The sequence below is a fragment of the Bubalus bubalis genome, chromosome 5 (assembly GCF_019923935.1).
Source record: "Bubalus bubalis isolate 160015118507 breed Murrah chromosome 5, NDDB_SH_1, whole genome shotgun sequence".
NCBI lineage: Eukaryota > Metazoa > Chordata > Mammalia > Artiodactyla > Bovidae > Bubalus > Bubalus bubalis.
The window spans coordinates 36,964,463-37,035,224 of NC_059161.1; the positions used below are offsets into that span (position 1 = coordinate 36,964,463).

General features: G+C 48.6%; 2 long non-coding RNA genes and 1 pseudogene across 4 annotated transcripts; 1 reads left to right on the forward strand and 2 right to left on the reverse strand.

The window, feature by feature from the left end:
- Positions 1–6,666: 6,666 nt before the first annotated feature.
- On the reverse strand, positions 6,667–19,890 carry LOC112585085. 3 transcript variants are annotated; one of them, XR_006641086.1, is made up of 5 exons: positions 19,781–19,890; positions 17,103–17,246; positions 15,259–15,545; positions 9,451–9,521; positions 6,667–6,883 (listed from the first exon to the last, which is right to left on the reverse strand). It is a non-coding gene; the product is annotated as an uncharacterized LOC112585085 (long non-coding RNA). The 3 variants fall into 3 exon arrangements; XR_006551144.2 differs by having other exon boundaries at positions 6,667–9,521; XR_006551145.2 differs by having other exon boundaries at positions 6,667–9,521; positions 19,734–19,828.
- LOC112585086 lies at positions 19,753–31,563 on the forward strand. Its single transcript, XR_006551146.2, has 3 exons — positions 19,753–19,970; positions 29,534–29,593; positions 30,349–31,563. It is a non-coding gene; the product is annotated as an uncharacterized LOC112585086 (long non-coding RNA).
- A 34,359-nt stretch (positions 31,564–65,922) lies between these two features.
- Positions 65,923–67,049, reverse strand: LOC102407009 (annotated as a pseudogene).
- Positions 67,050–70,762: the final 3,713 nt, after the last annotated feature.

Genomic DNA, 70,762 nt, shown 5'->3' on the forward strand with positions numbered 1-70,762 from the left:
CCCACCTGTCGCTCAGCTGATGTGAACAGGGACTGAACAACAGGTGTGTTTGGGGGTTTGCTGTTGTGTCAGGAATCTGTGAACACACTATCTCAGTCTGATGTGGCCTCAGACGTCACAGCCCCAGCAGGCAGAATCCACAAAAACAAAGTTAACAACAGACTTCAAGAGAAGATAACATGGCAGCAGAATTTTCCCTTCCATAACATAATACAGGGGAGCTTTGCCCATTGCGTTCCAAGAAGAGAGTTCAGGGATTTCCCTGGTGGTCCAGAGGCTAAGACTCTGTGCTCGCAATGCAGGGGGCCTGGGTTTGATCCCTGGTCAAGGCGCTAGATCCCACATGCAGGAAGTAAGACCTGGCACAGACAAATAGATAATTTTTTTTCAGTTTTTAATTAAAATATTTTAAAAAGAAGGGTCAAAGGCTTTCCCTGGTACTCAGGTGATTAAGACTCTTCACTTCCAATGCAGGGGGCACAGGTTCAACCTCTGGTCAAGGAACTAAAGCCCCCCACATGCTGTGCAGTGCGGTGAAAGAACAGACAAGAGCATAAGCATTAAAAAAGAGAGGCGGGGTCAAATCTCATAGCCCATATGCTGAAACTCTCCAGCCAAAAATAGTTCAGAAGTATGGGGTCGGGCCTCAAGGTTCCTCAAGCTCAAGACTACTGACCTTTGGGACTGGATTTTCCTGGTTATACTGGAAGGGAGTTGTCCTGGGCATCAGAGGATATTGAGAGCACCCCCAGCCTCTGCCCACTATATGACCTGAGTGGGCATAACAGCCCAACCTAGAGTTATGACAATGACCGGAAGTGTCTCCAGACATTCCCAAATGTCCCTGGGCAAGGGGTGGAGGACAGGAGGGAAGAATCACCCCAGGTTGAGAACTGTCAGGCTCAGGAAAAGAGGGGCAAGGGAACCCAGCTCAGAGTGGACATATGGAGGACAGACTGATGAACGATCTACATGTGCCCTGGACCCCAGCGTTGGCCTAGGACCACTGGCTGAGCAACAAGAAGCTTTGGCCAGAGTGGAAGAGCCCAGGGAACTCTCAGAGCCAGCAAAACTCACTCCAACGGACTGCCAGCTTTGAGTCTTGAAGTCTGGGCTTTTTCTAGAATGATAATCATGCGGATTTGTGTGAGGGTGAGGCCCAGAAATGTGGACTTCTTTCAGACTCACCAGCTGTGTCTCTGATTACTTTCATAGCTACGGAGGGACTTCCCTGGTGGTCCAGCGGATAAGAATCCGTCTACCAATGCAGGAGACATGGGTTGGACCCCTAGTTGGGCAAGATTAAGCATACCACAGAGCAACTAAGCCCATGTCACAACTACTGAGCCCATGTGCTGCAACTGCTGAAGCCCAAGCACCTTGAATCCACGCTCCACAAGAGAAGCCGCCACAGTGAGAAGCCCGAGCATCGCAACTAGAGAGCGGCCCCTACTCACGGCAACTAGAGAAACCCTGCTCACAGCAACAAAGACCCACTGCAACCAAAATAAAATTAACTAATTTTTTTAATGTTCTTAAAAAAAATAGCTATGGAGTCCACCGTGTGCCTGATGCTGCAGGTGCCAGGGAGACACAGCTGAGAGGGGAGCAGACCCTGTCCTCTGTCCCCTCTGGAATGAAAGCTCCGAGAGGGCAAGAATGTTGGGTTTTGCAGAACCCAGAGCAGGTGCTCCACGTGTACCTGCTCAATGGAGGGATGGGAGATGGGAATTTTCAGCGTGGCTGGGGGACAGATACATAAACCTACAGTCATACAGGGTCAAGGAAAACTTTGTGAACCCCTGAGTTGAGAGGAAGCACTGGCAGGAGCCAGCCAGCTAAGAGTGCCAGGCAGAAGGCACAGCACGTGGGAGGACATGAAGGTGAGAGAGCTAGAGCGAGAGAGCATTACTGCTTGAGTGTATTATTTTCTGGACTGCTGCTGCAATGAATGACCAAAAATTTAGTCACTTACAATAACATAAGTTCATTCTCTTAAAGAACTGGAGGTCAGAAATATAAAATCAGTCTCACTGAGTGTCATAGACTAAGTTGTGTTCCTCCCCCCAGATTCCTATGTGGTGTGTGTGTGTGTGTGTATGTTCAGTCACTCAGTCCTGTCCAACTCTTTGCGACCCTTTGGACTGCAGCCCACCAGGCTCCTCTGTCCATGGGACTTCCCAGGCAACAATACTGGAGTGGGTTGCCATTTCCTATATGCAAAAGGAAAAGGTCAGGTGAGGGCACAGCAAGAAGGCAGTCACTACAAGCTGTGAAGAGAGCTCTCCCCCAAAATCGAATCCTCTGGTACCTTGAACTTGGAATCCCAGACACCAGAAGTATGAGAAAATAGATCCCTGTTGTTTAAACCACCTAGACTACCATATTTTGCCATGGCTTACCCAGTAGATGATACACAAGGCAAAAAGCACAGTGTCATGAGGGCTGCTCCTTTCAGAGGCTCTAGAGGAGAATCCTCCTTACCTTTCCCAGCTTCTAGAGGAACCTGCATTCCTTGGCTCACGGCCTCTTCCTCAATTCGCTCCAGCCTCTGTTCCTGTTGTCACATCGCCTTCTCTGACTCTGATCCTTCTGCTTCCCTTTTATAATGATCCTTGAGATGACAGGAGGCTCACCTGAATAATCCAGGATCGCCTCCCTGTCTTGAGGTCCTTAACACTAGTCAAGTCTGAAAAATCCCTTCTGCCCATGAGGGCACATAGTTACAGGTTCTGGGGACTGGGACCTGAACATCTTTGTGGGCTCAGTCACTAAGTTGTATCCAACTCTTTGCGACCCCATGGACTGTAGCCTGCCAGTCTCCTCTGTCCATGGGATTTTTCAGGCAAGAATACTGGGGGCTTGCCATTTCCTTCTCCAGGAGATCTTCCCAACCCAGGGATTGAACCTGTATCTCCTGCTTGGCAGGTGGATTCTTTACCACTGAGCCACCAGGGAAGCCCATTTTTGGAGGGCCCCTAGTCTGTCTAGTGGGCTTGCTCAGTGGCTTAGCGATAAAGAATCCGCCTGCAATGCAGGAGACCCCAGTTCAATCCCTGAGTTGGGAAGATCCCGTGGAGGAGAGCATGGCAACCCACTTCAGTATTCTTGCCTAGAGAATCCCATGGACAGAGGAGCCTGGCGGGCAAAGAGTCTGACATGACTGAAGCGACTGAATATGCCTGCATGCATGCATTTGGCCTAGCACACTGAGGTTGGGCAAAGAGAAGCTGTGTGTGTGTGTGTGTGTGTGTGTTGGGGGCTGTACTAGGTCTAGTTGTTAAAAAATCTACTTGAATTGGTTCCTCCTTAGGACCCACGCCATATCCTTCAGGGTGGAGCAAGCAACAATAACCCCTGCGGGCTTCTCTCTTACTTAATAGTACCAGAAGCCAAATTCATCCCCACTTAAGGGGGAAAACTATAAGCCTTGATCTAGAAACTGGGCCAGCTTCAGGTTCAGGTACAACAAGATCAACGAGGTCAAGTGATATCATCAGGCCTCCATCTTTCCCAAAGATAGAGTCTCCTCTAGGATCAGATTAGCTGGGGGGTGGGGGATGGGGCAGGTCACCTGAAACCTAAAACTTGCCATCCTTACCACTCAGCTGCCCCCAAGGTCATCTACAGGAAAGAGAACACCTGCCCAGCAGAAAATGCCTAGGAGGACTGGTGTCAGAGGTGTGAGTGGGTACCCTGATTGGCAGGTTCTGAGTCACGCGCCCACCCCGAAGAAGAGGAGGGCAGGGTCTTAGAAGTGCTGAGAACAGCCTCTTGTGTGATAGTGGGTGCTTCTACGGGGAGGGGAGGCGGTTGCTGGTCCTGCAGAAACAGCAGTGGCCCCTGGTTGTGGTGGCCTGGTTGAGGCCCCACCCAGCTTTAACTCTGCAGTGATCCTTCCAGTGGACCCCTAGTCTCTGAGGACCTTTCTGTCCCTGAAACCAGACGAGTCCAATCACAACACAGAGGGCGGTTCAGGCCTCCTTCCTCTGCCTCCAGGTCACCACTTGTCCTGGGCAATCGGTGACTTTGTGGGTTCTGCCATTGATTCTGGGGCACCCTGGTGTCTGAGGCCCCCTGGTACCATCCACATGGATGTTAGAAGCACAATCTCAACCTAAAATGAATGTCTAATATATCAAAGGAAATGTGGTAAGAAGTTTCACTTGAGTTCCAATGCACCAGGTCTAGACAGGAGGCCAAGAGGTGAGAGACAGCATTGCTCCAAGTCTGGGCTGGAGATAAGCAGTGGGGTGATGGAGGTTTCTTCTGAAAACAAACCATATACTCTGCACCCAGTGGGTGATTAGCAGATGTTTTTTGATGGATGTAGGCTGTTAGAGAATCAAACCAAAATAATTCCCCTTGTTGAAAAATAAAAACATGGCCATATCCTGTGCCACGTCCCCTTGGGCCTTGGGAAAGAGCACCTATGCTGCAAAACCAGTGCCTCTGCGTGCTGGGTTCTGGAGGGCAGTGCAGACGGCAGGTCCTGGCCATCGTGTCCCCCACACCCAAGCCTGCCCTGGTCCCTGGTGGGGAGCCCAGCCTCCCCACCCTGTCCTCGTCCTGACCCAGCAAGCAGGGCTTGGCTAGCCTGACCTGTTTTGCCTTTCTAAGTGGAAACAGGCTGCTGAAAAAGAAAGTCAGCTCAGGGCAGAACCTGGTAACTCTTGATTATGTTCACCTCTGACCAAGACAGAAACCCAGCTGTGGTTATCAGAAAGCAACTGAGAGGCTGGGAGTGGCGGGGCGGGAGGGGAGCAGGAGGAGGAAGGTGGGGGCAGGATGGGATGTTGGGGGAATAGAGAAGTTCTGAATCACAGGATCTTATTCATGGAGCCCATGTGGCCACAGGGTGGGATGGGGTGAGGGTGGGGAGTAGAAGTCCTCTGTGGGGGCAGGCTGCACAGAACAAGACTTCCATATCCCCCACCTCCCTCATGCCCCCCACCTCCCCAGAGTGCATAGCATTTCCATGGAAGGTGAAGGCAGTAACTCTCCCAAGATCAAGGGCGTGGAGATGGTCCCAGGCCTGGGAGGGGTGAGCTGGCCCAGTCTGTTGGGGGTGAATGAGTCAACAGTCACCTGAATCTTGCTAGCAGATTCCAGGGGACCAGGGTGGTGGCCTTGACAGAGCCCTGGAGCTAATGTCCCCACCTAAGCAGGGTGAGGCAGGGCAAGGCCCAGCAAGCCCAGGCCCCACCGAACCTCCAGGGCCAAACCCGCCATTGATTGGCCAACCCATGGAATGGAGGTGGAAACCCCCCTGCCTGTGGCCAACAACTGCCAGAACCACTTGAAAAGGGAAAGTCTCTCACTGGTTAGGAACTTCAGACTTTGGAAAGGTCAGGATTAATTAGCAAATTGGTTGCTTCGAGGTGCTTAGAAAGGCAGTGGAGGGGATGCAACCAGGATTAAGAGGCCAGAATGGAGAAGGTGGGTCTCGGGGCAGCCCATCAGCAAGCTGGCTCCCTGGGGTACAGGGGCAGCTCTCAGGTTGATGGTGGTGGGCTCACTCTGACCTGAGACTCCATGCAGGGAGCAGCTCTCATCCCAAGAGCCTGGGCCAATGCTCTACCTCTTCCCACAAGCACAGGGAAACTTCTAGGGAACTGGGACCTCCAAGCCCAGAGAGAATGCCTCCAAAATTCCTTGGGATCTTTTCTTTTTCTATGTGTCTATTTATAGATGTGGAAATATGCATGGAGAAAGGACTGGAAGGAAACACACAAAATGTTAACATGCTTATTTTCTTCTTCTTTCTTGGTGTCATTTTATTTTTTTTAAAAAGACTCCCAAGATAAGGAAAAAGATATTTTTAAGTATAATTAATCTTGATATAAGTGTTCATGCTTGTTACAGGAAAGTGGAAAGGAGAAATCAGAAATCACCAAAGCACTTCAACCATTAACATCTCATCATGTTTTCTTTCACTGTTCCTCCCATGCAGAAATTTTTGATGTAAGGCTGTTTGTTTAACATATCCGTGATCATCTTAGATTACTACAAAGCTTTTCCATGTGACCGCAGAATCACCATAACCATCTTTCAAAATGTCTATCTAATATTTATGCAGTAGATAATGTTAATACCATTATTCATCTGGCCATTCTCCCACGTTAGCAAATCTAGGTAGTTTCCAATTCACGATTATAAATAACACTGCTGTGAACATCTTTGTATGGAAAAGTCTTTCATTTTCTTGGGGATTATTGTCTTCAAATTCTCACATTTCCAGATATCAGATTACGGTGTGAAAATAGTAGACCATGATAGTCTCAGTTCAGTTCAGTTCAGTTGCTCAGTTGTGTCCAACTCTTTGATACCCCATGGACTCCAGCACGCTAGGCCTCCCTGTCCATCACCAACTTCCGGAGTTCACCCAAACTCACATCCATCGAGTCAGTGATGCCATCCCCCATCTCATCCTCTGTCATCCCCTTTTCCTCCTGCCCCCAATCCCTCCCAGCATCAGAGTCCTTTCCAATGAGTCAACTCTTCGCATGAGGTGGCCAAAGTGCTGGAGTTTCAGCTTTAGCATCATTCCTTCCAAAGAACACGCAGGACTGATCTCCTTTAGAATGGACTGGTTGGATCTCCTTGCAGTCCAAGGGACTCTCAAGAGTCTTCTCCAATACCACAGTTCAAAAGCATCAATTTTATTGTTAGCAGTAAATAAAACCCTGTGAGTCCAGCCCTGCCGCTTTTGACAGGTTGTCACAGAGGGTGAGGAGAATTGAAAGACTCCCCAGCAGAGTTGGGGAGCTAAGGTCTTAGGAATGAGCTGCCTGGACCACGAGGGAGAAACCCCTTGTGCCACAAGTGGGAAGCCTTCTCAGCCATGAAGCACCAGCTACATCTTCCAAAATGGGCAGGATTCCTGCTGACAGAGCAGAGGGTGGAACACTCCAGACCTGGGGCCCCAGGGTGTGGGTTGGCAGTTAGGGTGCATGGAGAGGAACCCAGGAGGTAAGAAAGCTGGAGAGGCCAGGCTGACAGAGGGGCAAGTCAGTTCCATGGGGGCGGGGACTTAATTTGTCCCCCAGTGAATCTCCAGAGACGTAAGACAAAGTCTTCCCCTCTTTCTTCAGTGTTTTGGAGCATTTCCAAAGTTTCTTCACCTTTCAAGCATCCCATCCCCTGGACTCCCCCGTCCTCTCCAGGCCTATGTCCCATCCACCCTCTCAGCCATTGCCTCCTCTACTCCCTCTCTGGTTCCCGTTTTTCTGCAGAGACCACAGCATCCTGTCCCCGCCCAGGAGAGCTGCTGCATACACGGAGGGTGAGCAACTTCCTGTCCCTGCCAGACTCCAAGGGGCTCCTGTCTCCTGGCTGGTCCAGCCCCAGAGCAGAGGGCCATCCCACACTCACACACCTCACAGCGGCATGCTCACACTTACCCACACATACTCACTCCCACTTTTACTCACACTCCCTGTCCACCCTCCTACTGATTCAGAATACCTTACCATGCTGCCCCATGAGAGAAGCAGGGTCCTGGCCAATGGGACCAGCTGGCTGGCATCCACTGTCCCCAGCAGCTGCAGCCCCCACCTCAGCTCCTGCCCCCTCCATGGACACCATGGAGGACTCCATGGTGTCCATGGACACCAGGTGACACGTCCAGAGGAAAGACCCAGGTCCCTGGACACCAGGTGACACGCCCAGAGGAATGACCCAGGTCCATGGACACCAGGTGACATGCCCAGAGGAATGACCCAGGTCCATGGACACCAGGTGACACGCCCAAAGGAATGACCCAGGTCCCAACCCTGGTCCCTCCACTTATTACCTGGGAGGAGACCAGGGTCGTGGCCTCTTTCCCTGTCTGCAGGAGGCTTGGGTGATTAAATGACATAACGTGTGCTAAGGGCTGAGCAGGTTGAGTGCTATGCAAGTCACAGGGACTGTAAACAGACAGTTGAACATCCTCACCACCAGAACACCTCAGACTTCTAGCTGCCAGGACAGCGCTGGGGCTCCGGGGCTGAGCGCCCTGCAGCTGCTCTCTGCGCCCACAGACACTAGAGCCGAAACCCAGCACCCTGGCCCTACCTCGTTTCCTGCCAGCCAGACATACTCAGACAGCACTTATCCCCAAACTGGGGCATCTCCGCCCTCAAACTGGGGACCCCCAGCCCCTCCCACCCAATGGCTTTGATCAATAACCATTTTATAACTCCCCTCAGGCTTCCCTTGTGGCTCAGAGGGTAAAGACTCTGTCTGCAATGCAGGAGACCTAGGTTCAGTTCCTGGGTTGGGAAGATTCCATGGAGGAGGGCATGGCAACCCACTCCAGTCTTCTTGCCTGGAGAATCCCATGGACAGAGGAGCCTGGCGGGCTACAGTCCATGGGGTCACATAGAGTTGGACACGACTGAGTGACTAACACACACACACAACCCACTCGGCTCTGCTTCTCTGCTCTAAATATTCTGATGCTTTTCTTCCCTCCAGTCCGGGGATGCATGCTGCCCGCCTCCCTTTTCTGGCCTCAGAGCCCCTTTCTGCTCCATCTTTCCCTAGCCTATCTGTCCACACCCCGCCCTGACCACTTGGCCACTGTGCACCCCCACCTCCTCCCTCTCCCTCCACACCTGCAGCCGCTTCCCCTTACCTCCTCCCCCTCCCCCATCCTCGCCACCCAATCAGACCAAGCCAGCTCCCTGGAACTCAGCCAAAATTTCAGCCCAGGCAAGTCCTTCCTTGAGCAGTCCTTCTGTGGACAGGGTGGCAGTGGGGAAGGAAGTGATTCCAGTGGGAGCATCAGGGGACCGGAACCGAGCGTGACTGGTGTGAACGGGGCACAGGAGTCACACCTGCATCCATTCTGCTGGGAGCCCCAGATGGCTGTGGAGGTCTTGTTGGCTCAGTCCTTGCACTCTGGGGCCAGGCAGTCATCTGAGGGGTGCGTGTTTGGGCAGACTGGACTGAGGCCCCCTGCCTGTTCTGAAATAGCTCTCCTGTCACTCTTGGAGAGATGCCCACAGCCAGGGGAAGACGAATGCCCAGCTACTCCTGCAGAGTCCTGAGCCCATCCCAGGCTGATCTGCAGCTGGAAGGCCTGCCTCTGCCCCCAGAAATCTCCTGAGGACCTTCCCATGGGCTGCAGGTGGGGATCCATGCCAGGGACTGGGAAATCTCCACCCTGGCCATTACCCAGGGAGCACTCACACTGGCGGCAGGCATTTGATATCCATCTGCCCAGGATGGCTCACCTTGTGTGGGCCTGCTGATTATGAATTCAGTGTCACCGGGTGCGAAAGACAAATGTCATTTACGCTGCTTTGCACTCTGTACAGCTTGGAAGCCAGGTTTGGGACCAGACAGAACTGAGTTTGAAGCCCAACCATGCCTCTCCTTAGCTGTGTGACCCCTGCAAGTGACTTAACCTCTCTGAGCATCAGCTTCCTCGACTGTATGATGGCGATTGCTAAGAGAACTTACCTTCAGGATTTGAGGATGAAGTCATCTCGTGCTTATGGAGTCAGTCATGGGGTGGGCACTCAGATGATCTCCTAGGAAAGAAGTAGAAGTAGCTGCTGTCATTGATATTATTTCTTTTTAAAAAATATCTATTTGTTTATTTGGTTGCTTCAGGTCTTAGATGGGGCACACAGGATCTTTGTTGCGTCTTGTGGGATCTTCCATTGTAGCGCGTGGACTCTCTAGCTGTGGCTCACGAGTTTCAGTAGTTTCAGTGTGCAAGTTTAGTTGCTCCCCCGCATGTGGGATCCTATTTCCCAGACTAGGGATTCAACTGGTGTCCCCTGCATTGCAAGGAGGATTCTTAACCACGGGACCACCAGGGAAGTCCTGATATTATTTCTTAACTCCCCTTGAGGCCGTGTGGGAAACAGGGTGCTGTGCCAGGTGCTCAGGAGGGAACAGCAGCCTTAAGGCCCTGAGCCAGGACCCAAGGGTGGGATTCAAGTACGAGGCCTGGTCCAGGCTTTTCCTCATTTGCAACCTGGAGCTCACCCTCTCCCATACCCCAGAGACAGAAAAGGAGAATGAGCCCATAGGTGTTTGTTTCAACTCCCTCTCAGAGGACCAGCAGGTGAAGTTCTGCTGGGCTGCCCGTTTGCTTTGGTCACATTGCTGCTCTGTAAGGCTCTTATCACTGGATAAAGGGTCACAGTGACTTGGCTGGTTTCCAGGGCTAGCAGGAGAGAGAAGACCCAACTTCAGTTCTGCTTCTCCCCCATTCAAGAGGGCTGTTTCCTTCCACCCTTCCTTCTTCTTCTCTAAGAGGTCCCAGGTGGTAAATGGTGGTGGTGGTTCATGGTTTAGTCACTCAATCACGTCTGATTCTTGCAACTGTAGTTCGTCAGGCTCCTCCGTCCCTGGGATTCTCCAGGCAAGAAGACTGGAGTGGGCTGCCATTTCCTTCTCCAGGGGATCTTCCCAACCCAGGGATCGAACCCATGTCTCCTGCGTTGCAGGTGGTCTCCTGTATTGCAGGTGGATTCTTTGCCACTGAGCCACCAAGGAAGCCCCTGGTAAATGCGTGGGTGGATAAAAATCACGGTAACAGGTGGAAGCAGGAACCGGTTGGTGTGAGTTACAGAACCATCCTTCTGGTTTCATCTTCTTTTCCTATCTGAGTCTTTACCTGGCAGAATTAGATATGAGAAAGCCACTCCCACCAACCACACACACCCCCCTCTTTTTTTAAATTTGTAGCATCTTAATTTACTTATAATAAGATGTACCCACTCAAAGTGTACAATTCAGTGAGTTGTGGCAGATAAATACACCTATGAAACCACATAATCAAGACAAACACCAAATCTATTTAATTGCCTATGGGTGACCCATTTGTATTATTCATGGCATTTTTATTGACAGGTGGCAGGAGCTCAACTCATGCTACCTAGGCAAAGAAAGAGGAATATTGATCTGTGTAACTGGAACATTCAGGAATATACCAGCATCAGGTATGGCTGGATTCAGGCATTCGAGTGACATCATGAGTGTCCTTTGCTCCCTTGATCCCTAAGAAATTCTTTCCCTGTGTCTGGCAAGATGACTGCTGACATCCTACCTCTTTAACAATGCCAAGGGAAAGAAATGGTCTTCTCTGACAGCCCTAAGAACACAGCCAAAAAGCCTGTGACTTGCTTTATTGTGCTATTTGCTGTATTGTGGTAGTCTGGGGTGGGGGGCGGGGAAAGCCCTGCAATATCTCTGAGGTCCACCTGTGCTCCCACCACAGCCAATTTCAACCATCATCTGAAGCAACTTAGGACAGAATGGAGACACAGACATAAAGAATAGACTTATTGACATGGGGGGCCGCAGAAGAAGAGGGCGGGATGTATGGAGAGAGTAACATGGAAACATACACTGTGATTTACTTGCTCAGTCGTGTCCAACTCTTTGCGACCCCATGGACTGTAGTCCACCAGGCTCCTCTGTCCATGGGATTTCCCAGGCAAGAATACTGGAGTGGGCTGCCATTTCCTTCTCCAGGGGATCTTCCCAACCAAGGGATCAAACCTGGGTCTCCTGCATTGCAGGGAGATTCTTTACCAACTGAGCCACCAGGGAAGCTCCAACATATACACTACTGTATATAAAATAGATCAGTCAGCACAGTTCAATTGCTCAGTTGTGTCAGACTCTTTGCCACCCCATGGACTGCAGCACACCAGGCTTCCCTGTCCATCATCAACTTCCAGAGCTTGCTCAAACTCATGTCCATCGAGTCAGTGATGCCATCCAACTGTCTCATTCTCTGTCGTCCCCTTCTCCTTCTGCCTTCAATCTTTCCCAGCATCAGGGTCTTTTCCAATGAGTCAGTTCTTTGCATCAGGTGGCCAAGGCATTGGAGCTTCAGCATCAATCCTTCCAATAGATAGCCAATGGGAAAATAGATAGCTAATGGGAATTTGCTGTATGACTCAGGAAACTCAACTGGGGCTCTATAACAACCTAGAGGGGTGGGATGGGGAGGGAGGTTCAAGAAGGAGGGGACAGATAGTATACCTATGACTGATTCATGTTAAGGTATGGCAGAAAATAACACAATATTGTAAAGCAATTATCCTTCAATTAAAAATAAATAAATTTAATTTTAAAAATCTTTCGGGGGGGGTGGTGGAAAACACCTTCTGTTATGAAAGAGGGGAAGGAAGTAGAGACTGGTCAGACAGAAAGAACAGAAGAACTCCACTTCATACAAAGCTGCCTGAACAGATTTCAGAAAGGAATCTTCCAGAGTTTCCTCCCACCTGAAACTCTGGTCAAGGGAACCCAGGGTCAAGAGAACACTGACCCTGACAAGGCTGGACCCCTCATATTGACAGTCCAGTCAATATGCAGGACAAGGGTCCAGGCTGTGTTCCTCCCCTCCCTACCCACATCGCCCCCACCCCCCACCCCCTGCCACTGTCAGTCACATTCTACAGAAAATTCAGGAACTTTCTGAGCCCACCACTTTCTGCAAAGCCATTCCAACCACCAGACCCGTGATTTTCAGCTTGTTCAGCTCTTTTAAAACAACCCTTTCAAAGCAGCCCAGAAAATGGGGACTGTGGCTTGATTTGAGGTTAAACAAATAAGTGCCATTTATCCACCAACACTCGAGGAATGAGATTTCTCAAAGCAAATTCCCCAGCTACGTGCTCCAGAAAAACTGCTGCCCCAAATTGCTGGGTTCCAGTCCAGCGTTCTCCATTTCCGAAGATATTTGGGTTGCTTTCAGCTCTGCTCTGCGCAGAGCACTCCGAGGAGGGTGGGGTTAGCAGCCAGGCACACCGCCTCTAGGCTGTGTCAGCCTCCCACCCAGCGCCCACAGGACCCTGGGAGCTCTTGGGTATTTCTCAGCCTGCTGGGAGATGGCTCCCCTCCAGCCCAGGGAGCCAGGCCAGACTGTTGGCTGCTCAAGGCAGACTATTTCTCTTCCCATGTTTTGAGGGCAGGCAAGAATGAGAAAAAGGAAGAAGAGAGAGAGGAAAAAAAAACAAAACAACTACTACATTCTCAAACAGATAAAACTCGGCTCTACCAGACAGGAAAGCTGAGCTTCTCAGCATATAGGGTGCAGAAGCAACTCGACAGAGAAATCTTTCTTCCTTTTCTCTCTGAGAAACATTGGTCTTTGTGCCCTTGCTGGAAATCTGGGCCAAGAGTTTTCAGATCTCCCTACTCTAAGCAGGAGGTACCCTGCAGCAAAAACAATGCTGCTGCCGTTGCTGCTGCTGTTTAGTCACCAAGTTGTGTCCAACTCTTTGTGACCCCATTGACCATAGCCTGCCAGGCTCCTCTGTCCATGGGATTCTCCAGGTAAGAATACTGGAGTGGGCTGCCTTTTCCTTCTCCAGGGGATCTTACCGACCCAGGGTTTTAACCCATGTCTCCCGCTTGCCAGGTGAATCCTTTACCACTGGGCCACCTGGGAAGCCCATAACTTACCTGAAATGTGCTCAGACCACTTACATTAGCCTACAATTGGGTAAACAGTGCTCCCCAAACATGCCATTTGCTCCCCTGCCTTTCCCAGCTATGCGTCTGACTAGTTTCAGCTGATGAATCTGAGCAGAAGGGATGCATGCCATGGCCAGGCTGAGGCAGTAAATCACCCAAGCCCCCACCTCTAGTCCACTCTGACAATGGAAGAGTGTTCCAGATGGCACACTTCTGCCCAACATCTTCTGCCTGGGTCCCTGCATGAGCTTGTGGAGCAGAACTACCTGCTGATCTGCTGGGATATACAACGTGATCAAGAAATAAATCCTTGGGACTTCCCTGGTGTCCAGTGGCTAAAACTCCGAGCTCCCAATGCTAGGGTCCCAGGTGTATTCCCTGGTCAGGGAACTAGATCCCATATATGTTGCAACTAAGAGTCCGCATGCTGCAACTAAAGACTCTGTATGCCATAAGAAGGACTGAATATTGCACATGCTGCAACCAAGACCTAGCACAGCCAAATAAATAAATTAAAAGAAATATTAAAAAGAGAGAGAGAAAGAAACCCTTATTGTGTTTAGCCACTGAGACCCAGGGTTGGTTTGTTACTGCCCCATTACCTGGCATGCCCTGGCTGATTCAGGCTCTGGCGCACTTTGCCATGTTGTTCGCTGGGAGAGACCAGTGTAGGAGAGGTGGAAAAGCATACTTCCTCCCCTTCTGGCCAACAGCCTTCACCAAAGAAGTGATTACGTTCAGGGGCCTACAGTTCCCTGTCTCACCAAAGATTGAAGGAACTTCTCTGAGGTTTCGGCCTGGGTCTGTGCCTTCCTTGGAATTTCTCCATGGCACTTGGTTGAGCATGAACACAGAAATGGTCACCACTCACATTCTCCCATTGCACAGGGAATGAAACACTGTCACTGGTGGTCCCCCATGAGGTGGGTGGGATTGGCTTAATTCCTATTTTAAAGATGAGAATATTGAAGCTCAGAAGGAGTCAATATCCTCCTAAGGTTCCACAGCTATTTAAGGAACTTGAATCTAGGTCTGCGCCTCTTGCCACACCATATTTCTCAAAATGTAGCTCACAGACTCTAAGGTGGGGCCTGAGAATCTGCATTTTCAGAGCTCCTCCAGCAATAATGATGCTCACCGAATCTGAGCATAAGACTTCACACCATACTCCACTGCCTCTTCTGTCAGACGAAGCCAGCATAGGAGCAACGCGATTTGAGGGGTAGAGAAAAGGACCACCTCCCCAGCCAAAACCACCACAACAAAATGTCTTCCTGGCCAGGCTGCTATTTGTGAAATTCTCCCCAATGAGCCATTTCTTTGATTTTTCCCAGCTAGGCACAACCATCTGCAAGACATCACTCTTCAAGGTACATTTCTGCAGGGAAGCAAGACCTTTCTCTGAAAGCAGGGATGCAGCTGGAGGCTGCAGGCAGGGAGGTCTGCAGGAGGAGGCTGGGCCTTGTGTGGTGGGGGTGGGAGGAGGGCTCCCAGGAGGAGATGAAGAAAATGCACCTGCAGGAGGCGGTTAAAACCTCACGTACACATGCACACACAAGAAAGAGTCACACAGAACTGGAGAGGAGTCTCAGTCTTACTATTCACTACCTCCGTGAACTTGCAAAAGTGACTTCGTCTCCCTGAGCTTCAGTTTTCTCATCTGCGAAATGGCACTACTCACAGAGCCTACCTGCAGTGAGGTCGCTGTCAGAAGCAAATGCAATTGAACACGGATGACAGTTACTATTTATCCATCCCTTACCAACCGCCAGCAGCCATTCTAAGTGATTTACACACGTTAACTCGTTTAAGCGTCGCCATTACCTTATGATGTGGTGATGATCTTTAGTGAAAGTCAAAGTGTCAGTGGCTCAGTTGTGTCCGGCTCTTCATGACTCCATGGACTGTAGCCTGCCAGGCTCCTCCGTGGAATTTTTTGTCCATGAAATTCTCCAGGCAAAAATTCTGGAGCGGGTTGCCATGCCTCCTCCAGGGGATCTTCCCGACCCAGGTTTGATTCCTCTTACATCTCCTGCACTGGCAGGCAGGTTCTTGGCATATTATTGGCAATAGATATTACTGTCTCCATTTTACAGATGAGGAAAATGGGCCTAGAGAAGTTAAATGACTTGTGGTAAGTCAGTAGCACAGTGCTACTTCAATCCGTTGTCAATTTGAATCTAGAGCCACTTATGACACATGATGGTGAGCCAGGACTTTTAAATTTAACCCCCAAAGTATTCAACCCCCAATATTTTGGCTACCTGATGTGAAGAACTGACTCATTGGAAAAGACCCTGATGCTGGGAAAGATTGAAGGCAGGAGGAGAAGGGGACGACAGAGGATGAGCTGGTTGGATGGCATCACCGACTCGATGGACATGGGTTTGAGCAAACTCCGGAAGTTGGTGATGGACAGGGAAGCCTGGTGTGCTGCAGTCCATGGGGTGGCAAAGAGTCGGACATGACTGAGCAACTGAACTGAACTGAACCCCAAGATGAAGTTCCCTGTCCCTCATTCATTCCTCCATGTGCTGAGTGTTTCTGCATGGTTATTCTATGCCAGAGTCTGGCTTAGGGAATGTGGCAACTCAGTGTCATTCTATTCTATTCTGCAGCTTCATTCTATTCTGCAGCAATGCAGATCTATATCAATAGTATATTTGGAGAGATTTCTATTGTCCCCAGGATCTAGCCGACCATCAGCCCCAGGGTTGTTCTGCAGGGCTAGGGGGACTCAGCCTCCTCCTGGGAGAATCCAGGCTCTGGGTGTTTCAGGAAATGTCTGACCTGCCAGGTTTCCGTGTGACTGATCAGTTAGAGCTGAGGAAGGGGGTGGGCCGAGAGGGGAGGTTTCCCGTCAGCCCAGCTTTTGTCTCTCACATGAGCCCGAGACAGACAAACCACAACCACAGACTCAACCAGCTGTGGAAGCATCGAACAGGAAACCCAGAACATCTGGTGCTTTACTTCCTCTGAAGGCTGTGTGTGTGTGTGTGTGTCCGCCTGTGTGCATGTCTGTTTTCTCTCCCTCTGTTGTTTAGCGGGACGGGGATGCAGACAGGGTTGGAAACCACAGGTCTTGTGGTGACAAGGGAGCCAGACACTCGCTCCCCAGCCCTTATGGTGCCTCATCCCTCCCCAACGGTGACCCAGGATCTGACCTAACCTCACAGGCCACCCTCCAACACCTAGTGTCAAGCCTCCACACACTTTAAGAAAAGGATTTGTTTTTTTTCCTTTTGGATTTGGGTGGTTTAAGAGGAACTTGTTTGCAGATGAAGTGGGAGAGTTCTGCTTAAACCTAACTTGGCCTCAGCATGACTGTGTGTGTTAGTTGCTCAGTCATGGCCTCAGCATACAGACCCACAAAAAGCTGCGCCTGGATGACAGCTGTCTCTGAAATAACTTGAGCAGAATCTGTGGATGACCTCTGAGGCTGTGTGCTGGTCAGGGGGCTGTTTTCCCACTAGTGGTGTTGTCCTATGTGTAAGGCCTGAAAAGACAGGCACTGAGAAGGGAAGAAACATAAAGAAGTGCAAAGAAAAGCCCCCTCAGCCAACACATAGCATGAGGTCTGCCTCGTAGGCCTGTTGTCTTTAGGAGGTAGGATTATGCTCATTTTTACAAATCATAAAATTGAGATGCAAAGGAGGCTCATAACTCACCCCTGGATCATTCAGCAAGTCAGGAGCAGGGCCGAGTTTCAATCAAGTCTGACTCCTAGCTGCACCATATCTCCTAGATCTCACTTCATTCTTCAATGAACAGTAATCATGCCCAGCACACAACTGGTGCTCAAAGTCATGTTTCTGGAATGAGTCAATGAAATGAGCTATCACTGATGGCAAGGGCTGTCATCATCATTGTATCCTCTGGGGCTCAGCACCCCTGGGTGCTTCCAAAGTTCCTGAACAGTGACATTTCATTTACCTGGAGGTCATTTACCTAGCCAGGACAACTGCTTAGATCCTGGCTAAAAATCTTAAAGAAGGTAGAAGGAACCACAAGCTGTCAACAGAAGTCACAAATCCTTAAAAGTTCAAATACTTAACTCAAGAGAACTTTTCAGGCTCTGAGTCACAGTTGGGTTACCCTTAATTTACCTATTTCCAAAGAAGGCTGAGCACCAAAGAATTGATGCTTTCAAATTGTGATGCTGGAGAAGACTCTTGAGAATCCCTTGAACAGCAAGAAGATCAAATAAGTCAATCCTAAAGGAAATCCACCCTGAATATTCACTGGAAAGACTGATGCTGAAGCTGAAGCTCCAATACTCTGGCCACCTGATGCGAAGAGCTGACTCATTGGAAAAGACCCTGATGCTGGAAAAGATTGAGGGCAGGAGGAGAAAAGGGTGACAGAGGATGAGGTGGTTGGATGGCATCGCTGACTCAATGGACATGAGTTTGAGCAAGCTCTGGGAGATGGTGAAGGACAGGGAAGCCTGGCCTGCTGCAGTCCGAGGGGTCGAAAAGAGTCAGACATAACTGAGTGACTGAACAACAAGTGTTAAACTTGTTAAAGTGTTAAAAAGTCTGCGTGCTGACCTTACAAAGCACTGGCTTAGAAAGGAGATGGTCTGCTAGAGGAAACTTGCTGGAAACACAATCTGGGAATTCAACTAGAATTTTCAAGACTAGTAGAAATTATTACAGGAATTAGATACACTTCAGCAACAGCTAGATTCACTGAATATGAAAAAAGAGAGCTTGGAATCTGTAAGTATAAAATGAAGTAAAAGTTTTCATATTACTCAGCTACAAAAGGCAATTCAGTTGAGTGTATTAATGGAACTCATTCAGGTATATATTTATTTTGTAGTTTACTAACAGGAATATAATATATTTTTTTCCCATTCAGGACTTCAACTATCCTAGTTGAGTAAAAAAGTAGATTCAGTGGGCATGGAAGCCCACTCCAGTGTTTTTGCCTGGAGAACCCATGGACAGAGGAGGCTGGCAGGCTGCAGTCCAAAGGGTCTCAAAGAGTCGGGACATGACTGAAGCGACTTAGAACATCATGGCAGATTGTTATTGAGTACCTACCTGTACAAAAATCAGGGTGCCTGCTGAGGCACACAAAATCTAATGGTAATTTTAAAACATGTGAACAAGAGACTAAAAACAAATGAAAAAGGGGAGGTCAGTTCGTTAAAGATGTAAAAGCTCCCACTTGCTTTATTATTCATCTAAAGCATTTTGAGGGCTTCCCTGGTGGCTCAGAGGTTAAAGCGTCTGCCTGGAATGCAGGAGACCTGGGTTCGATCCCTGGGTCGGGAAGATCCCCTGGAGAAAGAAATGGCAACCCACTCCAGTACTCTTGCCTGGAGAATCCCATGGACGGAGGAGCCTAGTAGGCTACAGTCCATGGGGTCACAAAGAGTCAGACACGACTGAGCGAAAAGCATTAAAGGTGTCATTAAGGATGCAATGGCGCCAGGGACACGACTGAGTGACTTCACTTTCACTTTTCACTTTCATGCATTGGAGAAGGAAATGGCAACCTGCTCTGGTGTTCTTGCCTGGAGAATCCCATGGACAAAGGAGCCTGGTGGGCTACAGTCCATAGGGTCGCAAAGAGTGGGACACAACTGAGCGACTAACACACACACACACTCACACCAGTGTTCTTGCCTGGAGAATCCCAGGGACAGGGGAGCCTGGTGGGCTGCCATCTATGGGGTCGCACAGAGTCGGACACGACTGAAGCGACTTAGCAGCAGCAGCAGCAGCACCAGGAGCGGTAAGAGACAGGAGAGACAAACTGATTCTCAGGTATCTGCCCTTCAGTTCAGTTCAGTTCAGTTCAGTCGCTCAGTCATGTCCGACTCTTTGTGACCCCATGAACTGCAGCATGCCAGGCCTCCCTGTCCATCACCAACTCCCAGAGATCACCCAAACTCTTGTCCATCGAGTCAGTGATGCCATCCAGCCATCTCATCCTCTGTCGTCCCCTTCTCCTCCTGCCCCCAATCCCTCCCAGCATCAGAGTCTTTTCCAATGAGCCAACTCTTCGCATGAGGTGGCCAAAGTATTGGAGTTTCAGCTTTAGCATCAGTCCTTCCAAAGAACACCCAGGGCTGATCTCCTCTAGAACGGACTGGTTGGCTCTCCTTGCAGTCCAAGGGACTCTCAAGAGTCTTCTCCAACACCCTTAGGCCCTTAGAAAGCCAGATGGAACTGAAGCAAATCTCTGATGGTTTCTCTGGCTAAAATTAAAGGCATAGCAGCACAGGCACGCAGACTTTAAGAGTGCTCGCTCACAACTTGGTGTTTAAGAACTACACAGGCGCCAACCTGAAATGGCACATGCGCAGTGTCCGAGGTCTTGCTCGTTTTCATACCTGCGGGCAGGCTGAGCCCTCTTCTGCGCTGGAGTTGATGTCATGCAAGCGCCGGGGGTACATGACGTCATCCGAGCGCGCCTCCCACGGTACCCAAGCCCTGGGCTCAGACAAAGGCGTTGCTGTGGAGACGGGGCTTTGAGCCCCGTCTCCGATACGAGATTGGAGGAGAGAGGGTCAGCTGATGTTGGTAAGCTTTCCGAAAGCTTGCGGGCGGCGCTGTAGGTCTCTGTGTGCATGGATTCCCCTGGCAACTCAGACGCCTTCTTGAAGTTCGCCGGCGACTTCCAGGAACCCCCCAAAATTAGAGTCAGAGTCCAAAATTTAATTTGAAGGGTTTCTTGACTTAAGGTAATAAATTTCGTTGTACCTCTGGTCCAAGTAAAGTAAAAATTCAAACTGCCCTAGATCCTATTATGGGCCGGGCAGAGAGACCCCAATAAGGCTTAAATTTATCACTTAAGCAGCGTAGGGATGGGAAGAAGAATCTGGACCAGACGACTTAGGCCTGGGGGGTAACCTAACCTTTTTGAGCCTCAATTTCCCATATGCATGAAAATATTTTTTCCTAAGAAACTCTTTGATTCCTTTCTCCCTCGGACTCACACCGCCACTCTCTACCTTTCTCCAAATATCAAAGCTCCTTGAAAGAGTGTTTGTAGTCCCAGTGGCCCCCTCTCCCCACTCTTTGTTGAATCCTTTAACTGCACAGTTTCTTCCTGTTGTTTTCTCACCTGCTCTGTCGGCAACATTTGAAACAGTTTATCACCTCACCTCCAAGCAACACTTGCCTCACTTGACTTGCAGGCCTGCTCAGTCTCGGTTTTCTTCTTCCTACTGAAACTGAACAGGACCCTTTGGTCCTTGTACCCCACGTCCTCTGCCTGCCTTTTGTCTGGGCGGGGGGACTTTAGCCAAAGAATAAATTTGATCAGAGAAGTGAGAAAACACAGAAACAAAGAAAAACAATCAAAGGATTGTAAATAATAATAATGTACCATTAAGCATAGTTCCTTCTTAGTTCCTTCTCAAGGGCTATAGATAATGTTCTGAGCCATATCTTGTCAGCTGTCTTACAGACACTGAAACCCCAGGTGGAAGAAGTTAACTACATCATGACCAGACTGTACCCATGACATAAACCACCAGAATTCCGAGAACTGTATGCAAGAAATGGAAACAAACTGACCCTGGAACTGAATATTAACTGTATTTAAAACTGTCGAGATGACATTGGTCAGACCACCGATGACCAGTTTCAAGGTGACTGTCAGCTGATAGTTCTGTTTCTGTATGTAGCCCCCTCCCTCAGCCTCTAAAAGCTCTTGCCCGCTGACTATCAGTGGCAGGGAGTTGGCCTTTGGACAGGCATCCACCCTCCCTTTGGTTGCTGGCATCCAAAATAAAGGAAACGCCCCTTTCAACCAACCTGGCCTCTTTAATGGCTTTTGAGCAGTGAGCAACCAAACCCCACTTTCGGTTACACTACTTCTCAGTCTCAATTGTTAGTTCTTCCTCATTCCACTGAACTTTCAATGTTGCAGTGCCCAGAGTACTGGTTCCTTGAATTTCTTTCTTTCCACTTACTATACCTTGGTGATCTCATGTAGTTTCAGGACCTTGGAAACCATCTATATGCTGATAAGAGCCTCTCCCCTGAACCCCAGTACTTAAATATACAACTATCTATTTGGAATCAAAACTTGAGTTCCACTCAGCTACTCAAACTCATCCTGTTGGAACAGAACTCCTGAGCCTCTCCATCAAAAGGTGTTCCCCCATGCTCTTCCTTCTCTCAGAGAGTGAAACACCTGACCTTCGAGCTCTCAGACTCCAAACCTTCTTCATCCTACATCCTACTCCAATTCTTCATCCTACATCCAATCTGTCAACAAATCCTATTGGCTTTTTCTTAAAAATATACCTAGAATCCTACCTCCACTTACACCGTCTTAGACCTAGCCCCTCATGTCTCATAGATTATTGTAAATGGTTATCGTAATGGCCTCCAAACTGTTCTCCCAGACTCTACCTTTACCCATCTCTTTCTCAGTCTATGTTTCACTTGAAAACAGCCTGAGTAATTCTGTTCAAAGTCATACCACATGGCTCCTTTTGTGAAAAACCTTCCAAAGACTTCTCTCTCACTCAAGTAGAAGCCAGAGTTTGACCATGGCTACAAACGTCATCCAGGGCTTCCCTGGTGGCTCAGTGGTAAAGAATCCTCCTGTCAACCCAGGAGACACAGTTTGGTTCCTGGATCAGGGAGATCCCCTGGAGGAGGAAAAGACAACCCACTCCAGTATTTTTGCCTAAATAATCCCACAGACAGAAGAACATAGTGGGCTACAGTCCATGGGGTCACACAGAATCAGACACAACTGAGCAGCTGAACACACACTCACAAATGTCTTCCATCACCTGACTCCTGGAAGCTTTCTGAGCCTGTCTCCTAATACCAACTCACTTCCTTTACTTCAGCCATATAGGTCATTTTGTCAGGCTTCCGTCTGCCTCCAGGACACTGAACTTGCTTTTACCTCTGGTTGGAGCTCGTCCTCAAATAGCCCCAAGTCTCCCTCTCTCACCTCCATCAAGGCATGACTCAAACAGTCCTTATTCAGATAGGCATTCTCAGACTTCCCTGGCATCCCAGTGGTTAAGACTTTGTGCTTCCAGTGCGGGGGCGAGTGGGTTTGATCCCTAGTTTGTGAACTAAGATCCCACATGCCTTTCTCAAGGCATGGGAAAGAGAGAGAGAGGGAGAGACGGAGAAAAGAAAGGCATTCTCTAACCTCTGATTTGCAGTTACATAATCCCACACTTCCACTGGGCTTCATGGCATTTATTGCCTACTAAAATACCATATAACTTCTTCATTTTATTTGACATCCCTCTTCATGTGAAGGCAGCGATTTTGTCCATTCCATCACGGCTGCATTCCAAGTGCCTAGATAGAAGTCAGCAAGTGATGGGTGCTCAGGAAGCAGTGAATATGCATTTCAAGCTCAGAGGGTTCAGTAGTGGTTACCAATCAGAGCTTTAGGGGCTTGCAGGAGTTCCAGTCCCCCTTTGCTGCTTAGCTGCTTTAGGAAGCTTAACTGAACCTCCATGTCCTCATTCTTAATGTCAGTGAAATAATACTTCAGACTTTCATTCAGCAACAGGGAGCACCTCACCCCCACATGACCAGCAAGCACTGTGTTTGCTAGTTGCTGGAGACTATGGAGAACCTAAACACACATTTCCTCCTGTCCAGGTGTCTGGATCCTGAGGATGGGATACAGATGACATCCAGGTAGTCTTCCAGATAAGTGACTGATTACAAACTGTGATGTGCATGACAGAGGAGAAGCAATATAGTGCTGAAGGGAGGGGGGGAAATGTCTCTGAGGGAGTGACTTCTTAATAGTATTAGTCAGCTTGGGCTGCTGCAACCCAATACCGCAGACCAGGTGGCTTCAACAACAGACATTTATTTTCTCACAGTCCTAGAGGCTGGAAGTCCAAGATCAAGGTGCAGACAAGTTTGGTTCCCCCTGAGGCCTATCTCTTTGGCTTACAGACTAGCACCTTCTCCCTGCATCCTCACATGGCTTTAAAACATTTTTTTAAAGTTTTCCATACTGCATAGCATGTGGGATCTTAGTTCCCAGAAGAGAGATTGAACCCACACTCCTTGTGGTGGAAGTATGGAGTCTTAACCACTAGACCACCAGGGAAGTCCCACAAGGCCTTTCTTCTGTGCACTTGCAACCACGGCTTCTCTCCAGATGTCCCAATCTCTTCTCATGAAGACAGCAGCCAGATCGGATTAGGGCCTACTCTAATTTTCTCATTTTAACATACTTAACTTATTAGAGGTTCTGTCTCCAAAAGCAGTCATATTCTGAGGTACTGAGGGCTGGAAATAACATCAATCAAGGCCCAAAGGATGCATAGAAAGGAGAGATGGGACAAGGGGAACCCCAGGGATAGGGAAGAATATGCACAGAAATTTCATGGCTGGAAAGAGTATGACAACTTGGAAGAAACGATAGGTCCATGTGGCTTGAGCTTGGAGTAAGGGGTCTTGGTAGGAGATACACTGGGGTTTGGGGGCAGCAGGGCCCTGGAAGCCACCTAGGCCTGTGATTGGTGATGTGATAAGTGTTGTCTTATGAAAAGATTCCTCTAAGCACAATGAGTGGAGGGAGGCCGTCCCCAGCTCCAAGGTTGTGGGATAGTAAGGATTATCTGACAGATTACATGATGAGTGTCTCATTCAAGGGCTCAATGAAGGGTCAACTATGAGTATTTTTTAAAATAATTGTATTTATTTATTTTATTTTTGGTTGTGCTGGGTCTTCATTGCTGCATGGGCTACTCTCGTGGCGAGAGGGGGCTATTCTCTAGTTGAGGCAGGCGGGGGCTACTCTCTAGTTGCAGTGCATGAGCTTCCCACTGGGGTGACTTTTCTTGTTGAAGAGCATAGGCTCTAGGTATACGGGCTTCCGCAGTTGCAGCACATGGGCTCAGAAGTTGTGGTGCTTGGCTGTAGTTGCTCCGCTGCATGTGGAGTCTTCCCAGATCAGCAGTCAAACTCTGTCTCCTGTGTTGGCAGGCAGATTCTTTACCACTGAGCCACCAGGGAAACCCCAACCGTGAGTATTTTTAATAGTGCCCCCCAACACAGTTGATAGAGAGCTGAAAAAGAGACCAGACACAGGCTTAACAAACAGAAATGATAAACACACAAGCATAGTAAGGAGAAGCATCCAAAAGAAACCAGTCTCCACATTCGGAGGTGCTGGATACAACATAGCTTAGACAGATGTGATTTGTGATTGAAACTGAAAGTCTTAGATGAAACTAACACAAAAGAGAAAATGTGTAGATAGAGCAGATGAACACTTACCCCTGGAAGCCAAAATACAGTGGAAATTATTTGGTGAGAGGGAGCACTCATCTTTATTTTTTTCAGGCCCAGCTAAAAAGCTTCCCTTAAGCTTTACCTTTGGCGAAATGGATACACAACATGTAGTCCTAAAAGACTTGGGGTAAAGGGGGTGGTCATCTCCCACAGACTCTCAGTAATGGTGGGGACAGAGGGTTCTCAGTTCATTCCTAGAATTTGTATCAGGAAGTGAAACCTGGTGTCATCTCCCTCCCACCTTGGTGAGTGGAGAGTGGTGAGTCTACCCTCTGATGACTCCATGCAGCAAAGTTCATTGCTTCTTTGTGTTGGAGGGAAACAAGATGAGCATTTCATCTCAGGGGCTAAGGAGCAATAACTATCCACTTTGACAGTCTGGACAAGGGGCCATCTGCCAGTGATTGGGAATCTACAGGACAGCCCATCCTAATTGGGGGCCAAATGAACTTTGGAATCTGCTTTGCTGCTCCCCTGGTGGCTCAGATGGTAAAGAATCTGCCTGCAATGTGGGAGACCTGAGTTCGATCCCTGGGTTGGGAAGATCCCCTGGAGAAGGGAATGGCAACCCACTCCAGTATTCTTGCCTGGAAAATCTCATGGACAGAGGAGCTTGGTGGGCTACAGTCCATGGAGTCGCAAAGAGTTAAACACGACTTAGCGGCTAAGCATGTGTATCACATATATATATTACCTCTTGTAAGTCCTGGTCTGGCCTTGAGCTACACAGACCCTAAAGCCTCCTCTTTATAGAGTCAAGTATTTGTTAATAGCTGTACGGTACCCTTCTTAGGCCTCCAAGACTGATACCAAAAGCTCAGTTTCTCTGTACACCAGTGCTAAATCGAATCTCAGAGACAGAGTTTTGGGTGAAGTAGAAAAAAATAGCTGTATTGCTTCACCAGGCAAAGGGGGACACAGCAGGCTCATGCCTTCAAAACCATGTGTCCCAACTTGGGGAAGACAGTGAGAAGTTTTCTAGTAATTGTTCAAAGGGGGTGATTAACTCATGGACATTCTTCTGATGGGTTGGTGGTGAGGTAAGTAGGAGTCCACATCATTCAACCTTCAGATCCAGCTGCTCTGGGGTCTGCATGCTTGTGAGTAGCATGCCATCGTTAATCATTAACTTCTCCCACCTGGAGGGGGTTTCAGTATCTTCAAAATAGCTCAAAAATATTATTGTGTGTATACATTGATGGGGAAATGGGCCCTTGCTCCAAGGCTGCTCTTGACTGTTTATTCCTCCCTGGTCTCACATCCCCTCCCTTCCCTAATTAACAAAGGCTTGAATCTGCCCATTGGAATTTAGAGAAGGTCATGGAGGCTGAATGAAGACTGTTTCCTATAATCAAAAAAATGGGGGGACTTCCCTGGTGGTCCAATGGTTAAGAATCCACCTGCCAATGCAGGGGACACAGGTTCCACATGCCACAGAGCAACTGAGTCCGTGCGCTGAGCCTGTGATCTACAGCCCATGCTCTATAACAAGAGAAGCCACTGCAATAAGAAACCCATGCTCCACAACTGGAGAAAGCCCACATGCCGCAGCGAAGACCTAGGCCAGCCAAAAATAAATACATAAGCAAAATTATTTAAAAAAAGAAAAAAGAAATGGGGGACACAGAAAGGCCTTGTGCCCAGGAGCTCCACAGGGCCCTGAATGGTGTTGCAACTTCTGTCCCCAAACTGAACACCACCCGCTTCCCCAAAAAGTGTTCTTCTCTTAACAGTGATTTTATAACTCTCCTTGTACATAAATCTTAACATAACTGCCTTTGGATTCATTCTGATAAGAGAAACCACTGGGATAAATGGTACATTTTTTATAGTTTCTGCTCTATGTTTCCAGATCACCCTCCAGAAGGGGTGGTTTCTGTTTGTATGCCCAGAGTCAGTTTATAGGAGAGCCTATTTCCTCACTCCCTCGCCACCAAATTGGGGAATTTTCACTCTTTTAATTGTTGCCAATCTGATAGGGAAGAGTGATTATCTCACGCTTGCTTCCATTTCATTTCTTTGATTACGGGTGAAGCTGGACATGTTTTCCAACCACATCCTATACTTTTGCAATCAAGTTTTGGAGCTAGATGCGGGAGCTTACATGTATTCCAGTTACATTTTATCTTGCTGGATTCCATCAATCATTCCTTCCTGTTGAGATAATTTGGATCCCGATTCTGTGATTCCGACATATTGGCCTTCCCACACAGCCCTGTGTTATTTGCACGGTTGATAAGCAGTTATCTTTGGCTTCATCCGAGTTGTTGATAGATGTTGAAGAGTTTAGGGCCAAGGATAGGACTGTTGGGCAGGCCACTGGAGAACGCCTTGGGAGGACACTGTCCCGGGTGCTGTTTGGATTCCACCTGACCACACCCAGGAGCCACGGGGAGGAGAGGGAAGGGAGCAGAGCCTGCAACACGGACAGGGGCCAGGTACAGATTCCAACCTGAACACTAATTAGCTGTGTGGCCTTGAGCAAGTGGTGTTACCTTAAAGGGAGATGTGACACATGATTATCTACTGTCCCTTCAAGCTCTTGGAGCCTGTTGGTCACTATTTTGTCCATAAAGATTTCATGAGAAACTTTCAAACTATAGTCAGAAGTCATCACTGGGATTTCCCTGGTCTGGTGGTCCAGTGGTTAAGACTGTGCACTTCCAATGCAAGGGTGCACGGAATGTGGGTTTAATCCCTGGTTGGGAAACTAAGATCCCACACGGCATGTGGCATGGCCAAAAACTAATTTAATACGTAATACACAAAGTCGTGTGTGACTCTTTTGCAACCCCGTGGACTGTAGCCTGCCAGGCTCCGCTCTCCATGGAATTTCCCAGGCAAGAATACTGGAGCAGGTTGCCATTTCCTTCTCCAGGGTATCTTCCTGATCCAGAGATCGAACTCCAGTCTCCCACGTCTCTTGCTTGGCAGGCGGATTCTTTACTGCTGAACCACCAGGAAGTCCAAATAGATAGTTAAATAAGATTAAAAAAAAAATCCGACAAGATTATTCTAAGGAAGGAACAGTAAATACCCCCATGTAACAGATAAAGAAACTAAAAGAGAAACTAAGTAACTGGTTTAAGTGACATAATGAGTCACTCCTAACTCTGGCCACCTGGCTTCTTATAGCCCTGTCTGCGGACTAGTTGTTGATTTTTCACCTTGTAAATTTACCACCAGCTTACATAAAGATGGCCATTCCTTGCTGTGTGATCTTGCTCATTCATACTAATAATAACTGTAAGAATGATAGCAGAGGCTGCTCCTTGGCTGTCCTGTGTGTGTGCCAAGTGCGGTCCTGAGTGCTTCACACAACTGAACCCTTTAATCCCGACAGCACCCTGCAGAGCCAGTGCTGTTTGCACTTTTTTTTTCCCCACAAATGATGAGCTGGAGGCACAGAGCAGAGTTTAAGTGACTTGCCCAAGGTCACCCATCCTAAAGGGCAGAGGAGCTGGGCTTGGGACTCAGGCAGCCCAGTTCTCCCATTTACTTCTCTCAGGAAAGAGAAGTAAATGAGGACAAAAACGTAGTCGCCATTAGAAGTTAGTGTTAGTCACTCAGTCGTGTCTGACTCTTTGCGACCCCATGGACTATATGTAGCCTGCCAGGCTCCTCCGTCCATGGAATTCTCCAGGCAGGAATGCTGGAGTGGGTTGCCATTCCCTTCTCCAGGGGATCTTCCCGACCCAGGGACCGAACCCAGGTCTGCTGCATTGCAGGCAGATTCTTCACCTTCTGAGCCAAAATGTGGCAAGGATTAAAAGTAATTTCTCCCCCCAGTTATGAATGTCTTGCAAAGAGTGGTCTCAGCTGTTTATGGAGGAGCAAATGGATTCTTTCACCCCCCTGAATGAGCTGTGTGTAAAAGGGAGAAGGAGCCAGGTGGAAACAGGAAGTCAGGGCATGAATAACCTCTCAGGTGGGCGCACAGGCCTAGCAGAATCCTGAGTGGATGGCAAAAGCCAACAGTGAGCGTGACCTCGATGTGTGACACATGAACACCAGGACCCAGGAGCACAGCCAAGCCTGATCATGAGACAGGTCCCTGCTCTATGGCCCCCGCCTTCCAGTAACAAGATCCCAAGCACAGCGGCCGCTGGCACAGAGGAGGGAAGGGCTGCAGACCTGGCCAGGACTGGGCGCCAATCCACGGATTCCCAATCTCATCTTCCAGTTGCTAGACTACGCTGCTTTCCAGTACATTATTTGGGATATAAAAACGACAACGTAAGGAAAGCATTTTCACTTAAATAATTTCAACCGCAAAGAGGCAAACTGGCTTCTGATTCCTTTGGCAGGAGCAGGTGATGAACTCACTCCGATTGACATATTGAGAGCTGCTCTTCCCAGATCCAGCTGGCAGCTTCATAATTATGGAAACGTCCATGTTGTTCCCACTTACCCAGGGCTAGGCCTGCTGGTATCTGATTCAGTGTTTACTTCATGAATGAGGTCAGTTCCCAGCACAGCTGGGCTTTCAGCAAAGAAACCAGAGTGGTCAGCAGACCGCGTCCTCACTCACATCTGACTGGGGATGTCAGGGCCGCCTTCTCACAGCTCACCCACATTAGCCACTCGCTCTGGCATTTTCTGGGGCTTGGCTCTCCTCCCTGCTTTGCTGACACTTCCCTGTAGAAGCAGACAGAGCCCGCGCAGCAGCCTGGGCTCAATGAGATCATGTCCAGGTTTCCCACAGTACAACGGTTCGCTCTTCAACCTGCCCCCCTGGTATTGCAACATCTTGCCCCTCATGAGTTTCAGAACTGCCAGGAAACTGGGTAGGTTTTTGGGGTTTTTTTGTGTTTTGGTTTTTTAAAAATTATTTATTCCAGGATGGTTCCATTTGTGTGGCGTGAGAATGACTCAGAATGCCTTGGAAGCCACCTCCAGAGGTAACTATGTCCCACAGGCCAGAGGATCCTCTGGGCCAACTCCCCACACTGATGAAAACAGGAACAAAAGCTCAGGAGGGCTCAGAACACTCGTTTATGGAGTGACATCCCCAAAGTTTGTGGAGGCGACTGGGAGAACTGCTGAGGGCAGAGGAAAGGTGATGATGCTCCAGGGAAAGGCAGGGCTAAGCTCCCAAAGGCTGCACGGGCAGCAGTAGACTTCATTGTCATTGACCCACTCCCCTTCTTGACTGCAGCCGTGGGTCAGCAGCAGGATAAAGCCTGGAGTCTGAGTCTGAAGCAGCTATTTCTCAGCTCTAGAGTGTGTGTGTGTGTGTGTGTGTGTGTGTTTAGTTGCTCAATCATGTCCAACTCTTTGCAACCCCATGGACTTAGTCATCCAGGCTCCTCTGTCCATGAATATTCTCCAAGCAAGAATACTGGAGAGGGTTGCCATTCCCTTCTCCAGGGGATCCTCCCAACCCAGGGATCGAACCCAGGACTCTTGCATTGCGAGCAGATTCTTTACTGTCTGAGCAACCAGGGAAGCCCAGAACGTCTTTATCTCAACGAGATAAGGTCCTAGGAAGGTTAGAGAGAGCAATTTGGTTTGGATTCCACAGTGATCATGGGAATCATATGCTGAGATGGTTTCACTTAAAATCTGGGGCAGAGTGGAGGGGAATCTGGAGTAGAAAGTGGTTTAGGAGCTGCAGGCAAAGGCAGATTCAACAAGGAAGCTTCCTCTTTCTCAGTCTTGACAAGGAAGAGGACATGGCACAACCCACGTTCGCACCTCCTAACAGAGCAATGAGACCGGTGGCTGCTAACACACATGTCGGAAAGCAGCATGGAGGAGCCACAGTCCCAGATGTAAAGACGTAAGCTCTCTCCTCCTTTGACCTCAGCAGGGTTGTTTTAGAAATACTCTGCTTTCTCTCTCATCCAAAGGGTCAGTCCCGGGGTCACAGGAGACCTCAGAACATCTCTGCCCACCGGAGGATCTAAAGACCCTGTTCGAGTCGAGTCGGATTCAGATCACTTCCCTGACATCCTCCCTCTGGAGTACCACCTGAGACTTCTCTGGTGGTCTAGTGGTTGCAAATTCATCTGCCAATGCAGGGGACATGGGTTCAATCCCTGGTCCAAGAAGATCCCACACACCAAGGGGCAACTAAACCCATGCACCACAACTACTGAGCCCGAGCACAGCCAAAAATAAATATTTTTGAAAAAAAAAAAAAAAAAGAGCACAACCTGTGTCAGCCCCAAGATGCTCTATCCACTCATTCCTGTGACCCAAACCCCCAGGACTTGCTCAGTGCTGTTGCCTGTTCTAGTCATCACTGTCATGTCACCTTCCAATCGAAATGGTCTTTTCCCTTGCATGTGCTTCTGGGAATTTTTGAACACTAGACTCTAAACAAAGTTCCTTCCTTCACCCCGTCTGGCCTCATCACCTCAGTTCTCTGTCCATTCAGTTGCTGCCACCCCAGCCATCCTGCTTATTCTTGAACTTATCAGACACACGTGCAGCTGGAGTCTAGGAACATGCTGCTTTCTCCATCTGGAATACACTCTTTGGGTCATCCACGTGGCTCCCTCGATCCCTTCCTTTAGGTCTTCATCCACGTGCCTGCCAGCCAGTGAGACCTTCCCAACCACGCTCCTCCCCGGACCGCCCCAGCCACCCACCCCTGCGTGTCCTCCTTCCACACAGATGATCCCTGGAGCTCTCATCCGTATCTGTGACAGCAGCTGCTACCTGTCTGTCCTCTGCCTGCCTCCCTCATTGGAACACCAGCTCTGTGCGGGCAGGGATTTGACATTTTTTTGTCCACTGTCACAGCCCAGTACCTGTAGTAGGGCTTACATATCCACCATAAAGGAGGCTGAGTGCCGAAGAATTGATGCTTTCAAACTCTGGTGTTGGAGAATACTCTTGAGAGTCCTTTGGACAGCAAGGAGATCAAACCAGTCAGTCCTAAAGGAAATCAACCCTGAGTATCCATTGGAAGGAGTGATGCTGAAACTGAAGCTCCAATACTTTGGCTACCTTATATGAAGAGCTAACTCACTGGAAAAGACCCGAATGCTGGGAAAGATTGAAGGCGAGAGGAGAAGGGGACAACAGAGGATGAGATGGTTGGATGGCATCACCGACTCAATGGACATGAGTTTGAGCAAACTCTGGGAGATAGTGGAGGACACAGGAGCCTGTTGTGCTGCAGTACATGGGGTCACAAAGAGTCAGACATGATTTAGTGTCAGAACAGCACTAAATCCACGTTGAAATATTTTCTGAGTGTTCCCTGCACACCGGGCACTAGCCGACACACTGGATGTTTTTGCAAGTCTATTCAGTGATTAGGCATTCACTCTACTTTAAGGACATTACTTTGCCAACAAAGGCCCGTCTAGTCAAGGCTATGGTTTTTCCAGTGGTCATGTATGGATTCGAGAGTTGGACTGTGAAGAAAGCTGAGCACCAAAGAATTGATGCTTTTGAACTGTGGTGTTGGAGAAGACTCCTGAGAGTCCCTTGGACTGCAAGGAGATCCAACCAGTCCATTCTAAAGGAGATCAGCCCTGGGTGTTCTTTGGAAGGAATGATGCTAAAGCTGAAACTCCAGTACTTTGGCCACCTCATGTGAAGAGTTGACTCATTGGAAAAGACTGATGCTGGGAGGGATTGGGGGCAGGAGGAAAAGGGGACGACAGAGCATGAGATGGCTGGATGGCATCACCGACTCTATGGATGTGAGTTTGAGTGAACTCCGGGAGATGGTGATGGACAGTGAGGCCTGGCATGCTGCGGATTCATGGGGTCGCAAAGAGTCGGACACGACTGAGACACTGAACTGAACTCGACTACTTTAAGGAACTCACTTCTTGGCAAATAGAAGGAGAAAATGTGGAAACAGTGACAGATTTTACTTTCTTGAGCTCCAAAATCACTGCAGATGGTGACTTCAGCCATGAAATTCAAAGACACTTGCTCCTTGGAAGGAAGGCTGTGACAACCTCAGTTCAGTTCAGCTCAATCGCTCAGTCATGTCAGGCTCTTTGCCACCCCATGAACTGCAGCACACCAGGCCTCCCTGTCCATCACAAACTCCCAGAGTTTACTCAAACTCATGTTCATTGAATTGGTGATGCTATCCAACCACCTCATCCTCTCTCGTCCCCTTCTCCTCCCTCCTTCAGTCTTTCCCAGCATCAGGTGGCCAAAGTATTGGAGTTTCAGCTTCAGCATCAGTCCTTCCAATGAACACTCAGGACTGATCTCCTTTACGATGGACTGGTTGGATCTCCTTGTAGTCCAAGGGACTCTCAAGAGTCTTCTTCAACACCGAAGTTCAAAAGCATCAATTCTTTGGTGCTCAGCTTTCTTTATAGTCCAACTCTCACATCCATACATGACTACTGGAAAAACCATAGCCTTGACTAGATGGATCTTTGTTGACAAAATAATGTCTCTGCTTTTTAATATGCTGCCTAGGCTGGTCATAACTTTCCTGCCAAGGAGTAAGTGCCTTTTAATTTCATGGCTGCAGTCACTATCTGCAGTGATTTTGGAGCCCCCCAAAATAAAGTCTGCCACTGTTTCCCCATCTATTTGCCATGAAGTGATGGGACCAGATGCCATGATCTTAGTTTTCTGAATGTTGAGCTTTAAGTCAACTTTTTCACTCTCCTCTTTCACTTTCATCAAGAGGTTCTTTAGTTCTTCACTTTCTGCCTTAAGGGTGGTGTCATCTGCATATCTGAAGTTTTTGATATTTCTCCTGGCAATCTTGATTCCAGCTTGTGCTTCATGACAACCTAGACAGTATATTAAAAAGCAGAGACATCACTTGCCAACAAAGTTCTGTATAGTCAAAGCTATGGTTTTTCCAGTAGTCATGTACAGATATGAGCTGCTGCTGCTGCTAAGTCGATTCAGTCTTGTTCGACTCTGTACAACCCCATAGACAGAAGCCCACCAGGCTCCCCCATCCCTGGGATTCTCCAGGCAAGAACACTGGAGTGGGTTGCCATTTCCTTCTCCAATGCACGAAAGTGAAAAGTGAAAGGGAAGTCACTCAGTTGTGTCCGACTCTTAGAGACCCCATGGACTGCAGCCTACCAGGCTCCTCCATCCATGGGATTTTTCAGGCAAGAGTACTGGAGTGGGGTGCCATTGCCTTCTCTGACAGATGTGAGAGTTGGATGTAAAGAAGACTGAATGCCGAAGAATTGATGCTTTTGAACTGGGGGGCTGGAGAAGACTCTTGAGAGTCTACTGGAGAGCAGGGAGATCAAACCAGTCAGTTCTAAAGGAAATCAACCTGAATATTCATTGGAAGGACTGATCCTAAAGCTGAAGCTCCGACACTTTGGCCACCTGATGTGAAGAACTGATTCACTGGAAAAGACTCTAAAGCTGGGAAAGATTGAGGCAAAAGGAGAAGGGGGCGGCAGAGGATGAGATGGTTGGATGGGATCACCAACTCAATGGATATGAGTTTGAGCAAACTCTGGGGGACAGTAGAAGATAGACGAGCCTGGCATGCTGCAGTCCATGGGGTCGCAGAGTCAGACAGGACTTGGCAACTAAACAACAACAGCAAAGGAATGCAATAGTTCTAGAAGCTGAAGGAAGCTTCCTGATTCCTCAAAGAGAAATCAGGGAAGAGTTGGACAAATAGTTTGCCTCTCTTCCTCGCTGCCCCCTTGATTCTGTATATTCTGCTTTCCCAACAGACACAGGAAAGGGGAGGTCATTCCAGAGGAAAGGCAGAACCTTCGATGATTTAGGAGCACAGGTGTTCGCTCTGCCGGGGCCAACAGGGTCTGCTTTTTACAAGCTCCTGAGGAGGAAATGCATCTGACGTGTTGTCACCTCCCTGGTTGCTAACAGAGCCCTGGGGCTGGCGGAGCGGCGGGTGAGGCAGCCACAGGCAGGCGGACGGCAGTAAAGATTTCCAGAAAGATCGCGCGAGCTGATGCCCCAGCCACAGGAGAGGGACGGAACCTGCAGCCAGCAGCCAGGCTGGAAAGTCTGTGTAAAGGACACCTGGAGGAAACGGGGCCTCCACCCCTCTCCGCCCCCCTGGAACCCTGCCTCTCGCACCCACTCCCCACCCAAGCGGTTCACAGCCCCGGAGGCTCACCACGTCTTGATCATTTGAAAGCTCACTGGTTTCTCCCGACACATCAGAACTTTTTTTTTCTTTCCTCCTTTTTGAAAAGCCTTTTTGTGAGGTTGGGAGTGACCCAAAAGTAACCTCTCTATTCCTGTCTGAAGGGAAAATATTTCCAGATCAGAGGAGCAGTCTGCAGTGCTAAGCCCGGGCATATATGAATACTCGATTATGCCTCTTAAGTCCCGAGTCAGTCACAGTTTCAGAAACGAACCGTAAGCGGAGCAAAGGCGTTGTGAATCAAGAGGTTTATTATTTTCCCCTATGAAGTATTTTGAAACTGAAGTTTCCACATTTTTAAGGGTTTGATGTCATAAATTCCCATGTAGGACTGCATTTTGAAAAACAGGGTCATTGTATGTGTGTGTGTCCGAATGTGAGAGGTTTAGTACATAACTCAGAACCAGGAATTTGAGATGCACAGGCAGGCCAGGCCACTGGGCATTTGCTGTCATGAGTTCATGTGATGGTAAGACTGTTCCGGAACCGTCTGGAAGTTAAATGTTAGTCTTCTGAAAAGAAGTAGGACCTCCCAGCCCAGCTGTTGTTATGGCAAGTGCAATGTAAGCACGTTTCTATTTAAAACGCTCACACCTGGTACTTGACTATTTCTTGTTTTCCAAAGGGTACCCTCTCTCCCCCGAATTTTCTTTTACACCTTCCCTTTTCCATGCTAGTCTGGCTTAACCCAACCTGCTGGGTTTAACCCAACCCAAAGGCATGAAGAGGAGGACATTTTTAAAAGGAGCCGGAAAGTTGTGGTCTTGTGCTGCCAGAACCAGGCTCAGATGGAGACAAGACAGCCCTGGAGACAGTGATGGGGGTGAGGGATGGAGAGACGTGGCAGACTGGAAGAAGAAGGGTTTCCCTGGCTTCGTGTGAAAGAATTAAAGGCAGATACTCAGTACTAATGCCTTCACAGCCTGTTTAGTAGGCCCTTGGGTGCCCCCTGGGATCCAGGGCACCTCGTCTAAATAGACTCCAGGTCTGTGGACAGTCAGTTGCCTGTAGGAGGGGCGGGGAGCAGGGGACACTCAAGAGAGGAAGAAGGAGAATCTAGAAAGGGAGTGAGTGGGGCTGGGAATAGAGCGATCTGCAGCCCAGGCAGAGCCTGTGGATGAGCTGGGTGTTAGGAGTCTGCATTATCACTTAGATCCCAAATCTTCCTCAGGTTCATTAGTGAAAAGCATTAAGGCTTAGATACTCAAGGACCAGGGGGGTTAAGGCTGTGGATTTTGTTCCTATATTTTCTCAGCTATGTAAGACTTCTCACTTCTGATCTTCAGAGGGTCCTCCTCCGGCCTCCATCCATCCTCCTCCCTCTTCCATCCTCCTTCATCCTCTCCCTCCTCCCCCCTCTCCTCCATCTTCCCTCCTCCCTCCTCCTCTCCCTCTTCTTCCTCTTCACCTTCCTCCTCCTGGACACAAGAAGTCTCAGAGGGACAGGGGCAGCTCGGAGTGACACTGAAGGGGATCTAGGTGTCCTGGAGCTGGGCCTATGGTGGCCAGCCCCAGAACAGGCAGCACTTGTATACACAGAGGCTTTTCCAGGCGGTCTCACAGATACAGGGACGCAAGACTGAGAGGAACAGAGAAATTCCAGAGATTTTTCACGTGCAAGCAGATATTTCCTCTGAGAGCTTGTAGACTAAATAATACTCCTCGTGTCTGAGGGATGGTGCGTACTGCTGACCTGGCAATGTTCTCTGTGCTCGGAGCAGGCACCAGGAGCCCCACAGCAGGCTGGAGGGAGGTGGAAGCAGAGCGAGGTGAGGCAGCCTGAATAAATGTCTTTATGGAAGAATATTGGGGGTGTTCTCCCACCGCCAGACACGATGTCCATCTCAAATATGGAGGAAGAACTTGTTGGCAGGCCTTGGGAATGCAATGGGTTAGGCTTCTAAAAATAAATATATCCAGGCCTCTCTATTTACCATTTTCAAATACATACATATACTTTATTTCATTTAAAAAGGTTTTGGCTGTGCTGGGTCTTCCTCTGCTGCTCTGGTTTTTCTCTAGTTGCAGCAAGCAGGGGCTACTCTCTCACTGCGGTTCGTGGGCTTCTCTTTGCAGTGGCTTCTCTTGTTGCGGAGAACAAGCTCCAGGGCTTGCGGACTTCAGTAGTTGCAGCACTTGGGCTCAGTAGCTGTGGTTCCCGGCTCTAGAGCACAGCCTCAGTAGTTGTGGCACACGGGCTTAGTTGTTCCACAGTATGTGGGATCTTCCTGGACCAGGGATCGAACTTGTGTCTCCTACATTGGCAGGTGAATTCTTTTCCACTGAGCCACCAGGGAAGCCCTGTCCTAGAGTTTGATAAACATTTTTATGCCTTGAGTCTATCCCTATCATTAATCCAAAGAAGATAAGTGTACTATTAAAACTAACTGCTGGCCTAGTACCCTCAGCTAATACAAATGGAATAAGGTGTTAAAAAATGATTCTGTTTCAACTCTGGTGAAGGTCCTGAGGCAGAGAACAAACCAGTAGGTACCAACTATTCCTATGTTCCAAGGAGGCACTAGACCATGTCTGCATGGCCCACAAAGAGCTGTGACCAACCACAGACTAGAGGTGGCAAGGCGGACAGGGAGAGATTGGAAATTAGATGATTTCTATTTTCTCTATTGGAATATCAATAACATTGGATTACAATGTTGGATTAGTTTCTGCTGTACAACAACATGAATCAGCTATCTGTACATACATATCCCCTCCCTCTTGGATCTCCCTCCCACCCCAACCCACCCCTCTAGGTCATCACAGAACACCGAGCTGAGCTCCCTGTGCTATACAGCAGGTTCCCACTAGCTATCTATTTTACACATGGTAGGGAATATATGTCAATCCTAATATCCCAGTTTGTCCCACCCTCTCCTTCCCCTGACCCCCAACTGTGTCCACATGTCTGTTCTATACATCTGCATCCAAATTAGAAGACTTCTTCAAAGAGCCATGAAGCTAAAACCCCAGCTGAGTGAGGCTCCATCCCCCTCAAGGGAACCACAGGTGAGCCATCCCCCAGCTCCTGGGAGCCTCTGAGGGACCCCAAAGCCCCTCACAGCTTTAAATGTCTGCCATGGCCAAAGGAAACAATGGCTAATGACATGGCTGTCCCCACCCACTTCACCCTGGAGGAGCCTAATAAGTGGGAAGGAGGAGAGTCGACAGACAATGTGGAGAAACCAAGTGTGGGGCTTCATTCCATGTGTCAATTTGACCAGGTGCAGGGGGCCTGGGTACTGAGCCAAACGTTATTTCTGCATGTGTCTGTGGACAAGCTTAGCGTTTGAGTCCACAGACAGAATGAAACCAAAGGCTCTCTCCCCACCCCCACACCGTGAGTGTGCCTCTCCAATCCACTGAAGGGCTGAGTAGGAAAGAAAGCTCTCTCTCTTCCCAACTGTCTTCAAACTGGGACATCGTCTGCTTTCTGCCTTCAGACTCTCGCTCTCACTGGAATGCACACCTTCGTCTCGCCCAAAAAAAAAGTGAGGTCATTCAGTCGTGTCCAACTCTTTGGGACCCCATGGACTGTAGCCTGTCAAGCTCCTACATCCATGGGATTTTCCAGACAAGAATACGGGAGTGAGTTGCCATTTCCTTTTCCAGGGAATCTTCCCAACCCGGTGATTGAACCCAGGTCTCCCGCATTGCAGGAAGACTCCTTACAGTCTGAGCCACCAGGGAAGTTCATCTTTCCCAGATCTCCAGCTTACTGTCTCCAGATCTTGAACACATTCACCTGCATGATCCTTGAAGCCCAATTCTTGAGTAAAAACACCTCTATCTCCTCACAGTTCTCTGGAGATCCCAGCTGAAAACACAGAGGGGACTTCAAGAAGGGGATTTCCCTGGTGGTTCAATGGTCAAGAATCTGCCTTTCAATTCAGGGGACATGGGTTCCATCCCTGGTTGCATGCCTTGGGGCAACTAAGCCCGAACACCTCATCTAGAAAGAAGCCGCATGCCACAAGGAAGATCCCACGTGCTGCAACGAAGACTTAATGAAGCCAAAAATAAAAATAAATATTAAAAAAAAAAAAGAAGTAGTAGAAGAAAGGCACATCTACCATCTCCCAGTGCAGGGTCCTGGCTGGGTGCAGCCAGAGCTGGGGGTGAGGGGGAAGAAATTGAACCTCTGCCCATCTGCCTTGTGGAGAGACCCTGTAGACTTGAACTGACCAGAGAACTTTCTACCACCCAGTGGCTGCTCAAAGGTCAAGAGCTGCCAAGAGTGCCCTGGTTGGGGGTGGGGGGGGGAAGGGTGATACTAGAGAGAAACCAGCCGCCCAGGTGTGTGGGATGGACCCTGAAGAGTAAAGAAGAGGCTTCACTCTGCTGCACCCACAAAGCAGGCAGTTTCACAAACAGAGTGCGTGATGCCGGCAGTGGGCTTGTGTTTGCAGGAGGAGCTGGAACATACCCCAGGTCCCTTCTCCCAAACACTAACCTCCTTTTTGCCTCCTTGGCAATCTGTGCAGGTTTTAGAGCACAATACCTTGTGGAATGAAGGTCTTTCATTTGTTAAATTTAAGAAGGAACTTCGAGGAGCATAGAGTTACACGACTCCGTTTGAAATGTGCTTGAAAAGCAACTCCTTTCAAAGCCGTATCATTTCCCATCCTGCAGGAATCCCACTGGAATGGGGAGGGTTGCCTCAAATTGAGTTCCAAGCTGTGTCTCAGCCGGTGAGAGACGCGGCAGACAGTGTGTTGAAAACCACCAGACCAGGAGTAGCTGATGTTTATCTGTCTCTGCTGGATTCCCAGGAATATTTTGGGAGTTTCCAAGCCCACGTGAGAAGTGTTGTCAGCCTGTGGCTGGAGATGCAAAAAGTGCAAGATTGGGCAATTTCTGCATCTTCACTCCCACCGGCCTCATCTCTTTTGGTGTTCACTCCCCTCAAGTCCTCTCAGCCGCTGTGCCAAGGCAGGCTGGATCCAACAGGATATTTATAGACTGGGCAGCTAGCAGGAGCAGATGGCTTCTGATATGGGGAAAGGGAGCTATTTATACCGGGAGTTGGATGAAAATGAGTCAGAGGGCAGGCTGCAGCCATAGTTGGTGTTCCTTGTCCTACTGATGCTGGACAAAGTTCTCGGGATCCTCAGGTGAAAATATCTCTCAGCCTCGCTGTCCAGACAATTCAATGCTAATAGAGCACCAGGTGCCGTGTGGGCCCTGAGATGAGTAAGACTGGTTCCTCTCCTCTTTACCGTCCGAGAGGGGAGACCCTATGAAAATGGATCATGATAATGTGGTCCATCTTGGCCCGCTGAGAGCACCATGAGAACACAGACTCCAACATGGTGGAGGCTGCTGGGCCCTGGGGAATGGAAAAGGGTCGGGGAGAGGGGGAGGAGTGGTCAGGAAGGACCACCAGCCATGACCTGGCTTGAAAAAATAGACAGGAAAGGTCCAGGGAAGAAGGAATAGAATCTGGTGTGTGGAGGTTTTGTAGGCTGACCTGAGGCATCCTGGGAATATCCAGGAATCAGCCATGAACTGAGGGACGAGGGGCTTCCTGAGGGATTTCAGAGGAGGAGGCTGAATAGGTGAGCTGGAGCAGGGCCCGAAGGGATCATCGTCCACACTGGGGAACATGTGCTAATGCTGACATCACTTCCAGGCAAGAGGAGCTGGCAAAGCTTTCTAAGCAAGGAAGCGAGCATTATTCCAGGGAGCAATGGAAACTGTGGACTGATCAGCTGGTTCCTCCTGTGTCTCCTTTGGAACTGTGCCTGCCACAGGGTGCAGCATAAATGTCTGTTGAAAGTGAAGACTCACCGAACTCTTAACATTAACACCTCCCTGTCTGGAGGTGGCATGCAGACCATCCACAAGATGAGTCCAGGCAGGCTCATATTGGTGGGGCTGCAGGCACCGTGTCCTCCAGCCCCTTAGGCAGGCCCAAGCCTCGCCGAGATTGCTTCCCATCACACTTCTCTGCCCCACAGTCCAGTCTGCCCTGCCCCTGCTCTGATTCTGCCTGTCGCTTTATCTCCAGCTTGGCATCAACTCTGGCACGGGTGTGACCTCATTCCTTCTGTATGAAAACCAAGTAAGGATAATAATAATGTCAAAAAACGTTTCTGCATTCTTGCTGAAGGTTTGGGGAGTTGAAGCAAGTTTACGAATGCTAATAACAATATGAGCCTTCTGCTTGTTCTTAAATATCCATCAACCATCTCTTCCTTCATTCCCCCACCTCTTGCTTCTCTCTCTCCCCCCAGATACCTGTTCTTTGACTATGCAGAAGAGTTTAAAGTGGTTGGGGTTTGGTTTGGTTTCTTGTCTCCTTTTCTGTGGTTTTCACCTTTCACCCCTTCATGGGGTATTTTCCTAAACAAAGACCTTTTGTTCCCTGAGGAGAATGCTGGTCTCGTAGGTAAGAAGGTCATTTTTCCCACATCACAGCTTTATGGAGAGGCTGTGGGATACACTTAAAACCTGGCACTACATGGGAATGAGAAAAATCGGTACTTCCAATAGGCAAATATCGGAAAAAAACAAAGATTCTTTGCTTGATCAAACTTTTTCAGACTCCTGAACTTTCTAGGCCCATCTGTGGCCTTCCTTACAAAATCCAGTTTTAGCAAGAAGTTTCCACCCTCGAAATCTGATCAGTTTCTCATTCCCCACCAGCCCCCAGGGGCTGTCTGCCCACCCTGGCCTGCCTTTAGCAAAATTCCGGTGAGGCTGATTTAGCTCACCCCTGATGTTTTCTCTTAGGAATTTTCCATCCACCAACCCCACCCAACCATGGTCTCTGGCTGTAAACCCCCACGTGCCCACCCTGTGTTCAGAGTTGAGATCATTCTCCCACTGCAAGATCCCACTGCAGGGGTCCCTGCACCCATTGCCATGGCCCCCGTTTTAGTAAAAGTCTGCTTTCCTGTCTTCAACAAATGTCATTACAGACTTCCCTGGTGGTCTAAGACCCCACGCTCCCAATGCAGGGGGCCCGGGTTCCATCCTTGGTCCAGGAACTAGATCCCACATGCCCCAACTAAGAGTTCACATGCCACAGCTAAAAGATCCTGCGTGCCCCAACTAAAACCCAGCACAACCAGATAAATTAAAAAAAATTTTTTTTTTGTTTAAGTGTCATTGTATAGTTTTTTCTTTAGCAGGAGACAAGACAACCTAGAGCACATCAACTTAGTATTTAATCATGTGCTCCACGAGTGGCCACCCTGTGCAAAGTGTAGAAAGCAGAGGTGGGATAGGCCTGTGGGCTGGGAGCAGACGGAAGAGGAAAAGCGCTCTTCCCCATGACCTTGTAAGGGAAGAACGTACAGTCCAGGACAACTGATGGAGCTGATGGAAGGAAGAGGAACAGCTCACGGGGTCAACTCGGGATGAGGAAGATTGGGGAAGGGAGACGACGAAACGGAAGATGAAAGAGAAGCTGTTTGGGGGAAGGAGAAAGTATAACTTTTACACGTATGAGAGACAGAAGTCGAAAGGCACCCCCCGGGCTGAGACCATTTTCTGAGCTGTGAACAAGAAGAGCCCAGTGGCATCAAGGCCAGAGCTGAAGGATGCTCTGGACCAGCAGGTCTGAGCTGTGCTCCTAAGGGAGCATCTCCTGGGGCATCACCTGGTCCTCAGCCCCCAGGGGTGATAAATTCTCAGTGTGCCTTGTCTCTGTAGAGGGATTATGAACTTGCTGAAAGTTTTGGTAGGTTCCTGACCCTTCAGTGTTTGACTCAAACTTGGTTTCTTCTTGGAACGCTTCAAAGGTTTTCAATGCAAATCCAGACTTTCTTCCTCACCTGCATATTTCTGTCCCATACCCATTTGGTCACAGGTTAGTAGAGGAAGCTGGGAAACTTCCAAGTTGGATGCCACTGGCTTATCCACTCTGAGCAGCACCCCCACCCACTGCCATTCAAGGTAATGAGGCCGGTTTGGAGGTGCCATGAGAAGATGTGCTAGGATAAGCACGCAGAGACATGCAATGCAAGTAAGTGTCTTGGTGAAAAACCAATGCCAAGTCCCACCAGAGGTAGACACAGGACCCAAGGGAGAGGAGGGAAGGTGGGAGAGAGGCCCCAGGTCTGCAGGGCACCCTGGAGCCTGACAACAGGGTCACAGATGAGCAGGGAAATGCAAAAATACCAGGGGAAGTGTGCCACGTGTTTCATAAAGCAAGCTGTATTTCACTGAAAGGCCATCCGGGGATTTCTCTGGTGGTCCAGTGGTTAAGACTCCAAGCTTCCACTGCAGGGGCATGGGTTTGATCCCAGATTGGGGAACTAAGATCCTACAAGCCGCACCACAAAGCCAAAAATAAATAAATAAAAAACATACACTGGTCATTCATTCTGAGAGTAAACAATTTCCTGGGAAGAGATTTCTTTTTAAAAAATGATCAGAATAGGGAATCCCCTGGTGATATGATGGTTAAGACTCTGTACTTTCACTGCCGAGGGCTCAAGTTCAGTACCTGGTTGGGGAATTAAGATCCCACACACCTCACAAAGTGAAAGTGTTAGTCGCTCAGTCGTGTCCGACTCTTTGTGACCTGCTGGACTGTAGCCCACCAGGCTCCTTTGTCCATGGAATTCTCCAGGCAAAGTTACTGGAGCGGTTGCCATTCCCCTCCCCAGGGGATCTTCCCAACCCAGGGATCGATCCTGAGTCTCCTTCATTGCAGGCAGATTCTTTACTGTCTGAGCCACCAGGGAAGCCCCATGCCTTGCAACAGGGCTAAATTTAAAAGAAGGAGAAGAATAGTATGTGGCTGTTGCCCTTAAAGTTCTTATTTGGCAAACATGAGAAGTGGTTCCATTTAAAAAGGAAACCATGGGAAGCCATGAATTGAAGAACACCTCTCCATCACCCAGTTTGGCAGCAGCACCCGTGGAGCCAGGCCCTCTGTGGGGGGAGCTCCAGAAGGATGGCCTGTGGGAGAAACAAGTTTTTCTGATGTCTTTCTGAGAGCCTCCACCCCTACAACAACCACCACATGAATTCTCTGTTGTAAAAATGACCCAGGACAGGCTCTTCCCTGGTGGTCCAGTGGTTAAGACTCTGTGCTTGCACTGCAGGAAATGTGGGTTTGATCCCTTGTTGGGGTACTAAGATCACGCATGCTGGACAGTGTGGCCCCAAAATAATCTTTTAAAAATTATTTTTAAAACTTGTGGGGCCTCCCTGGCCCCAGGCAGTAAAGAATCCACCTGCCAATGCAGGAGACAGGGATTCAATCCCTGATCTGGGACGATCCCACATGGCTCAGAGCAAATAAGCCCTAGCACCACAACTACTGAGCCTGTGCTCTAGAGGCCAGGGACCTCAACTACTAAAGCCTGCATGTGCTCCACGACAAGAAAAGCCACCACAATGAGAAGCTCATGTACCGCAACTAGAGAGTAGTCCCTTCTCACTGCAACTAGAGAAAGCCCCCATGCAGCAACAAAGACCCAGCACAGCCAAAAATAAATTTTAAAAATTCTTTTTTTAAAAAAGTTCCAGGGCAAAAACTTGCTTAAACTAGGCTGAGGGACATGGCGTGCCTCCCAGCCAGGGTAGCGGTGGCCAGAACACAGACCCCAGGGGACCAAGGCAAGCTGACCTGTAGAGGCCCTGGATGAAACCAGCGCTGCTTTTCCCATCCAGGGCCCCCAGCCATCCTAGGAGAGGCCCGGGGTGGGGGGGCTCTGCAATTGAAGTATCTAGACTGTGAGGCCTGCTGGGCTGCCCTCCCCAGCGTTCCAGGCTCCCTGGAGCCCATGGGTACTGGGCCGGGGGGAAAGCCACCTTTATTATCAGTGACACGGAGCCTAGTAAGGCTGGAAACACCCATGGGTGGAAGAGGCACAGTGAGACTGGCCACCTGGGGAAACAGAGCAGCACAGATCCCCAGACCAAGAACAGAGACAGCTCTAGGACCCGGCTTCTGCATCCTGAGTGCAAACTGCGCCAGTGGGCAGAATCGGGAGGGACTCCCCCAGATTGCATCCTTCTGACTTTTACACATGCATACACACCACACCATGGCACAACGCCTCCCCTTGCTCCCCTGGTGGGAGAGTTAAGATCCATCTCCAAGGACTCCTGGGCTGGGCTCCCGCAGGTAGTGTTCTGAGCAGCTTTTCACTCACCCGTGGACAGTGAGAGCTGTGCTGATGGAAGGTCTGTCCTTGGGCCGCCCGTCCAGCCCATGGGGCAGAGGACAGTGGTCCAATCCCTGTGTGGCTGAGGGCTTCCGTCCTGCTCGCCTTTGAATGACCAGCAGCACCAAGAAAGATAAATGTCTTGGTGCATTTTCTTGGCATAGTACAGCTGCACCCAAGATTAACAGGTCTGTAAACAGGCTCTTTTTAGAGAAAGGATCCACTTTTTCAGATGCACTTTTTTTTTTCCTGGATCTCTATGCCACGAAAGATCCCAGATGGGGTGGATGCGTTCCTTGGAAAAGGAGGAAATTATTTTTGAGTCATAAAATGGAATAGGAATCAAGAAGGAAACTCTTGCTTGCCGTCTGTGGTTCAGTACAAAAGCTGGTCATTTGATCAAAGAGCCTTTGTCAGGTCAGCTGAGTTTTCGCTCCTAAAACCATCAAGCTCCCCAACAGGCAACGTGATGCCTCTGAGTCATTTGCAATGCGGCGATTGTGAGAATCTAGAAAGCGCCCACCCCCTTTACCTGAACCTCTGAAATCTGGAAGCGAGACTGGGGGAGCAATAAAGGAGTGTGGCGCCCTCTGGCGAGAGCGGATCGAAACGTCCCAACCGAGCGCCCAGAGTGGGCGTCCAGGGCAGTGGACTCGAACCTCCATCTCCAGTCACCCAACAACATCTTCTCACCTTTGTGCAAAACCCAAGATGACTAGCTTTACACATGATCCTTCAGAGTCTGCATCCTCAGACAATGTGAAGCTGACGTGGTTCTATCTGGGAAAACCTAATTAAGATGTTAGCCAAGCGGGGAGGGAGGTGTTTATCCCAGGGAAGATGCAGAGACCATTGAAGGGCTGAGATCATGGAAAGCCAGATGAGACCAGAGGGGTCCAGGCTCCTGGTCCCAAATGCAGACCACAGGACCCAGGAAAAGGAGCCATGGCCAGACAGCCATCACTGCTGGGGCCTCAGGGTTCTCCATGGTGAGGAGGGACCAGGCTGACACCAGGAAGCCTCTGAGTTGAACCAAGCATCTCTGTCCATCTGGGATAAAAGCACTTGTCAGCTTTGATTACAGAAATTCCAAGGGAAGATTCAAAACAAAGGCCATATGCCATATAAAAAGGCTCGGTCTCGGAATAGCCCAGCACTAGGACTCATCTTCTGGGTCCAGAGGAAAAGTCTGTAAAAGGCCAAGGAAGATGAATTTTGTGCTTTCCAGGCCTCAGCTTGACGCCTAGAGGAAGCTGTAGGTGGACACAGGCCTGATACTACAAGAATCTCTCCAGGCTCAGATTTACATGTGTGATATTTCCAGGTCCCACACCAAGATACCACGGGTGGGTGATTTGACTTCTGTAAATCACGTATGTGACTGTGCAGGGTTAATCAGGGGCTCTGGGTGTGAACCCCGAGGAACTGGGGAAGAAACAGGAATTTCTCTCTCTGCTATATGTGCTATTTGGAAACCTAGTTCCTTCCATGCATTCTGTTATTCCTTGGAGGGATCGGCCATGGACTCGGAATCAGACAACAGGGACTTCATTGCAGGCTGACACCAGGAGGAGGCAGGTGGCCACCTCCTGCAGAGGGTATGATGGTCCCTGAGGCTGAGCTCTTGGAAGGCTCAGCAGGGACCCTGAGAAAGAATCTCAGAAGATCCCTATATGACATCACGGGCCCCTCTAGAGAACAGCTGAAGCTTGCATGCACTCTCTGGCCTTAACATGCCAAATTACAGATAGATTTTTTTTTTTCTCCCCTGAAAGTACAAGAATACCAGCGAGCAAACCTGGAAATGTCTTTGTGTTTTCAGCAGGAAAGTAAGAGCTTTCAGCGTCTTGGCAGTGGTATTGAGGGAAGGGGTCTGACCTCCAAGGAGGAATGTAGGTGTGGGAAGGACTCCACAGTCCCTCCCTCCGTCTCATGGGTCCATCCGTTCTTTATCTTTGTGATGCTGACAACGCTCACCCCGTTCACATTTTTTTTCCTTAGTTCCCCAACTAAGAATCGAACTGGCACCCCCTGCATTGGAAGCATGGAATCTTAACCACCTGGGAAGTCCCACTTTTTTTCTTACTCTTCCCTTTATAACATACCCATTTTTTTCTGAGATATAATTCACATACAATACAATTCATCTTTTTAAAGTTATATGATGCAGTAGTTTTTAGTATATTCAGAATTGTGTAACCATTACTACATACACACATACACATGGAAATTCTATCTTTAATCTTCCCAGGAATTGCCAGGCTGCTTCTACCCTTTTCGTCTAAGAATTGGTCGGTCATGTTTGGCAAAACAATAACAGTATAACTGGATCGTTCCAGAAAGATTCTAAACAAAAACGAGGATTAAATTCCAATTTTAGCTAAGAAAGTTGGCTAACCAGTTACTTTGGTTAGATGAAATTCAAAATAACACTTTAAAAATCCCATTTTTAAAAACTTATGTTGAGAAATATGTTAATTCAATTTCACATCTTATAATTGCATGTCTTAGAGAGAAGGGTGCAAGAAGGATCATCTGACTTTCCTTGGAGGTTCAGTTCAGTTCAGTTCAGCCGCTCAGTCATGTCTGACTCTTTGCGACCCCATGAATTGCAGCACGCCAGGCCTCCCTGTCCATTACCAACTCCTGGAGTTCACCCAGACTCACATCCATCGAGTCAGTGATGCCATCCAGCCATCTCATCCTCTGTTGTCCCCTTCTCCTCCTGCCCCCAATCCCTCCCAGCATCAGAGTCTTTTCCAATGAGTCAACTCTTCGCATGAGGTGGCCAAAGTACTGGAGTTTCAGCTTTAGCATCATTCCTTCCAAAGAAATCCCAGGGCTGATCTCCTTCAGAATGGACTGGTTAGATCTCCTTGCAGTCCAAGGGACTCTCAAGAGTCTTCTCCAACACCACAGTTCAAAAGCATCAATTCTTTCGGCACTCAGCCTTCTTCACAGTCCAACTCTCACATCCATACATGACCACAGGAAAAACCATAGCCTTGACTAGACGGACCTTTGTTGGCAAAGTAATATCCTTGGAGGTTAGGCTGCACATCTTCAAGGATCGCTCATCCATTCACTGACATTTTAAAATTAAGTATAGTTGATCTACAGCTTTCCTGGTGGCTCAGTAGTAAGGAATCTGCCTGCCAATGCAGGAGGCATGGGTTTGATCCCTGGGTCAGGAAGATTTCCTGGAGGAGGAAATGGCAACCACTCCAGCATTCTTGCCTGGAAAATCCCATGGACAGAGGAGCCTGGCGGGCTACAGTCCATGGAGTCACAAAAGAGTCAGACATGACTGAGTGACTAAACCACAACATAGTTGATCTGCAGTATTGTGTTAGTCTCAGGTATACAACAAAATGATTCTGTTACGCATCACACACACATATGGTATATATTCAGATTCTTTTCCACTTTAGGTTATTATAAAGATATTAAATATAGGTCCCCATGCTATACTATGGGTTCTTAAAGTGAAGCGCTCAGTCATGCCCGACTCTTTGCGACCCCATGGATAGTAGCCTGCACCAAGCTTCTCTGTCCATGGGATTTTCGAGGCAAGAGTACTGGAGTGGGTTGCCATTTCCTTCTCCAGGGAATCTTCCCAACCCAGGGATCCAACCCAGGTTTCTCACATTGTCGACAGACGCTTTACCATCTGAGCCACCAGGGAAGTCCAATAGGTTCTTAAGTGTTTATCTATTTTGTATATAGTGTGTGTATCTGTTAATCCCAAACACCCAATTTATTCCCCTCTTCCTCCTCCCACCAACCTCACTAACACTAATTAAGGGCCAGTTGCAGGTCAGGCCTGGGGGCTGGGACTCCAGATCCACAGGTGAACAAAATAGATAGTCTCTCCCCTCCTGGCTAAGTCCTAGTATCAGAGAGAGTCAGACAAAACAGACAAAATTAATGCTTTGCTGTAACTGAAGGGCTGAGAGAAAATTACAAAGTTGCTGGGTGGCTGGGGGTGGCGGCTGCTGCCGACGGGATGGTCAGGAAATCTCTCTGAGGAAGTAAATGAGTTTTGCTGCCATAACAAGTTACCACACTTTCAACAGTTCAAAACAACACCCGTTTATTCGCTCTCAGTTCTATAGGTCAGATGTCTGGGTTCTATGCTCAGGGTCTCACACAGCTGAAATCAAGGTGTTGCCTGGGCTGGAATCTTCCCTGGAAGCTCTTAGAAAGAATCCACTTGCAGACTCACTCCAGTTGTTCACAGAATCCAGTTTCTAGCAGCCACAGAACTGTCTTAATCTGTTGGAACTACCATAACAGAATACCATAGACTGGGGACTTCCCTGGTGGTCCAGTGGCTAAGACTCCATGCTCCAAATGCAGCAGGTGCGGGTTTGATCCCTAGTCAGGGAACTAGATTCCACATGCCATAACTAAGACCCAGAGCCACCAGATCATGCAAACATAAATATTTACAATATATATACGCATGTGCTCAGTTGCTTTTAGTCATGTCTGACTCTTTTCAACCCTGTGAGACCCTGTGGACTGTATCCCACCAGGCTCCTCTGTACATGGGATTCTCCAGGGAAGAATACTGGAGTGGTTGCCATGCCCTCCTCCAGGGGATCTTCCTGACACAGGTATCGAATCCATATCTCTTTCGTCTTCTACATTTCAGGCAGATTTTTTACCCACTGAGCCATCTGGGAAGCCTGTGAAAGTAAAAGTGAAAGTCACTCAGTCATGTCCGACTCTTTGTAATTCTCCAGGCCAAAATACTGGAGTGGGTAACCTTTCCCTTCTCCACAGGATTTTCCCAACCCAGGGAACGAACCCAGGTCTCTTGCATTTCAGGCAGATTCTTTACCAGCTCAGCCACAAGGGAAGCCCAAGAATACTGGAGTGGGTAGCCTATCCCTTCTCCAGCAGATCTTCCTGACCCAGGAATCAAACCAGGGTCTCTTGCATTGCAGGTGGATTCTTTACCAACTGAGCCATCAGGAAAGCCTGGGAAGACCATAAATAGAAACTGGAAAGTCCAAGATCAAGGCACCAGCAGATTCAGTGTCTGGTGAGAGATCAGTTCTGGGTTTGTAGACAGCCGTCTTCTGGTTGTATCCTCACTTGGCAGAAGGGGGCAAAGGCACTCTCCCGGGTCCCTTTTATAAAGACACTAATCCCATCCATGAGGGCTCCACCCTCCTGACCTAATCACCTCCCTAAGACCCCACTCCCAAGTGCTACAACACTGGGGACTAGGTTTCAACACTTCAATTTGGGGGAACATAAACATTTACTTATGACAAACCTAGATAGCATATTGAAAAGCAGAGACATTGCTTTGCCAACAAAGGTTCGTCTAGTCAAGGCTATGGTTTTTCCTGTGGTCATGTATGGATGTGAGAGTTGGACTGTGAGGAAAGCTGAGTGCCGAAAGAATTGATGCTTTTGAACTGTGGTGTTGGAGAAGACTCTTGAGAGTCCCTTGGACTGCAAGGAGATCTAACCAGTCCATTCTGAAGGAGATCAGCCCTGGGATTTCTTTGGAAGGAATGATGCTAAAGCTGAAACTCCAGTACTTTGGCCACCTCATGCGAAGAGTTGACTCATTGGAAAAGACTCTGATGCTGGGAGGGATTGGGGGCAGGAGGAGAAGGGGATGACAGAGGATGAGATGGCTGGATGGCATCACTGACTCGATGGACGTGAGTCTGGGTGAACTCCGGGAGTTGGTGATGGACAGGGAGGCCTGGCGTGCTGCAATTCATGGGGTCGCAAAGAGTCAGACATGACTGAGCGAATGAACTGAACTGAACTGAAACATTTAGTCTATAGCAAGGACTAAGGTTTTTTGCTTGCTCCTTGGAAGAAAAGCTATGACCAACCTAGACAGCATATTAAAAAGCAGAGACACTACTCTGTCAACAAAAGTCCATCTAGTCAAAGCTATGGGTTTTCCAGTAGTCATGTACTGATGTGAGAGTTGGACTATAAAGACAGCTGAGCACCAAAGAACTGATGCTTTTGAACTGTGGTGTTGGTGAAGACTCTTGAGAGTCCCTTGGGCTGCAAGGAGATCAAACCAGCAAATCATAAAGGAAATCAGTCCTGAATATTCACTGGAAAGACTGATGCTGAAACTGAAACTCCAATACTTTGGCCACCTGATGTGAAGAACTGACTCACTGGAAAAGATCCTGAGGCTGGGAAAGATTGAAGGCAGGAGAAAAGGGGATGACAGAGGATGAGATGGCTGGATGGCATCACCAACTCAATGGACATGAGTTTGAGCAAGCTCCGGGAGTTGGTGATGGACAGGGAGGCCTGGCATGCTGCAGTCCATAGGGTCACAAAGAATCGCACACAACAGAGTGACTGAACTGAACTGAACTGAAGGACTGAGGGACTATATTCTGGCTGGTGTCAGCAAGGGTGGAGGGATTACTCTCAGCAACTCAAGGGGACCCGTATTCCTTCTCATGTGGCCCCTCCATCTTCAAAGCAACGATTGTGTCCAGTCTTTCTCACACCCTGCATCCCTCCACTTCTGTCACTAGCTGGAGAAAGCTCCCTGCTTTTAAGGGCTTGTGTCTTCCCATCTTAAGATCAACTGTGTCATACAACATCACACAACTGCAGGAGTGATGTCTCCTCCTATTCACAGGTTCCAAGCATTAAGACATAGAAAGTGTTAGTCACTCAGTCATGTCTGACTCTACCACCCCATGGACTGCAGCATGCCAGGCTCCTCTGTTCAAGGGATTCTCCAGGCAAGAAGACTGGAGTGGGTTGCCATGCCCTTCTCCAGGGGATCTTCCTGACCCAGGGATTGAACCCAGGTGTCCTGCATTGCAGGCAGATTCTTTACCATCTGAGCCACCAGGGAAGCCCAAGACAGAACGGAGAAGGGCATTTTTAGGAGTCTGTCAAGACAGGTTTTTGTTTGTTTGTTTTTGACCTGTGTGCGTTGCGTGCTAAGTTACTTCAGTCATGTCCGACTCTTTGCAACCCCTCGGAGTGTAGCTGCCCAGGCTCCCTGTACAAGGGGTTTTCCAGGCAAGAATACTGGAGTGGGTTGCCATTTCCTACTCCATGTTTTTGACCTGGAGATTAGTATATATGTTTTAATTAACTTTTATTGGAGTGTAGTTGATTTACAATGTTGTGTTAGTGTCTCTGTGCAGCAAAGTGAATCAGTTATACACATACATATATCCACTCTTGTTTCAATTCTGTTTCCATATAGGTCATTACAGAGTATTGAGTAGAGTTCTCTGTACTAAACAGTAGGTTCTTAATAGTTATCTATTTACATATAGTAGTGTGTATATGTCAGTCCCAATCTCCCAATTTACTCCTCCCCACTTATTTCCCTCTTGGTAAGTTTGTTTTCTACATCTATGACTCTTTCTGTTTTGTAAATAGTTTCACTTGTACCATTTTTTTTGTTCTTATTGTTCAGTCGCTAGTCATGTACAAATCTTTGTGACTCCATGGACTGTAGCTCACCAGGTTCCTCTGCCCATGGGATTTCCCAGGCAAGAATACTGGAGCGGGTTGCCATTTCCTTCTCCAGGTGATCTTCTGGACCCAGGAATCCAACCCAGGCCTCCTGCATTGCAGATGGATTCTTTACCGCTAGCTACCCAGGAAGCCACTATATTTTTAGGTTCCACATATAAGCAACATCATATGAGCTTTGTCTTTCTCTGCCTGACTTACATCAGTTCAGTTCAGTTCAGGTCAATTGCTCAGTCATGTCCGACTCTTTGCAACCCCATGGACTGCAGCACCCAAAGATTCCCTGTCCATCACCAACTCCTAGATCTTGCTAAAGCTCATGTCCATCGAGTCAGTGATGCCATCCAACCATCTCATCCTCCATCATCCCCTTCTCCTCTTGCCTTCAGTCTTTCCCAGCATCAGGTTTTTTTCCAATGACTCAGTTCTTCGCATCAGGTAGCCAAAGTATTGGAGCTTCAGCTACAGCATCAGTCCTTCCAATGAATATTCAGGATTGATTTCCTTCAGGATTGACTGGTTTGATCTCCTTGCAGTCCGAGGGACTCTCAAGAGTCTTCTCCAACACTGAAGTGACTTACTTCACTCAGTACAACAATCTCTAGGTCCATCCATGTCTCTGCACATGGCATTATTACATTCTTTTTTTCAACAGCTGAGTAATATTCCATCGTATATATGTACCACATCTTCTTTATCCATTCCTTCATCAATGGACATTTAAGTTGCTTTCATGTCTTGGCTACTGTAAATAATGCAACAATAAACATTGGGGTGCATATATCTTTTCAAATTATGGTTTTCTCTGGATATATACCCAGGAGTGGGATTGCCAGACAGAGGTTATCACTGAGACCTGGGGTAGGAGGAAGGGGTAAGGACGTGGCCAGTAGGGAGCAACATCCTTCCCGGGGGAGGAGGAAGCTTGGTCTGTGGGCTGAAAGCAAATGATATGGAGCCTGGCCTGAGTCAAATGAGTGGTTGGGGGAGAGCCCCTAAATCATCATTGTCCTGGTACATATCCATGAGCTGGAAGTAAACCAGGTCCAAGACACTTGGAGGAGACTGCCTTTGAAATTTTAGCCCATGAAATTGCTTTTTAAAAAATAACTTGAGAGACTTACCTGGTGGTCCAGTGGCCAAGACTCTGGGCTCCCAAAGCAGGGGTCCCAGGTTCGATCTCTGGTCAGGGAACTAGACCCCACACACAGCAGCTAAAGATCCTACATGCTGCAACTAAGACCTGGTGCAGTCAAATAAATAAAGTTTTGCTAACTTTTTTTTTTTAAGATAATGTAGGGATAATGTAGAGTTGGACCATAAAGAAAGCTGAATGCCAAAGAATTGATGCTTTTGAACTGTGGTGTTGGAGAAGACTCTTGAGAGTCCCTCAGACTGTAAGGAGATCAAACCAATCAATCCCAAAGGAAATCAGTCCTGAATATTCATTGGAAGGACTGATGCTGAAGCTGAAGCTCCAATAGTTTGGCCACCTGATGTGAAGAACTGATGCATTGGAAAAAACCCTGATGCTGGGAAAGATTGAAGGCAGGAGGAGAAGGGGACAACAGAGGATGAGATGGTTGGATGGTATCACCAGTTCAATGGACATGAGTTTGAGCAAGCTCCAGAAGCTGGTGATGGACAGGGAAGCCTGGTGTGCTGCAGTCCTTGGGGTCGAAAAGAGTCAGACACAACTAAGCTCCAGAACTGAACTGAGCAGGTGTGTAGCAGTATCTCACTGTGGTTTTAATTTGTATTTCCCTAATGAGTAATGATTTTAGCATTTTCCCTTATGCTTGGTGGCCATCCACTAAGAAAAATACAAGCTTATTAAACAAAATAATCATTCTGTATTTGTTCAAATATTTCATCCATTTTTAATGGGTTGTTTTCTTAACTTCTAGAAGCTCTTTACATATTTTATCAGACATATAGCTTGTAAATATTTTCTACCAGTCTATGGCTTGTCTTAGTTTCTTAACAGTGTCTTTCCAAAAAAAAACAACCAAAACTTTAAATTTTGGATGAATTCAGTTTATCAATTTGTTCTTTTGTGGGTAGTACTTTTTATTCCATATTTAAAAAATCTTTGCCTAAGCCAAGGTTACTAGATTTTCTACTGTGTTTTCTTATATAAGTTTTATAGTTTTAAGCCTTACATTTAAGTATGTTTGGGGTTAATATTTTTATATGATGTAAGGTATGGATCAAGATTCTTTGTTTTTTTTTTTGCATATCGATATCCAGTTGTTTCAGAATATTTGTTGTAACAACTATTCTTCTTCTATTGAATTGCCTTTGAAACTTTTTCAAAAATTTTATTGCCTATATGTGTTTGGGTCAACTTCTGGGCTCTCTAGTCTGTTTCACTAACCTGTTTGTCTTTATGCTAATACTACACTATCTTGCTTGCTGTAGCTTTACATGCCTTAAATCAGGTGGTATAAGAACTGCTCCTTTCCCCTTCATTTGCTAAGTTGTTTTGGCTATTCCTTGTCCACTGCATTTCCATTTGAATTCCAGAATCAGTTTGTCAATTTCTACTCCCAAAAACCTGCTGGAATTTTGACTGAGAATGCATAAAATCTATAGACTGATCTGAGAATTGACAACTTAGCAGTACTTTTTTAAAGATCTTTTTTTTATGGGGACCTTTTTTAAAGTTTTTGTTGAATGTGTTACAACATTGCTTCTGTTTTCTGTTTTGGTTTTTTGGCCACAAGGCATGTGGGGTATTCGCTCCCCAACCAGGAATCAAACCCACACCCCTTGCACTGGAAGGCGAAGTCTTAACCACTGGACAGCCATGGAAGTCCCTACAGTATATTTTTAAATTAAGACATAATTCACATACCATAAAGCTCACCCTTCTCAAGTACAATGTTCAGTAGTCTCTAGTATACTCACAACATTGTGTAACCATCATCACTATCAAATTCCTGAACATTTGCATCACCCCAAAAGAAAACCCTGTACCCATTAGCAGTACTCCCCATCACTCCTTCCCCCAGCCCCTGGCAACCACTAATCAACTTTCTGTCTCTATGAATTTGCTTATTCTGGATGTTTCATATCAATGGAATCATACAACATGTGACCTTTTGTGTCTGGCCTGTTTCACTGAGCATATTGTTTTCCTTGTTCCTCCAGGTTAGAGCAGACACCTTAACAACCCTGAGTTCACAGCAGTACCTAAATCAACAGAGAAATAGACCGGCCTGGGATAGTTTGCAGAAACCACTTTTTTAAAAAAAAATATATCATTAATTTATTACAAAAGAGAAACATGGAGATTATTTACATGATTAAAGATTTCAGAACTTCAGTGGAATGGGCAGCATCACGTGATGTCATTTCAGTAGTGACTTATTTCAGTCTACATGTTTTCCAAGAAGGTCACCACCTCTAAATAAGAAGTAATCCTTTTCTTCTAGAACAACTTTGGTGCCTCCATATTCAGGGAGAAGAACTTTATCTCCAACTTTCACACTAGCTGGTTAAATCTCTTTACCCTTTCCTTTAGAGTCCGATCCAACAGCTCCCGTTGTTGCTTGCAATAGTTTTCCCTGAGATTTTCCTGGAAACATAATGCCTCCTTTGGAAAAACTTCTTTTTAAATATTTATTTATTTCACTTGTTTGGCTGCTCCAGGTCTTAGTCACAGCACATGGAGTCTTTAGTTTCCCATCTTTAGCATGTGGGATCTAGTTCCCTGACCAAGGATAGAACCTGTGTCCCCTACACTGGGAGCACCGAGTCTTAGCCACTAGGCCACCAGGGAAGTCCTGAGAAACTGCTTTTTAGAATGAACCCTTTGGAATCAGCTTTGGTAACATCTATGTCTGCTTATTCTTACTCAACATAAGCCATGTGATTTATTTCCAGTTAACTGAGGAGATGGCTGGCTGGAGGTTGTAAAATTGTTAAACTTCAGAGCTGACAGGAAACTTAAAAACTGTGTAATGAAGAGGTTGCAAACCAATTGCCCAGAGGCCAACTTCGTGTCCAGAGGTGTTTGTTTGGCCTATACAGGATGTCCTTAATATGTGAGCCAACATTTCTCAATTTGGGAATTTTCACTCAAAAAAAATTCTTTAAAAACTCAGATGCCTGGCAGCCCAAGGCTCACATTTTTGCATGGAAGTGATGGGTTGGGGAAGAGGAGAAGCCTCTTTTCCAGGTCTCCTTGGTACCACCACCCCACAGGCCACCTGTGGCCCACACCTGCCCCCTTCACTGCCAGGTTACCTGCCTGGCCTGTAAAGAGTTGAATTGGCTCCTCCCACTAAGAGTAAGAAAAAAGGTCAGTTTTCATTTCAATCCCAAAGAAGGGCAATGTCAAAGAATGTTCAAACTACGGTACAACTGTGCTCATTTCACATGCTAGTAAGGTTTTGCTCAAAATCCTTCAAGCTAGGCTTCAGCAGTACATGAACCGAGAACCTCTAGATGTACAAACTGGGTTTAGAAAAGGCAAATCAAATTGCCAACATTCGTGGATCATAGAGAAAGCAGAGAATTTTTCAGCTCCAATACCTTGGCCACCTGATGCAAAGAGCCAACTCACTGGAAAAAAAACCTGATGCTGGGAAAGACTGAAAGCAAAAGAAGAGGGTAACAGAGGATGGGTTTTGGCCATGGGGTGTAGCCAAAAACTAGAAATAACATGACATAACATAATAAAGTGACCCAGGGGTCGAGCCCGGGTCTCCTACATTGCAGGTGGATTCTTTAGCATCTGAGCCAAACATAATAAAATGAAGGTTTGTTGACCTAAGATTTCATCTTTCCTCGGGCCATCTTGCTGGGCCGGACATGTGGTTGTCAGCACCACCAGCCCTGGCTTCTTTCTGGTCCAAGCGGTGTGCAGTGCCGTCCTGACCTCAGTAGTTTGGGGTGGGGGACACTCTGGGCTTCCTAGGGCCCAGCAGCTGGCACCGGGGCCTGGGGAGGGAGGGCACCTGGCACTGCAGGGGCCTGGGTCCCAGCTGCCAGCAGCATGCTCACTCCTGCTGCCAGATGCAGAGCACACCCTTGTTTATGATCAGGGGGCTGACTGCACTCAGAACCCAGGAAGCCGATGATGAAAGCTGTGAAGAGAACATTGTTATATGACTTTTCATAGTTTCCCAAGTAAATATGACACTCGCTGCTGCTTGAATTACTAATGCCTTGGAAGAGGAGGCCGAAATCTGTTCCCAAACAGACTCCTCTTTTTTTCTCTCTCCGTCACCTAGGCACTCAGCATTGTTGTCGAAATGTTTTCCTGGGCTCGCCTGTCCTCCAAGCTCAGTACATTCCCTGGGAGGAGAACCTGGCGCCCGGGCAGCCTGGATGGCCCAGCAGCCTCACTCCCCTGCTCCTCTGCGTCAGCTCCACATCCAGCAGGCAGCTCGCCACAGGCAGGTGACCCCACGGTCCTGGATCACAGCTGCAAACGACAGTGGTGGGGAGGCAGCCACAGCTGCCTCCAAGCTGGTTTCCAAGGAGACGCAGCTTTGAACAGGCAACTTTAGGCAGAAAGGACCCTGCTGGACACACGACCTCCAAGCCCCACTCTTGGGCCACCTGGGAACAGCCAGAGAAGGAGCCTGGACCCAACGGGCACTCGGGTCTCCACTGTCTTTATTACCACTTAGAAAAGCTAGTAAACAGATGGTTTGGTTTACAGAAAATATGCAGCCAGGGTTATTAAAAAGGGGGTGGGGGGAGCAGAAGAATGAGGAGAGGAAAGGGAACAGCAGGAAGGCTTGTATGCAGCAGGACCGGTGACAGCTTGTAAATCTCAACCAACACCACTGGATCTGCCTGTGTCTCTGGCTGGGGCAGAGTAGTCCGCTCTGAACACATCTGTCCCTAAAGAAGCCCAGATGAAACCAATCTCAGGTGGAAAATGCAGTCTGCCCTGCTCATGGTCCCACACATACCCATGGTCAAATGGGTCTGGGGACACTTAGGGCCAGAGAGCACACGTGGGTTGCCCTCCAGAGGCGCAGAACACACCATGGATGGCCGCAGAGGAGCTGTCCCTCCTGAGAGAAAGGAGCCAAAACCATGGGCTTCCTGTGGGGACAGAGAAGACGCAAGGGGTGGAGGGCTTGGTTACATCCCTGGTGGTGACCTCAGCCTGGAGAAAGCTGCCAGCCCACTTGGATCCTGAGAGCCTTCCCTCTAGGAAAAGTCCAGGACATGAGGGCTCAGGACTGAACCACAGGATGGAGACTCTTAAGCAAGGAGGGGGCAGAGGAGCCTCATACACCCTCCAGGAATCCTTCCCAGGTTCTCAGCATGTCCTGGAGAGTGACACCATGATGCCGAGATGCAGTGGGTAGAAGGGGGTGAAGGGAGGAGACAGGATTGGCACCTTTTGTCAGCTGTATAATATTCCAACCTACCTCCAGAGGAAATATGTCCCACATCTAAGACAGAGAAGTCACAAGAAGCCAGGTGCAATTGCCAAAGATAAGAAACTGAAAAGAGCAAGGCTTCTGAGCTCAGGGTCTCATGTGTGTGCTGTGCTAAGTTGCTTCAGTCGTGTTCATCTCTTTGTGACCCTATGGACTGTAACCCACCAGGCTCCTCTGTCCATGCGATTCTCCAGGCAAAATTACCGGAGTGAGTTGGCATGCCCTCCTCCAGGGGATCTTCCCAACCAAGGGTTCCAACCGGCATCTCTTATGTTTCCTGCATTGGCTGGCAATTCTTTACCACTAGCACCACCTGGGAAGCCCTCAGAGTCTCATATAAAGTCCTAAAGTAGATGGGTAAATGTTTCTCTTGCTTTTATTTCTGCTAAAACAACATGCATAGAAATAGGAAGAGGACAAACCCTGCAAGGAGCTGGGAAGGGGGATCACAGGCAAATGCAGACTGTAGAGGCCAGTCATGATCTAAGGTGAGGCTGCTCCAAGTGTGGTCCTCAGACCTGTATTGGTCAGCTAAGAGCAGATCACAGACTCCACAGAGTAAGTACAGAAATCAAGAGTAAGCACCAAGAAACGTCTATATGCCTTTCACCCCTTCTTGGGCTTGTCCTATTATATCTGGAATAAAATAATAAGAAAAGAAATGTGGGCTTGTATTTTGTACAGCTTTTATTTCTTTCATTGCTTTTTCCCATCTGTGTCAAGGTTATTGTATTTCGCAAAGGCAGCAGTCTGTGATGGCTTGGAAATGTGGAAAACAAAACATTCTTCCCTGCAGATACTCACTGGCCCAAGGGATGTGAAGCGCCAAGGAAAGAACTCCTCCTCAGTCTTGGGAGAGAGTGAAATCGATGCAGCGGCAGCCCTGGGAGGATGCATGGGGGCGCTGACCAGGCAACCAGGAGCCCAGGCCCACCAACCCCACTGGGACACACAGATTAGGGTAAACCCTTGTCCTTCCCTGACCAGGCATAAAAACAGGGTCCATCAGAGCCAGGCCCGCAGTGACAAGGTGTACTGGCCAGTAAAGAAGATGTGGGTGCCCCAGGCATCCTGCCAGGAGAAGTGAGGACTCTGGGAATGGGGTCTCTGGAGACCTCCTGGGCAGGCCTTTTTTGGCAGGGGGGAGGGGGTTGTGTCAAGTCTTAGTTGCAGTACGTGAGCTCTCTAGTTGCAGCACATGGGCCTAGATGCCCCAAGGCATGAGGGATCTTAGCTCCCTGACGGAGAACCTGAGTCTTCTGCATTGGAAGGTGGATTTCTAGCCACTGGACCACCAGGAAAGCCCCCAGGCAGGCTTTGTTATGACTTCAAGGACCCACTCCTTTCTCTGATCATGCACATCAGGTGGGGACCTGAGACACACAGCAAAAGAGAAAAGGATGCTGTGGCTTTTTTTCTGAAAGCAGAACCAGTCCCCAGCCCACTCTCTACGTGTGCTCTGAGCCTGTCCGAACACCCGCACGACCTGTGGAGCAGAGAAGGTGCTTTCTGCTCCTCTGTGCTCTTCCCTCCAGTGAAAAGGACCAAGGAAACCTCCCAGAACCTACAAATGCTACTGGCTTCAACCCAAGATGGAATGCAGTGTACGCTTCCCTCTAGGTGAACAATAGGCAAAGCTGTGAGCAGCTAGGATCCTGGTCACCCTGAGGTATAGCGATGAGGGAACAGGGAAAATTGGGGGTGCTGGGGAAAGGGAGAGTTCAGGTTGCAAACATAAAAATCGTACCCTTACAACTTGTCCACTATCTTCATGTACCTTAAGCTTCAATAAAATGTTTGAAAAACCTCTCGTCTCCAACCATAACTGCAAAAACAAAATAAAATATAGGGACAGAGGTCTTGCTCGATTCTGTTCCTCTTGTGTGAGAAACACTGAGTCGTAGACCCATGGAAAAGACCAATTACCCCGTGAGAGAAGCTGGGATCTGATTTTTGGGTCACTGTTTTCCCAGGTGGTTGAGGGGTGGGGGAATGGTTGACTCATTTTCCTTACTCCCCTCCTGCCCGTGTCCCCACCATGTGGAGGTGGACAGGGGCCAAGGGCTGGGAGATTTGGGCTGTTGCCTTGGTAATGCTTAAATATTGGCTTCAAGTTATGATGGTAAAATAAATAAGCAGGAGCCTTGGGGAGCTCAAAGTGGCCCTGCCCATTGTTCCAGATGCTTGTCAAAGCCCGTGAGAGGATTTGGCTTGCCCACAGGGAAGCGTGGGGGACGGAGCCAGGTTAGGGGCTGCCTGTGCCCTGGATACTCAGACACCTGGCCTCCATCTCGCATGGAGAACAGGTCCCTGAGTCTTGGTAGATTCTCAAAAATCCTTGCTCAGTGTTGTCTGTTGAAACATTAAGAACTCAAAGCCAGAGTCTCAAGAAAACTCTCTCTGAAGGTGGGGTGGACACAGAGGGCATTCATGAGGCTAAAATCAATGCTAAAGGTAGATATACTCACCTCCAGAAGGTGTGCATGTGTGATCAGTCACTTAGTTGTGTCTGACTCTTTGCAACCCCATGTACTATAGCCCCCCCACCCCGGCTTCTCTGTCTATGGGATTTTTCCTGGTGGCTCAGCGGTAGAGAACGAGCATGTCAATGCAGGAGACTCAGGTTCAATCCCTAGGTTGGGAAGATCCCCTGGAGGAGAAAATGGCAACCCACTCCAGTATTCTTGCCTGGAGAATCCCATGGATAGAGGAGCCTGGCAGGCTGCATTCCATGTGGTCACAAAGAGTCGGACACAACTGAGTGACTAGACCACCACCACAGGAGGATAGAAACACAGGAAGACAGGTCAGGAGCTTTCAGAGATCAGAAGGTGAGGGCCAAGAAAATAAGAGCGGTTTTTAGAAACCAGGAACCACAGCACCCTGACTCAGGGCAGGGGGAAACATCCTGGATCCAGGATCAGGGGAGCTGAGATTTGCAGCAGTGGCTGAGATGACAACCCTGGTCCAGGAGATAGACCAGAACTTGGTCCAAGATAAATTCTCTATTCCAGTCCCAGCTCTGTGGCCAAGAAGCTTTGACTTGGAGGTGTGTAGCAGGTCCTTAGCAGCTCTGGGCCTCAGTTTCCCCAACTGTGAGCCATTGTTTATATAGACGGAGGCAGGAGAGGCCGGGACTCCAGCCCTGGGAACGCTGGGAACGGTCTCCGTGAAGCCCATCACACCCTCCCCCAGCAGCTGTGGCAGATGTGCGGGTGCGTATTCCAGGATTTACGATGTGGCTGCCCTCGGGGAAGTGGAAACTGCTGGCCTCGCCCGTCCCAGAGCATCCAAATTATAAACCTCCACTGAAGCCTTGGCTCGGGCAGTGTGCTTGTCCTGCTGTGTGTGCAGGGGAGGGACGAGCACACAAACCTGGGCAGGGTGGGGTGGAGACGGCTCCCTCTGGGCAACGCTGAGGCATCGGCAGTGCTGGGAGGGGCCCCGAACGTTTGACACCAGCGTGAGGTCACCGCTGTCCTGCCTCTGGGGTGTGATGTGTCAGCAGGCAGCCGCTGGCCCACGTGCCACAATTCCTCACAGCGGCCTGCATTCTTCACCCTGGGTCGGCCGCTGCCCTGCCCAGCCTGCTCCTCGCTCCCACTCCCTCCCAGGGGCCTCCCAGGGCTCCAGCCTCTGGAAGCCAGGAGGGCGTGGAGTGAGGCAATACATCAGCAGGGCGGGTGCCCCCTGGACTCATTGGGATGCTCTTCTTGGCAGATTGGTCCTCTCCAGGGCTACAGGCTGACCGCTGAGAGATGATCGGGTTCTCCTTCTGCTCTCTCTTGCGAAAGACAGCACAGTGATAATGGTTGTTGTTATTCAGAGCAAAGATCGAACCCCTGGCACTTGGCAGTGAGAACGCGAAGTCCTAACCACTGGTGGCTCAGTGATAAAGAATCTGCCTGCCAATGCAGGAGACATGAGTTTGAGCCCTGGGTCAGGAAGATCGCCTGGAGAAGGTAATGGCAACCCACTCCAGTATTCTTGGTGGGGAAATCCCATGGACAGAGGAGCCAGGAGAGCTACTGTCCGTGGGGTGGCAAAGAGTCAGACACAATTTAGCAACTAAATAACTACCACCACCACCAGACCACCAAGGAATTCCCGGGGGGAACCCCTTTTTAGAGATGAGGAAACTGGGAAGCAGGGAAGTGAGTAATTAGTCCAGAGGTCCCCAGCTGGAAAGTGGTGGAGTCAGGATTCAAACCCAGGTCCCACAGTCCTGGGATCCACTCTAAGGTTTCTGCTGGAGCCCAACATCTGGGAGAATTCCTACCCTGCACTCCCAGGCAGCAGGGAAAACAAGTAGGAAATCCTCAGCTTTCCGGAGCAAAACATGGTCCCCTCCTCTAGACACTTCAGTTGGTATATGAATCCCAGAAAGAAGTCTGGAAAAAATCCCTCTCAGAGGTTCTGACCCAGGCAGCTGGTGGGGGAGGGGAACCAGCGTCGTCTTGAAAACAGGACCCTGAACCCCAGGTGACTGAGTGCAGGAGGTGGACTGTGGTCCAGAACCATGTCCTGAGAAGCCCTGAAGCATCACTGAGATCAGACTCCGGGGTTAAGTTCAGCCCGTGTCTCCAGCTCAAGGCAGGAACGGGCAGCACAGCTCAGCCAGAGTCCAGGCCAGATGAGTCCAGCGGGCCGGGCCTGCTGGGGACCAGAGGGCCTCACCCTGGCGCAGCCAGCTGGTGCCCAGCAACCCAAGGAGGAGTTTTTGGATTCAAACTCCCATTCCTGAAGAAGCAAATGCAAGCTCATTCTGGGAGAGCCCCAGGGCGGCTCTGGGCTCTGCCCAAACCCTAGCACAGAGGATCTGGAAAGGCCCAGAGAATGAGCCAAAACCCTCTTTCCCCTTTACAATTCCAAGCGCCAATAGCTTTTCCCCGAGACCCGCCCTTTCGCAGTGACGTAATCTGCGCATGCTCAGTGCCAAGCGATGACGGAAATCCGGCGTTCCAAGTCCTCCTGGCCAGCTGGAGCTGCGGCGTTAAGCTCTGTGGAGTGCAGCTCCTGTCCACCACCCAAAGCCGGGAGGAAAACAGGTACAGCTAATGAACAAAACGTCCTTGGCATCTCACTGGAGCTCACTTTACCAGGTCTCATGATAAGCCATGAGCTCAGCTTCTGGACCAAGCATCCAGGTCTTCATGCCGCGATGGTGGGCAATGGCTCTGCCAGCGGCCACACCCAAAATCACCTCCAGCTTCAACTCCACTGCAAGTCCCAACCCTCTGAGGTTTAAAACGGAAGAGAGAAGGAAGGAAAAGCCTTCCTACTCATGCCATCCAGGCGGCCCTGTGAAATAAAGAGGTGTCCCAGGATGCCTGGGGAGTTGATATCTATGGCGTTCTGGGTTTCTTTTTTTCTAACAGATCTTCTTTTAACTGAGGTGAAATGGGTATATAACAGTATGTTACAGATGTACTGCATAGTAATTTGTGTACACTGCAAAATAGTGGACCATGATAGTCTCAGTTCAGTTCAGTTCAGTCACTCAGTCATGTCCGACTCTTTGCGACCCCATGAATTGCAGCACGCCAGGCCTCCCTGTCCATCACCAACTCCCGGAGTTCACTCAGACTCACGTCCATCGAGTCAGTGATGCCATCCAGCCATCTCATCCTCTGTCATCCCCTTCTCCTCCTGCCCCCAATCCCTCCCAGCATCAGGGTCTTTTCCAGTGAGTCAACTCTTCGCATGAGGTGGCCAAAGTACTGGAGTTTCAGTTTTAGCATCATTCCTTCCAAAGAAATCCCAGGGCTGATCTCCTTCAGAATGGACTGGTTGGATCTCCTTGCAGTCCAAAGGACTCTCAAGAGTCTTCTCCAACACTACAGTTCAAAAGCATCAATTCTTCAGCGCTCAGCTTTCTTCACAGTCCAACTCTCACATCCATACATGACCACAGGAAAAATCATAGCCTTGACTAGATGGACCTTTGTTGGCAAAGTAATGTCTCCGCTTTTGAATATGCTATCTAGGTTGGTCATAACTTTTCTTCCAAGGAGGCAGCATCTTTTAATTTCATGGCTGCAATCACCATCTGCAGTGATTTTGGAGCCCAAAAAAATAAAGTTGAACACTGTTTCCACTGTTTCCCCATCTATTTCCCATGAAGTGATGGGACCAGGTGCCATGATCTTTGTTTTCTGAATGTTGAGCTTTAAGCCAACTTTTTCACTCTCCTCTTCAGTTTCATTAAGAGGCTTTTTAGTTCCTCTTCACTTTCTGCCATAAGGGTGGTGTCATCTGCATATCTGAGGTTATTGATATTTCTCCCAGCAATCTTGATTCCAGCTTGTGCTTCTTCCAGCCCAGCATTTCTCATGATGTACCCTGCATAGAAGTTAAATAAGCAGGGTGACAATATACAGCCTTGACGTACTCCTTTTCCTATTTGGAACCAGTCTGTTCCATGTCCAGTTCTAAATGTTGCTTCCTGACCTGCATATAGGTTTCTCAAGAGGCAGGTCAGGTGGTCTGGTATTCCCATCTCTTTCAGAATTTTCCATAGTTTATTGTGATCCACGAAGTCAAAGGCTTTGGCATAGTCAATAAAGCAGAATAGTCTAGTTACCATTATTACTGTACAATTACACCCCCCTTCTCCCATCTCACCCATTCCTCACCCATTCCCCTCTGATTACCATTTATTTTGTATTAAGACACTGACCATCTATATTCCTTTTTTCCCCCTCCCTCTTTGGCCGAGTAGTGAAAGCACTGAGTCCTAACCACTGGACCACCAGGGAATTCCTGATATGAACCATCTAAAAGCAGTGTTGGGACTCCCTTGGTTGTGCAGTGGATAAGAATCCACCTGCCAATGCAGGGAACATAGGTTTGACCCCTGATCTGGGAAATTCCCTGTTCAGCAGAGCAACTAAGCTTGAATGCCACAACTACTGAGCCCGCCTGCTGCAGCTGCTGAAGCCCATGCACCTGGAGCCTGTGCTCCTCCACAGGAGAAGCCATCGAAATGAGAAGCCTGTGCACTGCAAAGAAGAGTAGCCCCCGCTCACAGTAACTAGAGAAAGCCCGAGAGCAGCAAAGAAGACCCAGCACAACCAAAAATAAATTATTAATTTTTAATTAAAAAAACCATTGATTGTGTGTCCAAACCAAGTTTCTTCTTCTTCCCCATTGCAATTAATCTTTTCATAATTTTCTTATTTCTTTTAGCACATTCAGGGCATACCATATTATCTTCTAGGTCTGAGGATGGGAAAGTGCAGGCAGGTAGCAGGAAGAGAGAGAACATCTCCTGGGAGTGTCAGGGACTCAGGCCTGACCTGCATGGAACTGCAGGCGAACCCAACCTTCTATGTCTGCTGGGAACAGTCTGCCACGGACCACACACTACTGGACACCTGAACCTTGTGGCAGAACGGGCTAAACAGAGATAGGAAGGGGCTGGGAATTCACAACCATAGGCTGAATGGCTTGCAGCAATTCTTTTAAAAAAACAAACAAACAAACAAACATCTTTTTATGTATTTACTTTGGCCAGGCCATGGGCATGTGGGATCTTAGTTCCCCAACTAGGGATAAACCGGTGGCCCCTACACTGGAAGTGCAGAGTCTTAACCACTGGGCCATCAGGGAAGCCACTCAGCAATTCTAGACCATGCTGCCAACATGGCTTCCTGAGCTGAAGTTATCGCTTCAACCATATTAGTTCCTTCCTTGCTCTCACTCATCCTACTTGTCTGAAAGCTTGCGTTCTTGGTCACCATCTTGTGTTTCCTTCAACATGACTGCAATCTGGCTTCCTGAGATGACTCCGGAATTTACTCATCTTTTTCAAGATAAGCAAGTTTCTGGAGTCTCAGATAAATCTCTATTTTCTGGCCACTGGTACTCAAATTAAGTTGTTGCCACCAGTTCTGCAAAGTGTCCTGATGAACCTTATCAATTGGAGGCATCATGGTCTGCAAGGAGAAATTGGTTTACTGCAACTAGATTTGGGGCAAGCTTCAAACTGTTCATTTGTTTAAGGAGGATGAACTTGATCACTTGTACTCGGCAGATCCACATTGATTTCTGAAGTTGAAGAAACACTTGGTTCCAATTCTCTCATTAACTGGAACCAATGTAAGAATCACTTTTCCTTTATCTAATGCCTCTTCAAAGGAATTCTCATAATATGGGTGTGCCATTTTTCTGTTTTGTTTTTTAATTTTTTACCGAGGTAGGATTCACATTTGTTGTTGTTGTTCATCGTTAAGTCTTGTCCAACTCTTTTCAATCCCATGGACTGCAGCACGTGAGGCCTCCCTGTCCCTCACCATCTCCTGGAGTTTGCCCAAGTTCATTTCTATTGAATCAGTGATGCTATCCAACCAGATTCACATACCATAAAATTAACCTTTGTTGGGACTTCCCTGGCAGTGCAGTGGTTAAGACTCTATACTCCCACTGCAGGGGCACAGGGTTCAATCCATGGCCAAATAATAATAATAATAAATTAACCACTGTAAAGTGGTTAACATCTCAATGGCATTTAGTAGTACATTCAGTGTTGTGCAAACGCCACCTCTATTTGGTTCTAAAACATTTTTATCATGCCAAAAGGAAACCCCCTACCCGTTAAACCACCATCACTCCTGTTCACCCTCTACCCAGCCCCTGGCCACCACCAATCCACCTTCAGTCTCTGGATTTACCTCCTCTAGACATTTCATATAAATGGAGTCACACAATATGGAAATAGATATCTGTTGTTTTTAGCTGCCCAGAACACCATTTCCCCTTCTGCTGACCATAGCACCCACATTTTACTTTGGGGAAGCCATCCCAGCCTTCCCGTCAATCCACTTGAATGCCCTACCCGCTGTGTACAGAGGCAGGCACATGATCCAAGTCTGGCAAATCAGTCACCCTGATTGGCTCAGGGATGGGCTTGTGACTCAATCTCAGCCAATGAGAGCAGTCACAGGACGTCTTCTGGAGCAAGGTGCTCTCTGCTTGGCTTGCTGAGTCAGCAAAATGGGACGCTGGGGTTACTGGCAGCCACCTTTGCCACCATGGAAGGAGTGCCCATCTGGGAAAAACACCCACCCAGAGGAAAACAGAGACAAAGCACTGCATCTAAGCAAAGGGCTCTTGTGCCCAATGCAAAGAAAGGCAAACTCAGAGTGGGAGTTTGCAACAGAGCAAGGATTTTGTTGCAGGTCTCCAAGCAAGGGGATAGGAAACAAGTCTCAGATCCACTCCAACTTGGTCTCTGAGTTAGAGATTTCTCAAGGGGAACAGGCGCTGGGGTTAATCTTCTGAATCATCTGTGGTATGTGTGTCTTTGAACCCATGGTCTGTGAAGCCAACGTAATGTGCACAGGTCATCTTGACCTGGAAGATAACCTAGATCTTCACATCAACTGTGATGCTTATTGGAAAGCTGTGGCTCACAGCACCTGATGTTCACTACTTTTTATTGATTCGGCCAAAGAATTCTGCAAACAGATTTGGGCTAGGACAAAGAGGAGTAGGAAGATCAAGAACAGAAACCTGGGGCTACCCTGGTGGCTCAGTGGTAAAGAATCTGCCTGCCCATGCAGGAGACATTGATTTGATCTCTGATCCAGGAAGATCCCACATGCTGAGAAGTGACTAAGCCCATGTGCCACAACAACCAAGCCTGTACTCCAGATCCCAGGAGCCGCAACTACTGAAGCCTGGGTGCCCTAGAGCAGGTGTTCCACAGTAAGAGAAGCCACTGCAATGAGAAGCCTGTGCACAGCAACTAGAGAGTAAGTAGCCCCTGCTCAGCACAGCTAGGAGAAAGTCCTGGCAGCAATGACCCAGCACAGCCAAAAATAAATAATTTTTTTAAAAAAGAACAGAAACCCAGATATTATTTTAATTATAAATTAGCCATAAGACTCAGCAGGAGGTTTCAGCAGGAGGCCGGTTCTTGTCAACATTGTCTGAGCACCTGGATCCAACTCTGCCTGAAGGCAGAACTATCCCCAGACATGTCACTTTTGAAAGGCCATCACGTCCTTTTGTGCTCGAGCTGATTGGAACTGGGTTTCTGTAATATGGGACTAAAAGAAACCCAAACAATACATGTGGCATTCCACTCACTTGCCTTTGCATACCTCCATCCCTAATAAAGTAAAATACAGCTCCTTAGCAAGGAACATACAGCCTCCCTGATCCAGCCCTGTCTCCCTCCTCCTTCATCCCTTGTACCACTGCCCCCATCTTGTTTACTATGCCAGCCACACAGTTCATACACACACAGACACACACACACACGATGTTTTCCTTCCTTAGGATCTCTGCTCTTGCTGCCTCCTCTGCCTAGAATGCTCTCATCACCCCCCACCCGACCCCCAAATACTTACTCATTCTTTATCACTCAGTTCAGGCATTACCTTCTCTGAAAAGCCTTCACTGACTCAGTGCCCCACCTCTCATCCAGCAAAGAGCCAAGTCCCTCAGGCTCCCCACAGCTCTGCGGGTGGTTCAGTCACGGCACTTGGCTGCACATTGTTAATTATCTGCCCACATCACAAACATAGATCCTCAGGGCCGAATATGCACCTGGCTCCCTGCTGACAGTATGGTGCTCAGACCAAGGTGAGGCTTCAAGACATGTTGAATGTCACTTGAATGTCATTCAAGTCTGTTGAATGAATGAAGTGAACCACTTGAATAGAGAGCTTATTTCCCAAGATTTTCCCTAAAGATACAGAGTTTAAATTTATGCAGCAGCCTTCATCCAGACAAGCATTTTGTCCTGTACAAGGATGCAATGTCTAATATTTCAATGATTGATCTTTGCTTTGACTGCAATTGGACTCTGGGGCCCTTCCCTCCCTACAGCCCCACTCCACCCCCACTCGTAGTTGGGTAAGGGGAGTGGGCACTCGGAGAGATGTGACCTGCTCGAAGGAAGGCCTCCAACTCCCAGTGTTGATGTGGGGAGCACCGAGGTCTCTCCCCCAGCATGGGACGACACCCAAAGCCTGTCTCATGCTTCTCATAGTGACCACATTCATGACTTTAAATGTTGAGAGCCTGGAGGCTGCCAGAGGGGATCGTCTGCTGTCCCCCTTCCTCATTGATGATTCCGACTTGCAGCCAAGGCAGTGATGTCAGGTTTCTCCTGCCTCTAGTCAGCTGGCTCCATGCACTCAGAGGCAGCGTCTGGGTCTCCATGAGCAGAGAAGGGCTCAGAAGCTGACATTGATGTGATGGAGCCAGGAGCCTCCCAGGCATATCTTTCCTTGTTTCTGGGTGTCCCAGAAGGGATCACCCCTCTGGATGCCAGTTAAGATGTGAACAGATGGGGTGGGACTGACCTGGGTACCAGGGGCTGATTGTGCTGTGTGGTTAGTCACTCAGTCATGTCCGACTCTTTGCGACCCCATGGACTGTAGCTCGCCAGGCTCCTCTGTCCATGGGGATTCTCCAGGCAAGAATACTGGAGTGGGTTGCCATGCACTCTGCCAGGGGATCTTCCCAACCCAGGTATCGAACCCAGGTCTCTTGCATTGCAGGCACGTTCTTTAACATCTGAGCCACCAGGGAAGCCCAAGAATACTGGAGTGGGTAACCTATCCCTTCTCCAAGGGATCTTCCTGAACCAGGAATCAAACCAGGGTCTCCTGCTTTGCCAGTGGATCCTTTACCATCTGAGCTACCAGGGAAGCCCTACTGTCCTGAGTCAAAGGATGAAGGTGCATATGTGCCTTTACCCTAATGATAAGCAACATTAGTTTGTTCCCAGGGTTCTCCTTCTCTAGTCTCTCCAGTTACCTGTCAGGGAGCAAAAGTCTTCTCTCTGGACACTTGGTGCCTCCTGGGGCTGCTGGTCTAACTTCCTCAGATAGACTGCTCACCAGGACTCTAGCATTCTAATAACCTAGCCCATCCTAGGACTTAATCAGGAAGAATGGACCCCACTGTTCCTGGCAGTATGGGGAGAGCCTG